Below are 60948 nucleotides of genomic sequence, written 5' to 3'. Positions count from 1 at the left end.
GCTGCACTAAGGATCTGTGAAACTAGTTTATCCAAAGATTCTACGGGGAGCCCTAAAAGGAAGGATCATGGATCTCTAGCATTTGCTATATTAATCCATTAATGATGTTCCAGGCATCCTGATATTTTACATTTGAAGAATAAATCCCCCCCCCCCCCACCCCATAAAATGGCAAACACAGTAAGTCCCTCTGGAGCTTGGTACATTTTAAATGTTAACAGCCCTATAGAGACCTATAGGGACTGCTGTTGTGAACAAAGCTGGATGGACCAAGCAGATAATGAGGCATAACGGAAATAAAGTATTATCTTCATACATCCTGGAGATCAGGCCAGGTGCTGGGGTGGGGTTAAAGGATACACCCGTGCTGGGCCCTGAGGTTCTGAGGGGCAGCACACATGGTACCTAGTAACGGACTTGAACCATCCGCCTGCCTGACCCAAGGCCCCAAGATTTCTGTTGCCGGCCCTGCTGTCCATTTTCAAGTAATGTCCCACAAATTAGAATTGATACATTTTTCAAACCCAGCCTGTGACATGGCAGATAGAAGCTGATTGGCTGGTACTTTATCTCCGTCCACTTTATCTCCATCCAAGGCTTAGTGAATAGACCCCTTAGTCCCTATAAGTTTGAACTGAACATTTTTCATTTATGTACATATAACCCCCCCATTATCCAAACTTGTGAGCTACAGACCTTTTAGTGCCTCCAGTGAAGCGAAGACTTTACACTATGTGCCCCTATCCATATCGGTACTGTTATCTAACAGATATGAGGGGGCAATGTATGAACGATCAGTGCAGGTGGCGATGCCCTATCTACACAGCAGGGACAGAGCTGTCCTTGACTATGGCAGAGCTGTCTCTGACTGTGGCAGAGCTGTCCCTGACTGTGGCAGCGCTGTCCCTGACTGTGGCAGAGCTGTCCCTGACTGTGGCAGCGCTGTCCCTGACTGTGGCAGAGCTGTCCTTGACTGTGGCAGCGCTGTCCCTGACTGTGGCAGCGCTGTCCCTGACTGTGGCAGAGCTGTCCCTGACTGTGGCAGCGCTGTCCCTGACTGTGGCAGCGCTGTCCCTGACTGTGGCAGAGCTGTCCATGACTGTGGCAGAGCTGTTCCTGACTGTGGCAGAGCTGTCCCTGATTGTGACAGAGCTGTCCCTGACTGTGGCAGAGCTGTCCCTGACTGTGGCAGAGCTGTCCCTGACTGTGGCAGAGCTGTCTCTGACTGTGGCAGAGCTGTCCCTGACTGTGACAGAGCTGTCCCTGACTATGGCAGCGCTGTCCCTGACTGTGGCAGCGCTGTCCCTGACTGTGGCAGAGCTGTCCATGACTGTGACAGAGCTGTTCCTGACTGTGGCAGAGCTGTCCCTGATTGTGACAGAGCTGTCCCTGACTGTGGCAGAGCTGTCCCTGACTGTGGCAGAGCTGTCCCTGACTGTGGCAGAGCTGTCTCTGACTGTGGCAGAGCTGTCCCTGACTGTGACAGAGCTGTCCCTGACTATGGCAGCGCTGTCCCTGACTGTGGCAGAGCTGTCCCTGACTGTGGCAGAGCTGTTCCTGACTGTGGCAGAGCTGTCCCTAGAGCTGTCCCTGACTGTGGCAGAGCTGTTCCTGACTATGGCAGAGCTGTCCCTGACTGTGGCAGAGCTGTCCCTGACTGTGACAGAGCTGTCCCTGACTATGGCAGAGCTGTCCCTGAGTGTGGCAGAGCTGTCCCTGACTATGACCGAGCTGTCCCTGACTGTGACAGAGCTGTCCCTGACTATGGCAGCGCTGTCCCTGACTGTGGCAGAGCTGTCCCTGACTGTGGCAGAGCTGTTCCTGACTGTGGCAGAGCTGTCCCTAGAGCTGTCCCTGACTGTGGCAGAGCTGTTCCTGACTGTGGCAGAGCTGTCCCTGACTGTGACAGAGCTGTCCCTGACTGTGGCAGAGATGTCCCTGACTGTGGCAGAGCTGTCCCTGACTGTGGCAGAGCTGTCCCTGAGTGTGGCAGAGCTGTCCCTGACTATGACCGAGCTGTCCCTGAGTGTGGCAGAGCTGTCCCTGACTATGGCAGAGCTGTCCCTGACTGTGGCAGAGCTGTCCCTGACTATGACCGAGCTGTCCCTGAGTGTGGCAGAGCTGTCCCTGACTATGGCAGAGCTGTCCTTGACAGTGGCGGGTGCTGACTCTGGACTTGCATGAGTAGCGAGATCCTGTGCATGCGCAGTGGTAGGCAGACACAGTGTATCAGCATTAAGCTGAAGCGCGGTGTACTCAGGGGGACATCGCCGGAGGGGAGAGCTCTTGCTCCCCCGCTTCAGCAGACAAAATGTTTATACATCTTGTTGATGTCCCTTCCTGCTTCTTCACCTCGGTAATGAGGTGAAGCAGGAAGTGTTATAGCAGCACGATGCGTACCGCTATAATACATTTACCCCCTAGATACAAATGCTTTAATATTTGTTTTCCCATTCCACAAACTGGTTATGGAACCATTGTTACACATATTAATTGATAGTATAAGAACACAGTCTAGCTTGTACTCATTAATATTGGTAGAAAGTTGTGTACATTAATTCATCATCTATCAATTTACATAAACTATACAATAAAATGATACAATGCTGGGGAGTAGTATAGTAGTGCCCACCACTATTTGGGCCTGATTCAGAATTGTATTTTATACTGATGTTTTTGCAATTGAGCGATTATCACAGGTTACAGTCTACAAGAGGTATGTGAACAAATGCACCGGGGTACACACACTTTTTTTACTTTCTAATGTTTTGTTAACTGTGCATGCTTCTGTCAAACTTGCATGCTGTAATGAGACTTACATTACAATGTGTGAGTCCTCATATGAGAAACAATGTAACGCACAGTGTAACAGCCTTGCACTTTAAAACTCACAGGCTATTACATGTGGATTGTGCGAGTTTGTCCTGCACAAAAACTTGGACCCTGTTACATTTTGCCCTTAGCTGGATTTGAAATAAATAGGTTAAACTCACATGTTGGAAAACAGGGGCCAATTTTACTCCTATGTCTGGTGCCAGCAGCCACAACAGTTTCTCTCTCCTGGGCTGGCACCGCAGCTTTGCTTCCTGAATTTGGACCTGGCTCCAATGTGACATCATTCTGTAGTCTGCAGCGGCACACTGTCTTAGTAGCAAGTTGTCATGTCTCTAGGGTTTTGTGAATTCAGATCAGGACCCATGGAATTAGCTTTGTGTGTAGGGGGACAGCTAAAGCTGGAGGCCTTGATTAGACACCTTCTCATTAGACCTAAACCAGGGAAATATGTATCATGGTTGTGTATGGACAGACTTAGGGCCTTATCCAGGTCGCATCACAAACGCAATGCAACCTCAATTTCTGAGTTTGGGCCACAGTGCGTAGGTCCTGTCCTGCACGTGCACACACAGGTAATTCTGTCAGATCGTATTAATTGTGAATGCCTCTGCCTGATTTTCGGGGCAGAAACGGACCGTTGCTGGGAAAACGGGGGCGGATCGGCGCCATTTTGTGTGACGTCACATGCAGCTGCTCTGAACAAAAAGAAAGCGCCAGCATCAGGCTTCCCTAGTTTCTGCGACTGGGCACTAATTGCTGTATGATCACAATTAATGCGAGGTCGCAGTTGGTGGGTGACAGTTAGCATACTGGGCAGCCTTGCCCTGCAATGGGCGGACCCTAGCATGCAAAAGAACGGATTGCAAATTCTGCTTTTTAGCAGAATTTGCAATCCGTACTGAATATGGTCCTTAATGTTGTCTTTAATATAGACCCTACTCAGAGCTGCAAAGGAGGAACAGGTAGTAGATGTGACCACAACGTATTGCCTGCAGTACCTGTGACAGCCTGTAGGAGAAAAGATATTGGTGAGAGCAGGCTGTAGATGAAACTCCAGAGCATAATGGTACACCTACTGGATTGAGTGCGCAGTGCAGAACAGCCCAGATGATAGATGTTTGAGATGAATGCTGACTGAACAAATGCAAGAATCACTTGTTTTCAGGTAGCTGTAGATGAAGTCCTTGATACAGTATGCACTGTGAGTGCAGGTGACTAAAGGCAGAACCAGATGCATCTCACAATTATGTTTTTATCTAGTTTAGGCCAAAAGGTTGCACCGAGGTAGCTGGATGACTAAGCTAAGCAACAGCAGTGGGCACAAACATGTGGAACACAAACTTCCAACATGGCACATCTACGAAACAGAGTGGCACTGCAGTAGCAGACAGGATGGCATTTTAATAAACTATGAAAATATTTGTCGTCTACACAAGAAGACAGTCAGCAATGCTCCAAACAGCACATAATGCAAAGAAAATCCTTGGGCCCTCCCACCCACTCTTATATTGCATAAAGTAAACAGGGCATGCACAGATTAACAAACCAATCACTCCAGCGACAGGGATTGCCACTTGTGGCTGAAAATTTTTTTTTTTTTGGGCCCACACAAAACAAGATGCCAATGGGCAATGGACATTGCTGGCAATGATCTCTACGTGCAAAACATGGCTCTACATAGGCAAGATGTCGTCATTGTCATAATCATCTGATTCCTCACCCACATCAGTATGTACATCATCATTTTTGCACACTATTAAGTCGTCCACACTGGAATTCACCATTACTCAATTGGAGGTAATTGCCGGTACAGGTCTTCCTCATGGAATTTGTAATTAATTTTGATGAACATCATATTTTCCACATTTTGGGGAAGTAACATCCCATGCTGATCGCAGACAAGGTTCCTAGCTGTGCTGAAAACTCTTTCTGAGTACTGGAGGGGGGGCAAATTAAGTTGCTGCTGCTCTGTTGCTTAGTTTACCCAGCCAGCATTTGGCAAAAATTGGTGAACAATTTAATGAGCTGTGAGGTGGTCAAACATGACTGGAAATTAATGTTATTGAGGTTAATAATACTGTACAAACAAAAATAGGCCCAAATTATATGATTTTAGCTGTTTTTATTAAAAAATTTGTACAAAAATCCATCTCCAAAACTGAAACCAAAACACGTGAGTGTGGTTTTGCCAAAACCAGAAAACAAAAACAAAACACAGAGGGCAGTTTTACCGAAACCAAAACACAAGGGTCTGTGCACATCTCTAGTTCTGACTTATTTGAAATCATCCATTTAGGAAAAGGCGATTTTTAAAAATCACAGAGTCTACTTAAACATGCTGGCTGTGTAAGGGTTTTGGCTAGTTTGGACCCATACAAACTACTTTATAATAAATTCTGCTGTTTATAGGTCATAATTGCAGTGAGTGGTTACAAACCCATCCATGAATATCATGATTGAATAGTTTAGGTATGATTCGTGGAACTGCACATCCCAGCAAGTTGTACTGCATTTGCTGATTATGTCAAATGAATATCATGATTGAATAGTTTAGGTATGATTCGTGGAACTGCACATCCCAGCAAGTTGTACTGCATTTGCTGATTATGTCAAATGAATATCATGATTGAATAGTTTAGGTATGATTCGTGGAACTGCACATCCCAGCAAGTTGTACTGCATTTGCTGATTATGTCAAATGAATATCATGATTGAATAGTTTAGGTATATTGAAAAAGCGTGTTTTTTTGTGTGAATGTTTTTCTCTGTGTAAAGATATAGTTGGCTGCCTTATTGGTATGTAATGTCTGTTTTTCTAAGCTAATTTATGGCCTTAGCTTAAAGGGGGTTTGTATTGGGTGGAGTTTGCAATCATTGCATTGACATGGATATTGTTCCTATTTAAAGTCTAGTATACGGCTGGATAGCCATCGGCTGGTAGTGTTTTCATAGAAGTGCTGACATAAAAGTGTTATTATAAAAATAGCGTTATACCTGCGTTAAACCGAAGGAAAACAGAAGGGAAACATAAACACACCAACACTACCACAAATTGTCTGCCTTAATGCCTCAAAAGTATGTAATTCATCTTATGCATATTATCTGATTTTAAAAACCTATGAAAAGGCATCCCAAATCTGCTCGCTACAGTTCTCTCTTATGCAAACTTATGTATGTTTCTTGATGTAATGATTTCTTGTAAATGTCATTGCATGTGTGGGGAAGTTGCTCGGTGAAACAGTTTATTATTGCATACTGACTGGTGTTTACCTCCTTTGAACATTTACCCATTGTGGTCAGGTGTACTATATCTTTATATTTAGTAAGGTGTAGTCATGGTGTAAAGGACAGAGTATGATTACTGATTAGTAAAAGAAAACAAATACTGAGCAACATCCCCAAACAGGTAATTTCAACTTTAAACTTGTCATTTATTTTGTACGCTCTGGACATGGCTACTAATAACAAATGCACAGACAAAATTCTTAAAGCTATGTCTGCAAATGCTAGGAGCTTAGGAGACAAAATTCCAGAGCTAATTGCGATAATGACAAGAGATAACCTGGATTTTGTGGCAATTACAGAGTCTTGGTGCAATGAGAATCATGACTGGGACTTAGCTATACCAGGATACAATTTATTTAGGAAGGATAGAATAGGAAGAATAGGAGGAGGGGTAGCAATGTATGTGAAAAAAAGCATAAATGCTACTTTAATACAAAATATTGAAGCCAAAACTGAGGCCCTTTGGGTCACCATAGAAACTGGGAAGAAGGACATTATTCGCATTGGGGTGATCTATAGACCACCAGGCCAGGGGCAGGATTTGGACAGGAATCTATTGCTGGACATCTCTAAAATGGCTTTAAAGGGAGAAGTCATAATCATGGGAGACTTTAATTTACCTGATGTAAATTGGGAGCGGTCATTTGCAAGTTCAGCTACAAGTGGCAAATTTCTACATTCCTTACAGGGAGCATCTCTCAAGCAATTGGTGAGGGAGCCCACTCGCAAAGACTAAATATTAGATCTAATTCTTACAAATAGTGATAGGATATCTGATATATATGTGGGTGAGCACCTGGGATCCAGTGATCATCAAGCAGTATGGTTGAGTATAAAGACAGGATCCAACTCCTGTCACACAAAAACAAAGGTGTTGGATTTTAAAAATGCTGACTTTGCAAAAATGGGGAGATGTTTAAGTGATTCATTGGCAGACTGGAGGAACTTGAAAGGAGTGCAGGAGAGGTGGAAAAAAATGAAAAGTGCAATACTAAGTGCAACAGACCTTTGTATCAAAATGGTTAGGAAAAGCACCAGGAAAAGGAAGCCAGTGTGGTTCACAAAAGAAGTATCAACTAGTGTGAAAGCAAAAAAGATGGCTTTTAGGAAATACAAACAGACTCAAAATAATAACGACAAAGAGGTGTATCTGGACAGACGGAAGGATGCTAAGAAAGTGATCAGACGTGCAAAGGCAGAAGCTGAGGAGAAAATGGCCCAGTCAGTAGATAAAGGGGGCAAAACTTTTTTTAAGTCTATAAGTGAAAGAAGAAAATCAAATGGAGGAATAATAAGACTTAAGACAGAGAGTGAGCATTTGGTGGAGGGAGACAAGGCAATAGCAGATCACCTAAATAATTATTTTTGCTCAGTATTTACTACAGAAGAAGGGATGGGGCCATAGTTAAGTTGCAAGGACATTCATAAAAATAAGGTAGATGAAAATACATTTACAGAGGAGAAGGTCCTAACAGAACTTTCAAAACTAAAAGTGGATAAATCAATGGGACCAGATGGGATACACCGAAGGATACTCAAAGAGCTAAAAGATGTGCTGGTTACACCTTTAACAGAATTATTTAACCAGTCACTAAATACAGGTGCTATTCCAGAGGACTGGAAAAGAGCAAATGTAGTTCCACTGCACAAAAGTGGAAGCAAGGAAGAAGCAAGTAACTACAGACCAGTAAGCCTTACATCAGTAGTAGGGAAAGTAATGGAAAAACTATTAAAAGAAAGAGTAGTGGAATATCTTAAATCAAACAACTTACAGGATCCAAAACAGCATGGATTTACTGGTGGGAGATCATGCCAAACAAATCTTATTGACTTTTTTGACTCTGTGATGAAAATAATAGATCAGGGGGAAGCTGTAGATGTAGCATATCTAGACTTTAGTAAGGCATTTGACACTGTCCCACATCGCAGACTTAAATAATAAACTTGAAAGCCTGGGGGTGGATTATAAATCAGTTAAATGGATAAGAACCTGGTTGCAGGATAGGAAACAGACAGTCGTAGTTAATGGAGTGCAATCTATGGAGGGAAATGTTACCAGTGGAGTACCCCAGGGATCTGTACTTGGTCCAGTTCTCTTTAATATCTTTGTTGGTGACATTGCAGATGGTATTGAAGGGAAGATATGCCTTTTTGCAGATGATACAAAGATATGCAACAGGGTAGACACACCGGGAGGGGTCATACAAATGATTAATGACCTAGGTAGGCTTGAGAAATGGTCAAGAACATGGCAACTACAGTTTAATGCTAAAAAATGCAAAATCATGCACTTGGGTCTCAAAAACCCACAGGCTAAGTATAGTATCAAGGGTACTATAATGGAAACTACTGAGGAGGAAAGAGATTTAGGAGTAATTATTTCAAGTGACTTGAAGGCAGGAAAGCAATGCAACAAAGCAATGAGAAAGGCAAGTCAGATGCTTGGTTGCATAGGGAGAGGAATCAGTAGCAGGAAAAAAGAAGTGATAATGCCACTGTATAGGTCATTGGTACGGCCCCATCTGGAATACTGTGTCCAGTTCTGGAGACCCTATCTCCAGAAGGATATAAATACATTACACAGTGTACAAAGAAGGGCAACTAAAATGGTGCATGGCCTACATCACAAAACTTACCCGGAAAGGCTAAAAGATCTTAACATGTATAGTTTGGAGCAGAGAAGGGAAAGAGGGGACATGATAGAAACTTTCAAATATATCAAGGGTCTTAACAAAGTTCAGGAGGGAAACATTCTTCAAAGGAAAAGAAGTATTAGAACTCGAGGGCAAACATTGAGACTGAAGGGGGGGAGGTTCAGGGGAAATTTAAGGAAAAATTACTTCACAGAAAGGGTAGTGGATAAGTGGAATAGCCTCCCATCAGAGGTGGTAGAGGCTAAGACTGTTGGGCAATTTAAACATGCTTGGGACAGGCATATGAATATCCTTACAAAGAATTAAGATTAAAAAAGGGTTGAGATTGCCTAAAGGATAAAATAAAAAAGGGGCAGACTAGATGGGCCAAGTGGTTCTTATCTGCCGTCAAATTCTATGTTTCTATGTTTCTATGTTTTAAAAAAAACCCCTCTAAACATTGCAATCTGAATCCACAACAGGTATATGTGAGATAATGAACATGAAAATACTGTATAATTCTCCTGCAGAAAAGCTTGCGAACATAGAGGAAAATAACGAATGATTTTATAATTAACCGTGTACCAGCATGTCTTCTGTATTCAAGCTGCATACACTTTCTATAATCTGTAACCCTTTGCACCCATATTTAATTTAGTAAATTGAATCAGATTAGGTTAAATTCTTTTGAGGGTCATGGATATGACTCCAGGTTATTTACCCCATTCCTGTTTCCCAGTCTCACCAATGACCCACACTATGCCTATATACATTCCAGTCTCCAGTCTTCCATCTGCTCTTCATAAATTGTCAGATTAAGTTATAACTGTGCTTTTTTTTTTTAATTCCCTTTCTTGTTGCCAGATCATTATTTGCATTTCCATTTTCTCTCAGCTTAACTCTTTTGTCAATAAAGCATAATATATTTTTATCTGATCATAGATGTACGGTTATTATAATATTTGTTTGTCAGATTTATAAGGAATTGTGATTTTTTTTTTAAGAAAGGATGACATTCTCCATAATAGATGGATTTTAATGACACAAAAATATGCGTACTTTATATCTTTTATATTAAATGAAAGGGTTATAAAAATGATGTTATCATGCATGCACAAACATGCACGTCACACCAAACAGCTGACATGACTTAGGTCCATTTGCTATATATTTACTACAGCTCATTAATTTCAATACACCACCCAAATTGACGAGTTTTCGGAAAGTAATGAACAAAAACAGCTAGTTTGTGACGACAATATATTTAATTTGGCAATTGACAGGTTTTTCTCCATTGTTTCCATCAGAGCAGCACACAGCCAGTGTCGGGCTGGGGCATGAAGGGCCCACCCGGGAATGCAGTGGTAGGGCCCATGTTTAGGGGTGTGGTCAGTCTCCAGAGGGTGTGTGGCCAGCCGATACATTGGATTGCCTAATCATTAGTGAGTGCATGGACTGGGCCACTTGACAAATATATAAATACTGCTAGTACATGCATGATAATGTACCAAAAAAATATTGGCAATGCATTGTAAGAAAACATCATAGTCCTGTACAGTATAAGGTAACATATGTATAATGTATAATTCAAGAACACAGTCTGGAACCTGATCACTAGAGGCGGAGGAGGGCCCCCAGTCAGTGGGGCCCACTGGTGGTTTCTCCTGTACCTCTGTGGGCCAGTCCGACCCTGCACACATCTAATGAGCTGTTTAGAATCTGTCCCGTTTGGAACATATGCCCTCCAGTTTTGTGGGCAATCGAGGTTGTTCAGGTTATGGTTGATCACGTATACTGTTGTTTACGGCATATCTCTTGAGGGTACACTGCACGCCCCCCAAGAGAAACCTTCTCCAGGCAAGCAATTTCACAAAAGCTATGCCCTGCATTTCTGAAAGTGACTATGGCAGATTACTTATTAATTGATAAATCCTTGCTGGGAGCCATTTACGAGACTACTTTGCACGTTTTCACAAGAATTCACTGTATCCCAAAACAAGGTGAACACTGTGTATGTGTTCAGGAAAATTGTAATAGAGAACCGCTGCACCTTTGAGAGCTGCTGTGGAGATGTCTATAGGAAGTCACTCAACAGCCATAGCAATATGGACAAGAAAATATAAACATCACCTCTGCGCTCATCAAATCTCTAAAGTGAATGTACACAATAAGACAAATGAGACCAATGAGTTGTGTAAATGCGAAAGGCAGTACGTGGGAAGGACAACAAGAAAACTAAAGGAAAGAATGAGTGAGCACCTCAGAAATATCAAAAAAGGGTTATTAACATATCTGCGCATTTCAAGGACGAATATGACTGTAAAATCTCAGAACTGGTCTCTTTCTGTGGCATCCAGGCGGTTTCAGGGAACTGGAGAAAAAAACGACACAGAAGAAAGACTAGTGAGAACTGAAATGAGAACCATTTTCAATTTAGGAACTCTGAACCCAAAGGTCTAAATTTAGAATTCGAAACCAAATGGTTCTTATGAAGCACTCTTCGGTTATTTTCATTGACCTTCCCTTATAGAGATTATAAGGACCTGTGCCATTTTACATCATTATACAGGCACCTTTTCTTCTCTCCTTTGACCCTTCACTTAGTGGGATCACTTACCACTGTATATTTCTCCCCTTGTTATCATAATCCACATATCTGATAATCTAAGTGATTATCTTGTATTCATGTTATGAGCCCTTTTGGGTATTTGGGGATATACAAGCCTGCACACTGTATGTTGTGCTTATTTTAACTTCAGAGGTTTCTGTTCCTATTATCTCTGTTTAGTTCCTAAATTTTGTGAAAAGATATCATGTATCATCCCCATCCATTATCAGAAGCATGCTTAGTTCTGCTCCCTGCATGTCTAAAACAGTGGGAAGCAATGTATTCGCTGTGCGTTGCATTGTGTGTTGTATGGAACGCATAGTGGCCGCATGAGGTTAACTCCCCCACAGCTCCATCACAAGGGAGGCGGAGCGGCGGCTGGACCCTGCTGGTAACATGTGCATTCCACCGCGTGATGTGTGGAACGCACAGTGCTACATCACTTCTGGCCGACTGCCTGGATGTCCCGCCATTACCTGGTGGAACGCACAGCCAGTACATCCGGAGATCTGTGCACTCCACTGTACAGGAAGTGGAGCGCACAGCGGCCTCCACATTTAAATTTACGCTCTGTTCATGCCTCCTAAGCTTGGATAATTCATAGTAATAGTTGCCCAGGACTGCTTGTACATTTATATTGTTTTTAAATGGGTTATTTTTAAGATTGTAACGTAAGACACCAAACCACGCCGCCATCACAGGACTTCCTGTCCTGGGGTATAAATACTTGTACTACTGCCCTCATCACACACCTTGAAAAATACATAAGTCAAAATGCGTTGGTGTGAGGGCCAGGACTACTGTACTTGTGAATAACTTGGGTGAGAAAGTCCGGACATTCATATTCTCTACCCATCTCTGCATATCCATCTCCCCTAGTTATGACCAGGTGTCCACAGCCTTTTTTAGTTTATTTTTAATTTCTTTTATTTTGTGGTAAATTATGGAATAAAATTACTTTTTTGACATATCCATACTGTGTTCCTGACATCGGATTTTTTTCCATACATATATTCCCACTGTATCGGAGGAACGGGGTTACAGATTGGAACTAAGAAGTTATAAGATCTTCTAAAGATACCTTTATGGACGTGCCTCCACGCATTTAAGTGAAAGTTGGGTACGCCCCATATATTCAGTATTTGTCTCACTCATGTCTGGTGACCCCTGCTGGGAGATACGGGATTAGAAATACTGAACCCTATTTGAACAAAGATACCAATATATGTGTCCATTCCCCTTTATGGATGTGAGTATGGTACGCACATCATTAATTTAAGAGAATAAGTGAGAAATTTACATTTGGGATAAAGACATACTACACTATTGGTCGTCCTCTTGTTACCAGTCCTCCTCCTTTTATTCCTGAGGACACGAGTTTACCACCTTTGATCTGGAGAAGTAATATCCTGTTAAGTCAAGTGCCATATCGGTATAGGTACACTCTCTTGGAGCATGCCTATATGCTGTGTGAGATAATGGTATATGAGCCCTGTAATAGAGTGGCCGTATTTCAGTAGCCTCACTGGAGGAGATTGTGAGCAACTGCAGATTAATGTTTCTTTAAAGAATTGCTATTTTGGAGCTTCAGGCTGAACACGGTGTCTGTTTAGCTACAGTTGCTTGTGAATTCGTCAATAGCACCTGAATTGCTAGTATCATTGTACCTAGCAGCTAATAAGAAACTATATCTATTTTTGCTACTATCACTGTGTATAGTGAAGGAATTCGGTGGCTGTTTAACTACAGCTGCTTGTAAATCTGTCTATAGCATCTGAACTGCTACATATGTATTATTTCATGCAACACATGTATCATTATACCTAGCAGTTAATAAGAATCTGTATCTATTCTTGCTATCATCACTGTGTATAGTGAAGGAATTCTTCAGCCAAAATTACTATTCTCTAACATAGAGAAGCCATTTTTGCCACTTATTAAGCACAGAAAGAGAGACTGTATTTGGATTGCTATCTGTAATTGGTCTCTTTCTACATGAATTGCCGGTTTTTAGCATCAAGCAATAGAATATATTATCTTTTTCAGTCACACCATTATGCGTGGTATCTGAATTTGGTGTTCTACTGGTATATGAGTTATACTAATATATTTTTCTATGCTTTTGAGGTTTCTGTTCCATACACGAATTGCTATTTTCTAGCACTAAATGTGGAATTATAATGTGTATAGCATCTAACTTCAGACATCAAAGGCAATTGTTCTCAGTATGTGGCATTGAATTACAAGCTCTCATGGTGTAAATGAATTTTTCACCTCATATGGGCATTTTGCTAATTATTAGCATTGATTATAGATACAGTTGTGTCTTATGACAGAGGAGCATTTATTTCTGAAGGACTGCTTTCAATTACAGATAAATGCTATAATATACGAGTGTGGTATATTTTAGAGATTACAACCAATGTACGGTTTACCTTCTAAACAGGATATTTATTAATATTTCCTGCATTCTTACCTGTGACCAGTTACACGCATGTGAAAATATATACCAGACGGTGACCATTGTATAGACTAGCCAAATATTTGTAAAGGCTACTGCTTAAATTGAGTAATCCCACTTCATTTTGACAAGTAATCAGACCTGTTACCACTGTCTAGCCAGATGGGAGGTCTAAGTGCAGCAATTTGCGGTCATACCCCACTGGAGATGCCCAATCTCATCTGATCTTGGAAGCCAAGAAGTGGAGGGCTGGGCCAGTACTCGGATGGGAGACCACCTTGGAACACCCAGGTACTGCAATTAAAGGCTGCATACTAGATCTACCTGTGGGATAACAGGAAGCAGTCTATAAAAACAGAATACTGTCAACTGTACACATGACCTATGATTTTAAATTTCTGCAATAATCTTTCTTTAAAGCTATTTATGCAGATCAAATGATGGTCATTAAAAATATCATTATATTAGATCCACCTGTGTGATAACAGGAAGTAGTCTATGTAGACAGGAGACCGTCAATTGGATACATGACCAATGATTTAAATTTCTGCAACAATCTTTTTCTAATGTTGCCTATGCAGATCAAATGACGGTCATAAAAACACTTTATTGAGCATACCTCCTATACATCAATCATAACATCAAGGAATCCGGCTAATCTATTTATTTTAGCTAAGGCTACAGAATATTTTTATATTTTCACATATATTCGCAAAACCTGAACTCCATATCATTTAAGTAACTAATAAAAACTTATTATTTTTAATAGATATTTACAGTAAATATTTGCAAGTCTGAAAATGAGTGCTCCCCAACAAGAGTCTACTGTTCTTCTGTCTTTCCGGTATTTATTTTGAAGTAAAGAAACATCAAGCAACAATTAAAAGAATACCATATGTATTTGCGCTTAGACATGAACACAGATATACTTAACACACTGTTGTTTTAGGTGTGTTCAAGTCCACAATTTCCAGGTTCTCATATCACTCCAGATATATGTAAAAATAAAAACAACAATAGAAGCAATATGGTGTAGTATTTTTGGATCAAAGCAAGTCCAAGAGGAAATAGCCACTCAGTGTATACAGCAAGAAATGATTTGTGGGCCCTTTTTCAAGAGGTTTTCTTCCACCAATTGTTGCTCCCCTTCAGTCCCTGGGAAAGACACCACGTGCACCTATGATATACATATACGCCTACATAAAGCTTACTTGTAAGCCTGTTTGGTAAATGCTTATAAAGGTTTCTTTATCTTCTAAAATGTATGTATCAGACCACATGAATCCACATCCAAATGCCAGGTACTTAAAAACACTGACATTTATTCCACAAACATGATTTGACATATACATAAAAATACAGGGACATTTCTATCTCTTTCTCATCAGCTTCAACTGGTCAATTTATGTTATAATCACCATTCCCTGGAGAGTGGAATCCCGGGATAATCTCACCCTCCTGATGGCTCTAGACCGATGTTGCGCTGGCAAGACTGGTGTACTATGTCCCTTTAGTCACTTTTTCCAACGCCTTTTGACGCTCCTGGTGTCTTTGTCAAGGAAACCTGTGTTGTTCGTGTCTAAGCGCAAATACATATGGTATTCCTTTAATTATTGTTTGTACATATGAGATTGGTGACTAATTTTTATCTAATGTAATGCGGCTGGAATTGTGGATTGCGCTATAAGATATTGTCACCCCTTTTTTTTAAAGAAACATTAAGGACCACGGGACACGGAAACAAAAGATACCTTTATGTGAGGATAATATCACGTTGTAACATGAGTACGATATGCATTCCATCACTGTCTGTTACGTTTCATCACCGATAGAAAAAGATTTAAGAAAAGGAGAAATTGCATCAGACCAGACTTGCTATCATTACACAACTTTTTATTTAAATATTTTGGACTCTATAATAGTTAAACTCATTTGTCTTATTGTGTACATTCACTTTAGAGATTTGATGAGCACTGTGTATGTGTTTTTGGCGAATCGATTTCAAAACAGCAATGGTCATGTATCTGATATAAATTGTTTGGGACGGGCGGTGTCCCAAAACATATGTTGGATGGAATAAAGGACATCTTTCACTTTATTAACAAGACTTGTGAGTGCTGCCTTTCCCTTCATGCTGTATAAGGTTCCAGTAACCTAAGGATTGCCCCAGAGCACTTTACTAATACACCATACACATACATACACAACATACACCTACATATCTATCTATCTAGTCATATTCCAAACAGCAGAAGGGCAGGACTTTCATCAGACATGTCGGTAAGATGTGTACTTAATTTTATCATTTGCAAGCCTCGTGAGTGCCCTGCTCTTTGGACTATGAATACAGGTTGAGTATCCCTTATCCAAAATGCTTGGGACCAGAGGTATTTTGGATATCGGATTTTTCCATATTTTGGAATAATTGCATACCATAATGAGATATCATGGCGATGGGACCCAAGTCTAAGCACCGAATGCATTTATGTTTAATATACACCTTATACACACAGCCTGAAGGTCATTTTAGCCAATATTTTAAAAAACTTTGTGCATTAAACAAAGTGTGTGTACATACACACAATTAATTTACGATTAATATATACCTTATACACACAGCCTGAAGGTCATTTAATACAGTATTTTTAATAACTACGTGTATTAAACAAAGTTTGTGTATATTGAGCCATCAGAAAACAAAGGTTTCACTATTTCGGTCTCACTTAAAAAATTCTGTATTTCGGAATATTCTGTATTTTGGAATATTTGGATATGGGATACTCAACCTGTATATGAATACGTGGATGGACTGTGTCCCACTGTGTCTCTACAGGTCCACCCCTACAGTTGGATGAAAGTAGCTGTGAAAGTAGCATGCTTATTTCTCTCTTTCATTTTTTTTCTGATAGACAGACAGACAGACAGACAGACAGACAGACAGACAGACAGATAGATAGATAGATAGATAGATAGATAGATAGTTAGATAGAATTTAAGTTTAGACAGAAAACCCTGTTTGACTCTTTAAGATAAACTTCATTCTTTTAAAAATTAATTTTCAAAATGTTTTTGCCTCTTGTAATACATTTTTTTTCCTTATTGTAAAAGTCAAATAGGAATGTTTATTATTTATTACTATGCACCTCTTATTTGTTTAGACATAACTCAAATCCCTTTCTAAAAAAGAAATGGAGAGGTGGTCATAGAATTGTCCTTTCACAGTCTAGGGTTTCTGATCTGTCAGGACTCTTAAGCGGATCATCGTGACATATCATATACATCGTCTAGTGTGTACCCATGATATGAGCGATCCTACAGGCCGCTAGTAACATCCAACGTTGGCCACACAGCAGAGCTGATGTGGGGATGTCACTAGTGTTAATATGCTGCAGAATGCATATGACTCCCCCATATTGGACCCGTCATCGGCAAGTGTGTATGTCCTTGATGCATGCCAGGTCCCATCGGCGATGATATTGGGCTGGGTACAGACATTAAGGTTAGGCTGCAGGACAGAAGGGTTAGGGTTAGGCTATGGATGGGTGTAGTATTAGGCTCTAGGGGGAGGGGTAGGGGTTTGGGATAGGAGGAAAGTGCTCCCCGGAACATTGCTTGCCAGATGTCTGCACCTGAGCTGCTCCACACGTGACTGCTGAGACCCGGAAGCTGCAGGTACCATAGGGACCAGGTAAGATACATCTAGACCACCAGGGATGTTTTATCAACCTTCTACCATGTCAACATCTCAGAAGTGTCACATGATGAATGTCGACATGGTCAGTGTCGACTTTCATCATGTCTATTCCTACACAATACATCTCTCTTTTTTTCCATCTATCTTCTACCCATTTATGACTCAAATTGTTAATTAGCCTTTTCATTATCCCGCCTGAATAAACTGGTCACTTTTACCTTTATATCAATGTCAAAGTGATATTATAATGATAATAATAATGATAATAATAATAACAACAACAACAATAATAATAATAATAATAACTATATATATATATATATATATATATAGGAAAAGCGCAGGTGCGGCACTCGGATTCACAGCAGCATAAAAACAGACGGAGACTGTATTCTTCAATCAATCAATCAACGTTTCAATATAGAAATATTGTCATCAGAAACAATGCAAATATATATATATATATAGTTTAGGCAGGTGTGGGAAAAAATGCTTTGTGGGGGCAATATCATCACTTCCAGTACTCCTTGTTCTTCCTTACGTTGTAGATAGTTCTTCATGACATAAGCTGTATGTTTGGGGTCGAATACAGATGACTGTGCACAATGCGCACTTAGCCTACTTCTTCCCCCAAGACCCGCTTTCCAGCATCTCACAGATTTGACTTTTATAAAATAAAACTAAGAATTAACTGGTTCTTAACTGGCGATGCTGCATTCCTCATGCTCTGCTATCTAATGGAGGACACTGTCTAGGCTCCATTGCTGCTCAGTGAGATATACAGAATTTCTAGAGATTAGTGTTTAAAGAAAGAAAACAAAAAAGAAAAAGGGTAGCAACCAGTCCTGCAATGTAACATGATTTTTCCCAAGTTGAATGGAAATGGAAATAAATATTCCCACCTGGGTTTTTTCATAGGCCCCTCTGCCCACCTGATCTCACATACCTTCTGCACACCAGCTTTCTTACCTGTCACCACTGCTTACCAGTGGCAGCTCCAGATGTGGGGCTGCAGCACAGTCCAAAATTCAAATAGGGGAGCCACAGCAACTGCCAGTGAGTCCTGGCCAGTAATGTGTGGCAGTGTTTGGGGTGGCAGTTAGAGTGGCTCCCCTGTTTGAATTTTCAACTGTGCTGCAGCCCCACTTCTGGAGATACCACTGTTACTTAAGCTGAGCATACACTATACAATTATCTGTCAGATAATCTGTGGTTGGAATGAAAACCTGGTAATGGATGAGAGCCACTGACAAGCGACCATTTGCTTCCAAACACTGGAAAATGGACAAAGCCTGTCTGTGATTTAACTAATTTATATAAACGACAGGTTTTGTCCATTCTGTCCACTATTACTTAGTCACATGTACATCTGCCTACCATCTTTTTTCTCTCAAGCCACCCCCTTGCCTATCTGTGTGTCCCACATTGGCCCTTTAACTTGCAGTACCTGATTTTCTCTCCATAGCTGTTCAGAAACTGCCTCCATTGTGGATCATGTGATTGATATACAAGAGAAAAGACTAACTGCAAAAGAAATACATTACATCATAAAGATTACACATCCCCTATTGTCATATTGGAAGATTCTTGTATATGAAGGAATTTAGGGGGTGCTACCACTAAACAAACAAATTAACTCAAGTAAAACAGGACAAAGAGTTGTATCATGTTGCGCACAAAGAAGATACAATACAATGTAACTTTTAATTTCACTTATTTAAAATGATGGTATTTAAAAACTGATATATAATAAAATATTTTTGTGATATTCTACAAATGTAGAGCCGGCACTACACTTAGCCCAGTCTCCAGGGACAGCCAGCATCTCTGGGGTTAAAATGTAACTTTTAATTTCACTTATTTAAAATTATGGTATTTAAAAACTGCAAAGTAATAAAATATTTTTGTGAAAGTAAAGAAAGAAGTAAAGAAAGAAGAGTGAATTAAAAATTCTTTCTGTGTGCAGAGATGCCACTGTGAAAATCACTTTACTTCACTTTAATCTGTTTTGTAGTCCTGATTTGACCATCAAATTCAACAGGTAATGTACAGACTGATACAGTGTAGAAAAACCCATTGAATTCGGTGCTCAAATCAGGACTTCACAATAGATTAAAATGGAGAAAAGTGATTTTCACAGTGGCATCTCTGCACACAGAAATAATTTTTAATTCACTCTTCTTTCTTTACTTCTTTCTTTACTTTCACAAACATATTTTATTACTTTGCAGTTTTTAAATACCATAATTTTAAATAAGTGAAATTAAAAGTTACATTTTACCCCCTGAGATGCTGGCTGTCCCCGGAGACTGGGCTAAGTGCAGTGCCGGCTCTACATTTGTAGAATATCACACTGCAGCACTTGACTACTGTCACTGCAGAAGAGCCGGCACTTTGGTATTACTCCTTCCGAGAGTAACATCCGGGTGTGGGCCCAGCTTGTGACGCCACTGGGCTACGTCATCACTGTAGCTGCCCTTCTTGCATCTAGTTTATTCTGTATTGAGCCATAGGGATTTTTCTCTAAAACAATTAGATTCACTGTACCGAATACTCTACAAACAACAATTAGTGTATTTCATCATATATTACCCAAAACATATGTAATATAATGATAAAACCCTTCCATAAATTCCATAAATTCTTTCCCTAGTCTGTAATGCTGTAAGAATGAGTGCATTTGGTGGTAGACTGACAGCAAAGTGAGTGAATGTAAATTTATTAACATCAAATTTTCAATACCATTATACAGTTGCATTTTAAATTTAACATTTTCAATATTCCCAAACAATATTTAAGTAGAATTAGCTGGCATTAAAATACACTTTTCATCAATGCATTTTGTTTGGATATCAGGCAAAAATATTTCCTATCAACTCAGACTTTCCCAACATTTTGGATGAGGACAGTTATGCCCACTTAACCCCCACCTCCCATCCTGTTAGCGTCTACCTGGTGCTTAATTTAGATCCTTACAGTATTTTTCTGGATGACAAATGTTGTGTTATACTGTTTAATCTAATCAATACATGTACTGTGTGCTGAATAACATGAGCAATAAGCAATGTCTCTTTGGCAGGATGGCATTCATCCAGCACAGTGGTCTATATGACATCATCATAGACCACAAGACAAACCAGGAGTCTTTATAAGTGCCTGAGTCATGAGATGTGATTACCACTTGTTAAATATGTCCCTACCTAACTTATTATTACTGTAATAAACAGATCTGCAGTGTTAGCGCTCAATATTCTGCTGGAAAGAATTCAATGGATAAAGGTGATCCACAGATATATTTTCTTGCTAACATGCAATTATGGCCATGTTTATTGAAAAAGGAGAGAAGGTGCTGTAACCACCAACAGCTCTCACCGCAGCAGACGGGACTGTCACTTTGATGGGAGAGGATTTGCTGCATCCACCATAAAGATTTTCCTTAATAAAATGTCAAGTACTGCAGCAAAAAATACACCCTCATTCATGTATCTGTGTAGTGAGGACCATATTTATAGTTTGTCCCACCCTATACCACTGTCAGTATAAATCATTAGTTGTGCACCATCATTGTTGCATCCACAATATCAGCCATAGAGCCTTGCCTGAGTATTGCAATGTACATCTGGGGCAAAATTTACTATTGTTCGATTTTGATTTAGAAGTGATTTTGGCATTCTATTTCCATTAAATTTTCATTCGATTTGGGTTGAACAGATTTACTAAAGACAAAATCGATTGTCTAATTGATTCTAAAGCCAAATTCACATCCCAATAGAAATCAAATTTCTGAAAAACATCAATGTTTTCCTATAGCCCAACATAAAATCCCCTCATTTACTAAAATTCAATTTGAAAAGCAATTTGAAATCGAACTCCAAATCGAACCTCAAATCCACAAATGTTCAGAATGATGTTAGACATTAGATTTTGACTTCTAAACCCATTCTAATTGTAGGAAATTTATAGTGATGACTTTATAGGTACCCAAAAGCATGTAGGGCAGTGTGGAAGTAGTAATAATGGATGTCCAAGGTTATGGTATGTTTTGCAGCTACCTGCAAAATGCAAATCATCACCTGACTGAGATAACCCTGGAGAATCAATCATAGCACCATCAGCAGTTTCATGACTTGTATAGTGCATATATTTATACTTAAAGACATCATACTTATTCCATTAATGTGCAATAGATAGCACCAGAGCACAATATTGGGCAATTTGGATGGTTGATGTAATGAATTTTAAAATTATGAGTGTTGTAACTGGCTTTCCTGGTTTGTCCCATGATGCCTACTCCTCAGCAATTCCTCCCTGTATGCAAAAATTCTTGTGGGACAAATGCCAGAGGGATGGTTGTTGTGTAAGATATCAGTATATGCTAATAAAGCAGCTAATAGTAATGGTTACTATATTGTTCTAATTTGTTCCCCTTCCACCCAAAAGGTTATTTTGGCTATGGCTGTTGCTCCTGGCTTCTGACTCCATTGAAAAATAATCAAACTCCTGCTGAGTATAAGTATAAAGAGGCACATTTAGCCACCCAACCCATGACAGAGTGCACCTTTGATGCATTTTAAGTAAATTATTCGGAAGACATATTATTATATAATTTGTCAAAATTGTTCGATATTGTGCTCTGCTGCCATCTATTGCATAATCGCTCATTAAATAAACCACTCCTCCCAGATTATGCAATCAACAACAACTATGTGCGCACAGAAAGTGGAAGGCAGGCAGGAAGGCAGATTAGGGCTAAGATTTTTGCCAACTGTTTCAGTAGTAAGTATTTAAAATAAACAAATAAATAATCAGTTAGGTTTTCATGTATAAAACAGTGTAAAGCAAGAGCTTCCCCTTTAATTAGTGTGCATGTTTACATTTGGACCAATAGGAAGCAATGAGGAAGTTCTATTCGATTTTGCTAGGGATTTTAATGGGGATTTAAGGTTCAATTTTGGAAGGGATTTCATAAATTTAACACAAAATCCATTCCCAAAATCAACGAACATCGATTTCCATTTGAAAATGTAATGCAAAATCGAATTTTAGTAAATGAGGGATTTTTTAAAGGATTTTAGAAAATAAAAAATAATCGATTTCAATGGATTTTGAAGATTTATAAAGAGGATTCCAAAATTGAATCTTAGTAAATATACCCCCTGGGGTTATATTTACTAAAGATCGATAGTTTTCATAATTTTTTTTATCGATTTTGAATAGAGGAAAGTCAGACCTTTAGTAAATATATCCACTAGTGTTAAAGTAGCACTTAAAATAGGGAATGATGGATGGTCCACACATGAATCTCATGATCCTAGATTTTTTATCTATTTAATCTTTAGTGCAGTTTTCAGTAAGGGGATCACAAATCTTTATTTTAAAGTTACTGTTACTGTAGGTTTGCTCAGCTTCGTATGCCAAAGGGTATGGTGTTTTGCAGGAAGTCAAAGAAGGCCACTGTGTCACCAGGCTGCACCATTTTATATGTCATCAGATTTAAGGCATGACTTCTTGATATGGTTGCTGTTTCTTTGTGAATTTAATGGTGTGTTTGTATACCGCTGTTGTTGGGTCCACTGATTTCAGTTGTTATCTCGAAATGTATCCTGGTTGCACAGCAACTTGGCTGCAGGATTGGGTAGCAAGGAGACCTGCTGGTGTTAGAGTTGTTTCCTATAATGGTTGCTTGGAGATTTGGTGTGAGTGGTTGCATAATAGCAGTATAGTGTTCTGTTGAGACAACTTCGGAGTTATGCATTCTGTCAACTGTCAGCAAGTCTCTTTGCTTCCAGTGTTGTGCCTACTTGCACAAACACTGCTTTCTTGTATTTGCCGTCTTTACACTCTGGTCAGTAGAGGGTGGCGGTGTGTCAGTCGTCTGCCAGTATTCTTTTTTTCCCCACATGAAAGGTTTACCTGTCCTCAAAAATAGCTTTCTCATCACAAAAGCTTTGAAGGGTTGGGCAAGGACAACTCCGGTCCCTGCCAACATGCGGCACCCTATTGACCTTGCCAGACTTCCCCAGCTGTTGGCAATGGTTGCAGTGGTGCCACCCTCGTTTTATGAAGTGAAATTGTTTCATCTGGCCTTTGCTTTTTCTTTCCATTAGGTAGAGTTTCTGAGTTGGTGACACCTTCACGGTGGGCATGACAGTGGCCTCATTGATGAGAGGATGGTGCTTTACAAGATTGCTTGGTCTGACTACCCGGACCCTTAGATTTAACCTGTAGCCCTTTTGTGAGTTTATGTTGCCTCTCGGCCTGTCGGAGTTGGCTCTTGGCTTTTACATGCTGACGGGCCCTTGTTATTGAAATTCCAGTTTGCCTGGGGGTTGAAACACTGTACTGTATCTCTTACTTTCACTGGGGGATTTCAGAGTGCTTTCATTTTGGATTGGGGTTGCTACATTGGTGGATGGGTTTTCTGTATAGGAAATTGGAAGTCTACAAGCCACAATCACTATATCAACTTGATTTCTCATCAATGTTTTTTGTTTATTTCATTGTTGTTATTATATGTGAGGTATTGTCCTGTCTTTTATTGTGTATCTTCTATCCCTGTCTGGCTTGGTATGCTGGGGTGTTGAAAGGTTTTAAATATTTTCTCACTAGATGTGTTGCGTTTGGCCTTGCATTTACTGTCTTTTTATGTATGTCTTTCCTCTCTTGGTCTGGGTTTGCATTTTGATGTTCTGAAGGTTTGGGTGGTTCACCACTCCCATGTTGGCTACAGTGGCACATTGTGAGATGGTTTGTTAGTACAGTTGTTGGAAGCTGTAGCTCACCATGGGGTGCCCTGTTTTCTTGTGCATTTAGGTAGGAACAACCTAGGTAAGAGGTTGGAATTTAATCTGTGGATCTCTATGGTGAGAGATTTTGTGTGTTTGTTGGTGACATGGTTATGGTGTAGCCTTTTGTGGTCTCACATGGTTCCCAGGCATGGGGAATCTTGTTGAAATAGATGAGGCTCATAAGAAAGTTAACACATGCATTTTCAAAATTTCTTTTGGGCCAATGGGGAGTTTGTTGTAGGACATCTTTTGATTTGCTTTTGTTATAAGTACCTTTACAGAGGAGATTGGGTGTACATATGATTTGATGGTATTCTTTGTGATTTGTTTCTGGTTTTGGGAAGTCTAAGTTAGCATTGTGTGGTGTCGGTGTGGTGGTCCTGCAGCTAAAACCTTGCATTGGCAGTAAAGTACGATAGAGCAGCAGATTGGGTGCTTGTTTAGTTTACTATTGTATATATTTGTTAAGGTGCGCTCACCTTCATGACTATGTTGTAAACTGCATCACCCATATGGAGGCAGCAACACCTACTTCACGGGATGGGTAATCAAGTTTAGGAGAAGGAGTTGGATACCCATTTTCTTGTTGGCACATCTTAGCGGCCTCTGGGTGGATCCTATTACATGCGATGATTTATAGCACAATAATAATGAGCTTTCAGGCTATCCATTTAAAGCCCATTTTTACCTTGTGGTAAATCACCCATTATCATGATAAGATTTTGGAACCCATGTGTTACCATCTGATAACAGCTCTCCTGGTGTTGGTTATCGGGTATTCTACTTTGTGTGCCTGAGGCACACAAAGCACAATCCCCGATAAGTGGCGATTTATGGGGCTAACTGGACAGTCCCGGGAGAATCTGCCCTCTGTCTGCAATGCATGTTTTGTTATGGTCAGTTGTGCATTGTATGGTCTTGCTGTGTTCTGGCCATTCTTTCTTTGCTACCATACATTTCATTAGTCAAATTAATTAATTAAATATAAATAAATCGCTGTCCATTTTAAACACCAAATTATGTGTTGTGTATTTTAGAGTTACGTATTAATGTTGTTCAGTTATTATTGTGTGGGACTTGTGCAGAGGACACTCTTTGGCTGAGAAGAGGTTTTATACTACCTCCCATGTACTCTTTATAAGGTGACTGTAGGATAAATATCACTTTGTACATCTACCTGATATCATTGCTTGCAGGAACAGTAACTATTGGCAGTGTGTTGTTGTTTGGGGTAGCACTAGCATGCAACAGGGGGCTAGAATGTTCCTGGTGATTTTATAGTATAACTAGCTGTAATTTCTGTCCAAATTATGTTTACATTAACCATCCTTTAGTTACAAGGCAAATTACTAAATATTTTGGATCCATCAGAAAGAATGCTATTTTTGTGAAAAAGTTTATAAACTCTTAATTATTTTTATACTTGTCAACATTGGTAAATGGAACTTCAGGACAAATTAGGCATCCATCCAAGCTATGCCGGACGTGTCCAAACCACACCTGCTTCACTCAATCTACACCATTTTTTGACAACGTCACATGCTTTTTGGCAGGTCATATGTTTTTATACATTGACTGGAGCCAAGAAGAGCTATTCTGTTTTTAAAATTAGGGTTTGACAACTCTTTTACTTTATTTGGAATGTCATAGCAGTAAAAGATGTTTATGAATGTTAGAGCTGTACCAACATCTGCCAAAATACCTCTGAGATAACAAATATTATTAAATTGCTTAATAATATAATGTATCCAATTCTTACTGAACTCAGATTAATCAAACATCATTTGAACTGAATAAAAATGAAAATGATACACAGAGATTAAAGTGATTTAGTCCATAAAGTTAAGGGATAATTACCAGACGGTCGTCTGGAACAGTTTGAGTTCTGGAACAGAATTATCCAATGTAGTTTCTTCTTTTGATATGTTGTAATAAAAATGAGAAAAATAAATACTTTGCAATGTATTTAACAGCAAAAATATTAATCCACAGATTTTAACATAGAGCTATAAATCAAACGTTAAAAAAATGGAAACAAAATATTTGAAGATAGTTCTTGCATTATCTGTCAGCATTAAAAGACAATTGATTCCACATGGAGTTAAGTTTGCAGATTGTGGAGTCTGGATTGTATGCCTTTTAAAATGTTTCTTATTCTTTAACTCCTTTGTTGCTGATGCTTATCTGAACTCTGTCTATAGCCTACTTTGACACTTTTTGGACTGGACATGTTCCAATATCAATATTAGCCATTTTTTACCCATACCCACACAAATTACATATTTTTCTTTAGAGGACTTTACATTTTCAGAAAACAGCATTAGTTTGCTAATTTCTACTGGCATGGCAAATAAAATCTACCCCAAATGGTCAATATGTTTACCTCAATTGCAATAAAGTAACTAAAATCAAATGTGAGTTTTTTAAAACACCACCAATACATACTTTGTGGTTCTTAAATTGGCTTTAACCCACCTTTACAAAATAGCAAATAGCTGGATTCTAGATGTAATCCCCAACACAAAAGTGGCAGTGACAATATTAATGTAATGTAAAGTGTAGGACTGGGCATGAAGGGCCCATTGGGGCAATGCTGTTTTAGGGGGCCATTCCTATAGATGTGGCCAGCCAACAGAGGGGGTGTGGCCAGACCCCATAGAGGCTTGGCTTACCATTAGAGAATTCATTGTTTGGGCCCCTTGACATATTGACATTTAGTAAATACTTATAGTTTATGCATGATAACCATGTACCAGATTAACAACAGAAATGCACTGTAGAAAATACACCATAGTCCTGTGCAGTATAATGTAACATAAGTATAATTCAAGTGCACAGTATGGAACCTGGGTGGGGCCCACGGGGGTTTCCCCTGTACCCATGTGGGCCAGTCCATCCCTGACTGTGACATTGGGTGAGATGTTTGAATCAGTGAAAAGGGCGGAGAAGTGATCCTTTGGAGAAGTTGCCCATAGCAGCCAATCAGCTTTGAAGTATCATTTATGAAGTACAGTCTATAAAATTATATGTAGCTGCTGATTGGTTGCCATGGGTAACTTCTCCACTGGCTCACTTCTCCACTCTTTTCACTGCTTCATACTAGATGTTGCTTGGCTCGCTTAGTTGCCATGGAGACTAGATGCAATACAAGGTTGCTGACTGTTGCAAGCGGGGGCTTGTTCCTCAATGGTCATATATAGCAGTGTCACTAGCAATTGGGCTCATCTGAGGTAGCTAGCTGAATTAGAGGACCTGGTCAGTAAGTGTCCACACAGTTGACAAAGCTGTTGACAAAGCTGTTATTGGCAGTTGAGAAAGCTGTTATTGATAATGGACAGGCTACTAGGAGGCAGTGTAAACTGGATGAGAATTGACAGTTGGTGCAGTAACACTTCAGCAGGGTACACAGTGGATAGCCGGCATTTGTTCTGACATTAGAATTAATGGGGTAGATGTATTAACCTGGAGAAGGCATAGGAAGTGATAAACCAGTGATAAATGCAAGGTGATAAACAGACCAGCCAATCAGCTACCATATGTAAATTAACAGTTAGGAGCTGATTGGCTGTTGCATTATCACCTTGCACTTAGCACTGCTTTATCACTAGTTTATCACTTTCTTATGCCTTCTCCAAGTTAATACATCTCTCCCAAAGCCCTTTAGCTTAGATTGAGTGTACACACTGAAATTAGTTTAATGTAGGATGGAATGATCATGTTCAGTCCTCCATTAGCATAATCAAAGCCGCTAGCATTATGGCTAGGTTTGATGTGCAGCAAATCAAACCTAGCATCTCTCGCTAGTGACCATGGGAGCACGCAATCACCCATACTAAAGGATGTAGGCGATTTGTCATTGAGAAACTGCAAATTGGGTGCCATATGTTTCCTAGGCCAAAACCATTTTAGTGATCCAGCTCCGCATGCTCCCTGGCTTCTCTGTGCTATAACATTTTTAACCACCTGGATGCCAGCCAAGAGAGATTTATCTGAACAACAGGGCTAATAGAAAATGCTCCCCACAAAGCAGGCAACTAAAAGATAACAGCTACCCACTAGTGGGGTGACAGGTTTCCTTACCTAGGAACCCAAGGCACTGGAGAGTCAAAAAAAAGTAGTCAGGACTTATTGGGGGAGTCTTTCAGTACTCCTGCTGCCCCTGCATTCCTCAGACTGATAATTCTGTTGCTTCCTTATGAATAGCAAACAGAAAGGGGGGTGCTTTTTTCTCCCCTGGTATCCCCCCAGCACACTGACTGATATCTGTAACAATTAGAGATGTGAAGCGGGCATTTTTCGTGTTTTGTGTTTTGGTTTTGGATTTGGGTCCGCGGTCATGTTTTGGATTCGGACATGTTTTGGCAAAACTACCCTTTCCGATTTTGGATTCGGAAGTGTTTTGGATTCGGGTGATTTTTGAAAAAAAAAAAAAAGCTAAAATCATAGAATTTGGGGGTATTTTGATCCTATAGTATTACAGGTTGAGTATCCTTTATCCAAAATGCTTGGGACCAGAAGTATTTTGGACATCGGATTTTTCCGTATTTTGGAATAATTGCATACCATAATGAGATATCATGTCGATGGGACCCAAGTCTAAGCACAGAATGCATTTATGTTTCATATACACCTTATACACACAGCCTGAAGGTAACTTTAGCCAATATTTTTAATAACTTTGTACACACACTTTGTTTAATGGACATTCACACAATGCATTTATGTTTCATATACACCTTACACACACAGCCTGAAGGTCATTTAATACAATATTTTTAATAACTTTGTGTATTAAACAAAGTTTGTGTACATTGAGCCATCAAAAAACAAAGGTTTCACTATCTCACTCTCACGCAAAAAAATCTGTATTTCGGAATATTCCGTATTTCGGAATATTTGGATATGGGATACTCAACCTGTATTAACCTCAATAACAATAATTTCCACTCATTTCCAGTCTATTCTGAACACCTCACACCTCACAATATTATTTTTAGTCATATAATTTGCACCAAAGTCGCTGGATGACTAAGCTAAGCGACCAAAGTGGCCGGCACAAACACCGGGCCTATCTAGGAGTGGCACTGCAGTGTCAGACAGGATGGCACTTAAAAAAATAGTCCCCAAACAGCACATGATGCAAAGAAAAAAAGAGGTGCACCAAGGTCCCTGGATGGCGGTCGCTGGATGGCTAAGCTAAGCGACACAAACACCTGGCCTATCTAGAATTAGACTCCAGTATCATGTGACTTATAAGGCAATATCACTGGAATTATTTGTTATAATCAATGGAATTATTGGTCCAAATCACTGGAAGAAAATGACAAAATCACTGGAATTAAATGGCAGTAATGTCGGGAATTATATCAAATGGCAGTACCACTGGACATATACGGAAGTGTCAGACAGGATGGCACTTTTAAAAAAATAGTCCCCAAACAGCAAATGATGCAAAGAAAAGAGAAAAAATAAGAATTTACTTACCGATAATTCTATTTCTCATAGTCTGTAGTGGATGCTGGGGACTCCGTAAGGACCATGGGGAATAGCGGCTCCGCAGGAGATTGGGCACAAAAGTAAAAGCTTTAGGACTACCTGGTGTGCACTGGCTCCTCCCCCTATGACCCTCCTCCAAGCCTCAGTTAGGATACTGTGCCCGGACGAGCGTACACAATAAGGAAGGATATTGAATCCCGGGGAAGACTCATACCAGCCACACCAATCACACCGTACAACCTGTGATCTGAACCCAGTTAACAGCATGATAACAGAGGAGCCTCTGAAAAGATGGCTCACAACAATAATAACCCGATTTTTGTAACAATAACTATGTACAAGTATTGCAGACAATCCGCACTTGGGATGGGCGCCCAGCATCCACTACGGACTATGAGAAATAGAATTATCGGTAAGTAAATTCTTATTTTCTCTAACGTCCTAAGTGGATGCTGGGGACTCCGTAAGGACCATGGGGATTATACCAAAGCTCCCAAACGGGCGGGAGAGTGCGGATGACTCTGCAGCACCGAATGAGAGAACTCCAGGTCCTCCTCAGCCAGGATATCAAATTTGTAGAATTTAGCAAACGTGTTTGCCCCTGACCAAGTAGCTGCTCGGCCAAGTTGTAAAGCCGAGACCCCTCGGGCAGCCGCCCAAGATGAGCCCACCTTCCTTGTGGAATGGGCATTTACAGATTTTGGCTGTGGCAGGCCTGCCACAGAATGTGCAAGCTGAATTGTACTACAAATCCAGCGAGCAATAGTCTGCTTAGAAGCAGGAGCACCCAGCTTGTTGGGTGCATACAGGATAAATAGCGAGTCAGATTTTCTGACTCCAGCCGTCCTGGAAACATATATTTTCAGGGCCCTGACTACGTCCAGCAACTTGGAGTCCTCCAAGTCCCTAGTAGCCGCAGGCACCACAATAGGCTGGTTCAAGTGAAATGCTGAAACCACCTTAGGGAGAAATTGAGGACGAGTCCTCAATTCTGCCCTGTCCGTATGAAAAATTAGGTAAGGGCTTTTATAGGATAAAACCGCCAATTCTGAGACACGCCTGGCTGAAGCCAGGGCTAACAGCATTACCACCTTCCATGTGAGATATTTTAAGTCCACAGTGGAAAGTGGTTCAAACCAATGTGATTTTAGGAATCCCAAAACTACATTTAGATCCCAAGGTGCCACTGGAGGCACAAAAGGAGGTTGTATATGCAGTACCCCCTTGACAACGTCTGTACTTCAGGAACTGAAGCCAGTTCTTTTTGGAAGAAAATCGACAGGGCCGAAATCTGAACCTTAATGGACCCTAATTTTAGGCCCATAGACAGTCCTGTTTGTTAGAAATGCAGGAAACGACCCAGCTGAAATTCCTCTGTAGGGGCCTTCCTGGCCTCGCACCACGCAACATATTTACGCCAAATACGGTGATAATGTTGTACGGTTACATCCTTCCTGGCTTTGATCAGGGTAGGGATGACTTCATCCGGAATGCCTTTTTCCTTCAGGATCCGGCGTTCAACCGCCATGCCGTCAAACGCAGCCGCGGTAAGTCTTGGAAGAGACAGGGTCCCTGCTGGAGCAGGTCCTTTCTTAGAGGTAGAGGCCACGGGTCCTCTGTGAGCATCTCTTGAAGTTCCGGGTACCAAGTCCTTCTTGGCCAATCCGGAGCCACGAGTATAGTCCTTACTCCTCTCCTTCTTATGATCCTCAGTACCTTGGGTATGAGAGGCAGAGGAGGGAACACATACACTGACTGGTACACCCATGGTGTTACCAGAGCGTCCACAGCTATTGCCTGAGGGTCCCTTGACCTGGCGCAATATCTGTCTAGTTTTTTGTTGAGGCGGGACGCCATCATGTCCACCTTTGGTTTTTCCCAACGGTTCACAATCATGTGGAAGACTTCTGGGTGAAGTCCCCACTCCCCCGGGTGGAGGTCGTGTCTGCTGAGGAAGTCTGCTTCCCAGTTGTCCACACCCGGAATGAACACTGCTGACAGTGCTATCACATGATTTTCTGCCCAGCGAAGAATCCTTGCAACTTCTGTCATTGCCCTCCTGCTTCTTGTGCCGCCCTGTCTGTTTACGTGGGCGACTGCCGTGATGTTGTCCGACTGGATCAGCACCGGCTGACCTTGAAGCAGAGGTTTTGCTAGGCTCAGAGCATTGTAGATGGCTCTTAGCTCCAGGATATTTATGTGAAGTGATGTCTCCAGGCTTGACCACAAGCCCTGGAAATTTCTTCCCTGTGTGACTGCTCCCCAGCCTCTCAGGCTGGCATCGGTGGTCACCAGGACCCAGTCCTGAATGCCGAATCTGCGGCCCTCTAGAAGATGAGCATTCTGCAACCACCACAGGAGAGACACCCTTGTCCTTGGAGACAGGGTTATTCGCTGATGCATCTGAAGATGCGATCCGGACCATTTGTCCAGCAGATCCCACTGAAAAGTTCTTGCGTGGAATCTGCCCAATGGAATCGCTTCGTAAGAAGCCACCATTTTTCCCAGGACCCTTGTGCATTGATGCACTGACACTTGGCCTGGTTTTAGGAGGTTTCTGACTAGCTCGGATAACTCCCTGGCTTTCTCCTCCGGGAGAAACACCTTTTTCTGGACTGTGTCCAGGATCATCCCTAGGAACAGAAGACGAGTCGTCGGAATCAGCTGCGATTTTGGAATATTGAGAATCCAATCGTGCTGCCGCAACACTACCTGAGATAGTGCTACACCGACCTCCAACTGTTCCCTGGATCTTACCCTTATCAGGGAATCGTCCAAGTAAGGAATAACTAAAATTCCCTTCCTTCGAAGGAGTATCATCATTTCGGCCATTACCTTGGTAAAGACCCGGGGTGCCGTGGACCATCCATACGGCAGCGTCTGAACTGATAGTGACAGTTCTGTACCACAAACCTGAGGTACCCTTGGTGAGAAAGGTAAATTGGGACATGAAGGTAAGCATCCTTGATGTCCCGAGACATCATGTAGTCCCCTTCTTCCAGGTTCGCAATCACTGCTCTGAGTGACTCAATCTTGAATTTGAACCTCCGTATGTAAGTGTTCAAGATTTTAGATTTAGAATCGGTCTCACCGAGCCATCCGGCTTCGGTACCACAACAGTGTGGAATAATACCCCGTTCCCTGTTGCAGGAGGGGTACCTTGATTATCACCTGCTGGGAATACAGCTTGTGAATGGCTTCCAAAACTGCCTCCCTGTCAGAGGGAGACATCGGTAAAGCCGACTTTAGGAAACGGCGAGGGGGAGACGTCTCGAATTCCAATTTGTACCCCTGAGATATCCCTTGAAGGATCCAGGGGTCTACTTGCGCGTGAGCCCACTGCGCGCTGAAATTCATTGAGACGGGCCCCCACCGTGCCTGATTCTGCTTGTAAAGCCCCAGCGTCATACTGAGGGCTTGGCAGAGGCGGGAGAGGGCTTCTGTTCCTGGGAACTGGCTGATTTCTGCAGCCTTTTTCCTCTCCCTCTGTCACGGGGCAGAAATGAGGAACCTTTTGCCCGCTTGCCCACGAAAAGATTGCGCCTGATAATACGGCGTCTTCTTATGTTGAGAGGCGACCTGGGGTACAAACGTGGATTTCCCAGCTGTTGCCGTGGCCACCAGGTCTGAAAGACCGGCCCCAAATAACTCCTCCCTTTAATAAGGCAATACTTCCAAATGCCGTTTGGAATCCGCATCACCTGACCACTGTCGTGTCCATAACCCTCTACTGGCAGAAATGGACAACGCACTTAGACTTGATGCCAGTCGGCAAATATTCCGCTGTGCATCACGCATATATAGAAATGCATCTTTTAAATGTTCTATAGGTAATAATATATTGTCCCTATCTAGGGTATCAATATTTTCAGTCAGGGAATCCGACCACACCAACCCAGCACTGAACATCCAGGCTGAGGCGATTGCTGGTCGCAGTATAACACCAGTATGTGTGTAAATACATTTTAGGATACCCTCCTGCTTTCTATCAGCAGGATCCTTAAGGGCGGCCATCTCAGGAGAGGGTAGAGCCCTTGTTCTTACAAGCGTGTGAGCGCTTTATCCACCCTAGGGGATGTTTCCCAACGCACCCTAACCTCTGGCGGGAAAGGATATAATGCCAATAACATTTTTGAAATTATCAGTTGTTATCGGGGGAAACCCACGCATCATCACACACCTCATTTAATTTCTCAGATTCAGGAAAACTACAGGTAGTTTTTCCTCACCGAACATAATACCCCTTTTTGGTGGTACTCGTATTATCAGAAATGTGTAAAACATTTTTCATTGCCTCAATCATGTAACGTGTGGCCCTACTGGAAGTCACATTTGTCTCTTCACCGTCGACACTGGAGTCAGTATCCGTGTCGGCGTCTATATCTGCCATCTGAGGTAACGGGCGCTTTAGAGCCCCTGACGGCCTATGAGACGTCTGGACAGGCACAAGCTGAGTAGCCGGCTGTCTCATGTCAACCACTGTCTTTTATACAGAGCTGACACTGTCACGTAATTCCTTCCAACAGTTCATCCACTCAGGTGTCAAACCCCCTAGGGGGTGACATCACTATTACAGGCAATCTGCTCCGTCTCCACATCATTTTTCTCCTCATACATGTCGACACAAACGTACCGACACACAGCACACACACAGGGAATGCTCTGATAGAGGACAGGACCCCACTAGCCCTTTGGGGAGACAGAGGGAGAGTTTGCCAGCACACACCAGAGCGCTATATATATACAGGGATAACCTTATATAAGTGTTTTTCCCCTTATAGCTGCTGTATCTTAAATACTGCGCCTAATTAGTGCCCCCCTCTCTTTTTTAACCCTTTCTGTAGTGTAGTGACTGCAGGGGAGAGCCAGGGAGCTTCCCTCCAACGGAGCTGTGAGGGAAAATGGCGCCAGTGTGCTGAGGAGATAGGCTCCGCCCCCTTCTCGGCGGCCTTATCTCCCGTTTTTCTGTGAATTCTGGCAGGGGTTAAATGCATCCATATAGCCCAGGAGCTATATGTGATGTATTTTTAGCCATCTAAGGTGTTTTTATTGCGTCTCAGGGCGCCCCCCCCCCAGCGCCCTGCACCCTCAGTGACCAGAGTGTGAAGTGTGCTGAGAGCAATGGCGCACAGCTGCGGTGCTGTGCGCTACCTTATTGAAGACAGGACGTCTTCTGCCGCCGATTTTCCGGACCTCTTCAGTCTTCTGGCTCTGTAAGGGGGCCGGCGGCGCGGCTCTGGGACCCATCCATGGCTGGGCCTGTGATCGTCCCTCTGGAGCTAATGTCCAGTAGCCTAAGAAGCCCAATCCACTCTGCACGCAGGTGAGTTCGCTTCTTCTCCCCTTAGTCCCTCGGTGCAGTGAGCCTGTTGCCAGCAGGTCTCACTGAAAATAAAAAACCTAAAACTAAACTTTTCACTAAGCAGCTCAGGAGAGCCACCTAGTGTGCACCCTTCTCGTTCGGGCACAAAAATCTAACTGAGGCTTGGAGGAGGGTCATAGGGGGAGGAGCCAGTGCACACCAGGTAGTCCTAAAGCTTTTACTTTTGTGCCCAGTCTCCTGCGGAGCCGCTATTCCCCATGGTCCTTACGGAGTCCCCAGCATCCACTTAGGACGTTAGAGAAAGAGGTGAACTGTGGTCGCTTGATGGCTAAGCTAAGCGACACAAACACCTCAATATCACAGGAATTATTAGTTCTAATCAATGGTATTATTTATTGGTCCAAATCACTGGAAGAAAATGACAAAATCACTAGAATTACAAGCCAGTATCACGGGAATTATATCAAATGGCAGTACCACTGGACATATACCTCACAATATTATTTTTAGTCCTAAAATTTGCACCAAAGTCGCTGGATGACTAAGCTAAGCGACCCAAGTGGCCGGCACAAACACCGGGCCTATCTAGGAGTGGCACTGCAGTGTCAAACAGGATGGCACTTTTAAAAAAATAGTCCCCAAACAGCACATCATGCCAAGAAGTAGCTGTCCCATATGTACCAAGAAGTAAGAGGGCAATGAGGTAGCTCTATGACTAAGCTAAGCAACACAAGTGCGCGGCAGAGGCGTTTCTACCTATTGCCCAGGATGGCACTCACCAGGGGCGCCAGCCAAGGAGGGGACCCACCCGATGGTGCCACTCGCGGCCAGGAGGTAGATACACTTCGTATCCCCTTCCCCTGCCAGTTCCTCACCTGCCCCGGCATCAACCACGGAAGGCAGGAGCTGGAGCCACTGTAAGGCGCTGGAGTCCGGCGCCACACCGCATTTCAATAAAGAAACGCTGCATAAACTACAACTCCCAGCAGCCCTTGCTGCCGCAGCTCACAGAAGCAAGGCTGCTAGGAGCTGTAGTTTATGCAGTGTTTCTTTATTGTAATGCGGCGCGGTGCCGGCCCCCGGCGCCTTACAGTGGCTCCAGCTGCTGCCGTTTTGGGGCACATGGATGGCTGGCTGCCGTAGCTCAAAACGCAGCGCAGCAACTGGGAGCAGACATGGGTCCTCAGTTGAGGACGTGTGTGGGCGGAGCGGTCTCTGGGAGACAACTGAGTTCTAGGTGTCAGGGAGGAGGATGCGCAGAGGCAGCGTGCTGTCATTGAAGATGAAAGTGGCGGCAGCACTGCAGGGACAGAATGGTGAGTGGAGGGAGCAATGCCAGAACCAGGAGTGCAGGAGGTTTCCTGTCCAGCAGCGACACTCCCACCCTGCCCTGGACGAGGTAAGCTGCCACACCGCTGAGTAGAGCCACTGGCCTGTGTACCTGCATGGAGATTGGGATCTGTGCAAACATAGGAAGGTCCTCTGGGGTAGGGGGTGCTGTGGGAGTACTTTGCTGGGTCGAGGGGGGTGGGGGGAGGGGGTCGTCTCGTAGGTGCTGGCTGGGTCTGTGTGTGTGGAGGTGCTCAATTTGGTGCTTCTGTGGGGGGTGCTATTCTGTAGGGTGACCATATTATCCCTTTTACCTGGGACGCTTATGGATTACACTGGTTCTGTGGCTGGCTGACTTCAAGCCTACATTTCAGCTGGTTTTAATCAGCCACAGAACCTTTGTAATCCATAAGCGTCCCAGGTAAAAGGGATAATATGGTCACTCTATATTCTGGATGTGTGTGGGGTAGGTGTAGGGGTGCTGGGTCTGTGGGGGACAGTGCTACTCTGGATGATGGGTTTGTGGTGGTGGGGTGCTCCTCTAGATGCTGGGGACTCCTGGGTGCTGTAAGGATGACACAACCCCACTCTTGTGTTATGCTGTGATATGTGCCATGCAGTGCCCAGTGACCCTCTGTCAGGGACAGGTTGGGTATGGGAGACCAGCAGTAAGGATGTCGGCAGTAAAAATACTGACACAGGCATCCCAACTGCTCGGAATCCCAACAGAGGCACCACACTTAAGTAACCCTAATCAAAACTCTCCCCCTAACCCTCCCTCTAGTGTGTAAAACTAACCTCACATAATACACACACACACACACACACACACACACACACACACACACACACACACACACACACACACACAGTTCCACACACTTTCCCTATATCAAATGGGGGGGGGGGGGGGGGGCGCGCCAGTCCCTTACTTTGCCAGTGGTGCTCAGACCCCTAGATGCAGCACAAACACCTGGCCCATCTAGGAGTGGCCCTGCAGTGTGTGATAGGATGGCACTTTTAAAAAACTAGGCCCCATACAGCACATGATGCAAATAATAAAAAGAGGTGCAAGATGGAATTGTCCTTGGACCCTCCACCCACCCTTATGTTGTATAAACAGGACATGCACACTTTAACAAATCCATCATTTCAGCGACAGGGTCTGCCACACGACTGTGGCTGAAATGATTGGTTTGTTTGGGCCCCCACAAAAAAAGAAAAAATTAATCACCCCGCCAAAAAAGAAGCAATTCATATCTGGGACTGGTGGAAACAGTTCCATACAGCAAAACTGTCTGTATGCCGGAAATGGAGGCCAGACCGGAGCCTGCCAGTATGCAGTTTTGATGTCCACAGACATCCTGAGTTCCCTAGCCTCTCCCTTCTGGACTGCTATCACAGAGACTCCATCTGGACTTGAATCTCTTTACAAAAAGATTATAAGAGCTTGTGCTTAAATTTGGTCCCACCAAGCCATCCAGCTTCAGTATTCCCACAACTGGAATTTTTTTTTTTTTTTATATGACAGGGACAAACCCACTGTCCTAACAATTGGCAGGGCTGATTAAACAAACAGCCAGGGGGAATCTCCTGAATCCAGTTTGTAACCCTGGGTAATAATTTTTTATTACCCGGGATATAATAATAATCACTAAGGCTCCCCTGTAGTGATGTAGATGAGATCCCCCCCCCCCCCCAGTGGACCCCCACATGGGAGTCCTTCCGCGTTACGCTGAGGACGCTAAGGGTATAGAATCCAACCTCTGAACCCGTGCACCTGTAGTGGGTGCAGACTTTCTGCTCTTTCTATGGCCTAGCCTCGTGCAGAAGTAGGCCCTCCTGAATTATCTCGATCTGGCAGCCCAAGGGGACTGCATCAGAGAAGCAGAGTTACGTCTTCTCACAGGTGGTGCTGCGGAAGGAAGCAAAGCTGACTTACCCGAAGTAGCCTTTGTATTCAGAGTGTCCCCAAACGGTGTCTTACCTGCGAAGGGGAGATACCTCTTGGATTGGGGGGCTGCGTTCCATTGGCGGATCCAGAGACCTCTGCAAGCTGCTACTGCCATGGAGGAGGCTCTGGAATTCATCAGCCCAATGTCCCTCATGGCTTTCACCATGAATTTAACCGAATCCTTTATGTGACCTTGAATCAAGACAACATCATCCCTATGGATTGTATCAAGGTCTTCTAGTAAATTGTCTGACGATTTTAACATAGCCCTAGCTACCCAAGTGCATGCAATAGTGGGCCTAAGGGCGGCTCCAGTAGCCGTGTAAATGGGTTTTAGAGTTGTCTCTATCTTGCGGTCATTCGGCTCCTTTAACGAGGCGGAGCCTGGTACAGGTAATGCAAGTACCCCTGATGGCCTGGACACCGAAATGTCCATTATGGGAGGAATCTCCCATCTCCTTCTATCCTCCTCAGGAAAGGGATATGTCTTAAGTACTTTATTGGGGATGTGAAAAACCTCTTCTGGGTTTAACCAGGATCTTTCAAATAGGGTATTCAACTCTTCCGAAACTGGGAATGTCACTAATGATTTTGCAGTTAGCATACAAGAAATTTCCTCTATTTGTATAGGTATTTCTAACACATCCCTAATGGCATTGATAAATTGCTGAATTTTATATTCCAATCTATCATAGTGCCCCCCTCTAACTTCTGTGTCGATCCCTGTGTCGGCATCGATGTCTGCGTTGGCCTGCAAGACCTGTGTATCAGGAGCTGAGGGGGTCCTAGATGAAATGGACTGATACATATCTAGAGCATTCTTTGTAGCTTTTTTCCAGCAACTTAATAGAGTATGACCTAATGAACTCTGAGGAATCTTATTTCCTAGGCTATCCAGCCATTCTGTCTCCATCCTAATGGGATGAAACCACTCAAGGCAATCCTGAGTACCTGGTACAGACTCCTCTGAGGAAGACACCTCCACAACCTCCAAAACATTTTGTTCTGACATGACACTGACCAGTGATACTGAGCACTGATGATACTACTAAGCAGTGATACTGAGAACTGACACTACTGAGAACTGACACCGAGCAGCACGATGCAGCACAAGACACTGAGCACTGACCAGTGACACTGAGCACTGATGATACTACTGAGCAGTAATACTGAGAACTGACACTACTGAGAACTGATACTGAGCAGCATGATGCAGCACAAGACACTGAGCACTGACCAGTGATACTGAGCACTGATGATACTACTGAGCAGTGATACTGAGAACTGACACTACTGAGAACTGACACTGAGCACACAAGACACTGAGCACTGACCAGTGATACTGAGCACTGATGATACTACTGAGCAGTGATACTGAGCACTGATGATACTACTGAGCAGTGATACCGAGAACTGACACTGAGCAGCACGATGCAGCACAAGACACTGAGCACTGACCAGTGATACTGAGCACTGATGATACTACTGAGCAGTGATACTGAGCACTGATGATACTACTGAGCAGTGATACTGAGCATTGATGATACTACTGAGAACTGACACTGAGCAGCATGATGCAGCACAGGACACTGAGCACTGACAAGTGATACTGAGCACTGATGATACTACTGAGCAGTGACACTGAGCACTGATGATACTACTGAGAACTGACACTGAGCAGCACGATGCAGCACAAGACACTGTACTAGTATTAGCAGGGCCGGCTCCAGGCCTACTAGCACCCTGAGCGAGAAAATGTAAAAGCGCCCCCCCCCCCCATATACCGGAAAAGTGGGCGTGGCCTCAGGAAAAGTGGGCGTGGCCTTGTAACTTCATATCATCCAACTATAAATATATTTTCACACAATTAGCAGCCTTACACATAGCCACAGTAGTGTTCCTTACACACAATGTCTCCAGTATAGTGCCAGATACACATAATGTGCAGTGCCAGATAGACATTACATGCCCCCCAGCAGTGCCAGCTACACATGACATGCCCCGCAGCAGTGCCAGCTAGACATGACATGCCCCGCATCAGTGCCAGCTACACATGACATGCCCCGCAGCAGTGCCAGCTAGACATGACATGCCCCGCATCAGTGCCAGCTAGACATGACATGCCCCGCAGCAGTGCCAGCTACACATGACATGCCCCCCAGCAGTGCCAGCTACACATGATAGTGTTCACTTTTTAGGGCATGGTGCTGATCACAGGGAGGGCACATTTTTAAGTTAGGAGGGCAAAATGATGTACATACTGCTTGTTTTTCCCATACCTATATGCCAAAGCATGGACAATGCGCGCAGAAGGCGCACAGCAAAAATTAAGGGGAGTTACTTTGTGGGGAAGGTACGTGGCCACATAATAGTGGCAATTTGCATTACACCACACAGTAGTGCAGCTAATACACACTGCACCAGGTAGAACCTCCTATACACTTTGCGCCAGGCACAGCACTGAGACACATTGCACCAGGGAGAGCACTGAGACACATTGCCTAGCCACAGACGCCTAGCGGGAACACTACATGACATGCCCCCCAGCAGTGCCAGCTACACGTGACATGCTCCCCAGCAGTGCCAGCTACACGTGACATGCCCCCCCAGCAGTGCCAGCTACACGTGACATGCCCCCCAGCAGTGCCAGCTACACGTGACATGCCCCCCCAGCAGTGCCAGCTACACGTGACATGCCCCCCCAGCAGTGCCAGCTACACGTGACATGCCCCCCCAGCAGTGCCAGCTACATAAATGGCCACACAGTGCCAGATATGCACCCACAGTTCAGATACATAAATGCCCCCAAAGTGCCAGATACATAAATGCCCCCACAGTGCAGATATGCCCCCCACAGTGCTAGATACATAAATGCCCCCACAGTGCCAGATACATAAGTGCCCACACAGTGCCAGATACATAAGTGCCCACAGTGCCAGATATGTCCCCACAGTGCCAGATATAAAAATGTCCACACAGTGCCAGATATGTCCCCACAGTGCCAGATATAAAAATGCCCCCACAGTGCCAGATATGCCCCCACAGGGCCAGATACATAAATGCCCCCAGTGCCAGATACATAAATGCCCCCAGTGCCAGATGCATAAATGCCCCCAGTGCCAGATGCATAAGTGCCCACACAGTGCCAGATACATTATTGCCCCCCACAGTGTCAGATACATTAATGCCCCCCACAGTGCCAGATATGCCCCTGCAGTGCCAGATACATTAATGCCCCCCACAGTGCCTGATACATTAATGCCCCCACAGTGCCAGATACATTAATGCCCCCCACAGTGCCAGATACATTAATGCCCCCCACAGTGCCAGATACATTAATGCCCCCCACAGTGCCAGATACATTAATGCCCCCGTGCCAGATATGCCCCCAGTGCCAGATACATTAATGCCCCCAGTGCCAGATATGCCCCCACAGTGCCAGATACATTAATGCCCCCAGTGCCAGATATGCCCCCACAGTGATAGATACATTAATGCCCCCAGTGCCAGATATGCCCCCACAGTGCCAGATACATTAATGCCCCCAGTGCCAGATATTCCCCCACAGTGCCAGATACATTAATGCCCCCACAGTGCAGATATGCCCCCACAGTGCCAGATACATAAATGCCCCCACAGTGCAAGATACATAAACGCCCCCAGTGCCAGATAAATAAATGCCCCCAGTGCCAGATATGCTCCTAGAGTGCCAGATAAATGCCCCCACAGCACCTGATAAATAAATGCCCCCACACTGCCTGATAAATAAATGCCCGCTCAGTGCTAGATAAATGAATGGCCCCACAGTGCAGATATGACCCCACAGTGCAGCCCCCACATAATGCCATCCATAAATGCCCCCAATACCTGCTGCGCTGGGAGGGGGAGGAGTGCTGCTGTCTGAGGGAGCAGGGAGCAGGGCGCAGGGCCGCGGGCGGTGTGGCGGCGGTGCGGGTGGTGTGCGCTATGTGCGCTGCGCTGGCGTCTGACGTCAGATGCCAGCGCCGCACAGCGCGTAAGCACACAATAGTTTAAGGCCGGGCAGCGCAGCACAGGGCCGGCTCCAGGAACGAAAATGGCGGTGCCAGCGCGCGGCATCCATTAAGAGTGGCGCCCCGCGTGGCCGCTCAATTCGAACGTGCCTGGAGCCGGCCCTGAGTATTAGTATTAGAGAGCAGCACAAAAGCACTCTGGAATTGTCGCCCCCCAGATACCACTGTGACTGGAATGATGATGACTGATGCACAGTCACAGGACACTACTACCACAGCACCCTACAGCAGCAAGATGCAGCACAAGACACTGTACTAGTATTACTGAGCAGCACGATGCAGCACAAGACAATGAGCACTGATACTGAGAACTGACACTGAGAGAACGTAGCCACGTCCTCTCTGTACTCTCTACAATGCCCGAGTGAAAATGGCGGAGACGCGCGGCTCTTTATATGGAATCCGAATCCCGCGAGAATCCGACAGCGGGATGATGACGTTTTGCCTTGTTCGGGTTTTCCGAGTCAGGCGGGAATAACCGAGCCGGGCTCGGAACCGTGTTTGACACGTGGAGTTCGGTAGGGTTCAGTTCTCGGCGAAGCGAACCCGCTCATCTCTAGTAACAATACCTGAAAACTATCTGGTAATAGAATTTCAGAGATATTTGTTACATATATTTGCAAATACATGATGAGCTCTAAAGCCCCATCACAGCTTCTATGATAATGTCATTCCTACACTACATGATAGCAGTGCCCACAAAGGGCCATGTGATTTGTCTGTAGTAAGGCCTCATGATAAAGGCCCATACAAAAATACATCCAGATTGAGGGATAGCTTACCTAAAAGCCACCCCTAGAATCTCCCATTAGCACCACAAGGACCAGCATGCCTTACAAATACAATGCCTTCTCACACATGCAAACACAGTGGTAACTGCTCAATCATTCTGGAGATTCTTATCAGGTGCTTGAAAAGGGAGGGGTCACAACAAACAGTAAACAGAAAGGGGGTGCTAATTCCCCCCTGGTATCCCCCCACCACACTGACTGATACCGCTGCCCTTGTCTCTCTCCTCTTGCTGGGCTGGCTGGCTTTCATGCATGCCCAGGTGATTACTGCCATCAGTCTAAGCTGCATCATGCCCTGTTGTCCTTGATGCTGTGTGCAAGAGATCTCTCCAAGCCCAGCTCTCTTGAGCTATGCGCTCCTCCTCCAAGTCGGGCTCCCCAATGTGCTGCCCCAGCTTCCTGGGCCCTTCTCACAGCGGCCAGCTACCATTGTGCCCTTGATAGTGGCTCACTCGACCAGCCGCCCTGTCAAAGCTCCTGCTGCCCGGTGTTACACTATTTGGCCCTCCTGACAGGCACGGCTCCCCTGCAGCATAGCACACACACACACACCACTCCTTCCAGTCAGCTAGCGTGTCCTTAGGGCTCATTCTTCAAAGCTCTCTCTTCATCCACAAGCTCCACCCCTTCAGGTCACAGGTCAGCCTTTTTCTGAGCCTACAGGTGTAACAGCTCTCTGTCTGCCTAGGTTGTAAGCTCCTGGGTCCTACTGCTCCCTATATACCTGCTGCTGTTTCCAGTCTGGGGAAACAGTTAACCTTGCAGTGCTCCAGTTCCCCCGACCCCAGGTAGTGTTTGCATAATAATGCAGACAAAGATCTCTGGAGTGGCAGATCCTAATGTGTCCAAATGATCCCTTAGTGGGGTGCCTCATAGGCAGCCAGGCTTTGTAAGGCCATGGTTAATATGTGATGGGGCAGTATGTGGTGATGTAAGATGCACATTGTAGTGTGTGTGTGTGTGTGTGTGTAGGGTGGTGTTGTGAAGTGGACTTTGAAGGGGGGGATGCTGTGAGGTTGACATTGAAGAGGGGTGCTGTGAGAGGTAAACATTGAAGGGCTGGGGCAGGTGGGTATTGTATACTGCTTCCTATGGGGTTGATTTATCAAGCAGTGAAAGCAGTGGAGAAGTGGTCCAGTGGAGTAGTTGCCTATAGCAACCAATCTGCTTTGACTTATCATTTATAAAGTACATTCTATAAAATGATAGGTGGATGCTATTTGGTTGCTATGGGCAACCTCTTTACTGATCCAATCACTATATTTTATATTAGTCAGTAGAATGGTCTCTGTGTATCAGAAAGAACTGGTGTAGGTGATGCAGTTGATTATACTGTAGTTCTTAGACAGAGGGGTCTATTTATGAAAGTGTTCGGTAAAGAATAGTTTCTTAACACTAAAGATCGCGGTACTTCTAGCGATCCTGTTTTTTGTTAATGGGACCCGACTGTGTGTGCACATGCAGCAGAAGACACAGCCCGGCCGCACCAGGCAGAAGATTGGAGGCTGGGGACACTTCCCTTCCCCTCTTGCAGCATTCCTCCCACTCCAATCTGCCCAGCCAACATAGTGTTACACCCGCCAGGGAGGACTACACCATTACACCTGCCAGGGCTAATCAACTTCAGAGCACAGCATTACACTTGTCAGAGACAACTTTTAATGAAAGGGCAAAATAGGCAAAACTCCTTAAAATCCAGTAGAACTTATAAAGGGTAGTAATTTGTGGATTTTTGCCTATTTTACACATAAATTAAAAGCTGTCTATACTGATCATTTACATTCTTAAGTGCTCCATTCTAGGCTGCTAATTGGCCAGTGACAGAGAATGCAACTTCCCTGCTGTTTTCATATAGAAGTACAGATTACGCCATCCTGAGATGGCGGATCTGTACAGATCAGTTGAACAGAAAACTCAGTTTTCCATTCCTCTATGAATCACTCTCCCCATACTACTGTATGAGGAAGCTATCCAGATATGGAGCAGGGGTGCCGCTTGAGAAGTCAGGACCTTCTCCACGGTAGCCCGCTCTGTGAATATCCCAAAGCAGAGAAAAACCCTGTTTTACTGCTTTTCTCTGCTTTATGAATAGACCCCATAATGATTTTCCATATATTTCATTACACAATTAAACCGCATCCCCATTAGATAAACCACTCCTGCACTTTTTTTACCACATCCATTTTGCCATTGCCGTGCGCTGGTAGAAAAAGACTGGGCAACATGATTTCATTGCCCCCAGGCTAAAAGTTGCCAGCCAGCCCCTGATCAGTACCATGTACTATGCCTTAAAATGTCTCTTTATAGAGAATCACTTTTTTGTGCAGAGAATTTCCCCTTACCATGTCAGTTTTTCTGATGCTGAATTGTTTTCCAGCTGAAAAAAAGACTTATTTGGTCACTTTCAATAGCTGTCACTTTTACAAGCAATCCCATGAGCATCTAGCACAAAGCAAACCTTGTTTTCTAGGTATTGTGTGTCAACTTATTTGGAAGCAGCTCCTCCATCTGTATCCAGACCCTTTTACCAGCAGCGACTCTAAAGGTCAGCCTCTCATCCAATATGTTGGGTTTATTTCAGTATCTGAATGTCTTTTTGCGCCAGGTCAAGTTTCCAGAACAATTCTTCTATCTAACGGGTGGATGAAGAGGGCAGTGTGAGAGTTTACTGTGTCACACACAGATACATTTCAGATACAGTCCCTAAGGTAAGCGCAGGGGGATCAGGGATTGGCTCACTGACAACTTCATGTTATTATATTAACCTATTTTTTTTTTTTTAAAGGAAATCTGCAAAGACTGTTGTTTAGTCAATGGTGTACATACTTCCTGAAACTGCCCCAGATATGGTGTTATTGCGGCTGCAAAGTATTCATCATTGCTATCAGCGCACATTTGCACCAGACATTTACTTGTGTGACAAGAAATTACATATTCGATAAAAGTCCAATACTCTTTATTACCAGCACAGGTAGGTTACAGCTTCATACACTACAGTTCTACAAACAGCATATGTTACAGCACTACAGGTCACATCAGCTCATCGTAGCACAGGATCATATCAGCATATCAGCGTAGCAGCACAGGATAATATAACAGGAACACTAATCAACATCGGAAGCCCCATTCTGTGCTCTGAACACATTCTTAAAGGCTGATTACAGGTGCAGTTTTATTAATTAGCCTAGCTTCAGGCTGACAACTGATTGAGGCAACACCTGAACTGGACCATTCAGTCCTGCTGCTTTTGCCCTGCTAAACCTTGGATATCTGGACATTCCACATTAACTTCATGTGGAACTATGCTGTCCCTGTCATACTTGGTTCAAGAGGTCCGTCTCATATCAGTTGGATCTCTGCCTACACGCTCACAACATATTCTCAGAGAGCTTAACCTCCATGCAAACTAGAGATGATTGGATCAGATTACCTTAAATCTGAACCGCTCTGAACTTAGGGATCTGAGTCAAATACGAGTCCTGGCTCAGGTTTTCTCAACAGGCCCGGATTTCAAATGGGGGCCGAACATCATCCTGCCGGCGGCGGATTCTTGCGGATTTTGGATTCCATATAAGGGATCCACGGCCTGGACTTAGTGCCATTTAACTCCAGTCACGCTGCTGTATGCTGCGCTCTGCTCTGAGGTACCCATCCAAGTGGCGGTGTGGAATACAAGTGCTGTCACTGTGTCCATCTAAGGAGCTGTGCTGCTGTCATTGTGTCTATCTAAGGGGCTGCTGTCCTCTGGGGGCAGTAAAATAACACATACAGTACTTTAGTACTAGCATAGTAATAGATAATTTTTGTTATCAGGCCATACTGATAAATAGGTTCCACAGTCTGAATGTATCCATTACCTTGGACTCTATTCAGCACGGATCGCAAAATTGAGAAAATGCAATCTGGCCAATTATTGAATGACTGCGCATGTGCGCCTGTGATTTGCGAATATTTCTGCAAACGCATTGCGCTTCAATGCAATTGTATTTTGATTGACAGCAAGCCAGTGTTTAGGTGAGGAAACTTGGCATTTTGTCGATGTGTTTGTAAAAATGCAGGCGTGGCAGCAATGACCACTTCCAGTCTCTTGCGTATGCAGAATTGTGTATGACCTTGCCTGGCGCATATGGAAAAACTCTTTGATGTTCCGGTATTTGCATATGGTTATGCGATCACATTGCAATACGTTCACAATTTCTGCAATGGGCGCATTTTCTTTATTTCTGGGCAGCAACTATTTGATCGCAGCAACTACTTTTTAGCAAGTTTTGCGATCTGTGCTGAATAGGGTCTCTTATTTTCTATATTGGCAATATGACTAATACATTTTGCAACTTTTCGGGGCGGGCTATAATTTATTAAACTCCTCCTTGATAACTCCTCCTTCCCTAGCCAAAATTATATTTTTTCAGCAGAATGTTTCAGCAGACACAGATTGGTCTGCAGAAAAATTGGACAAGTGTGTAGAGAGGATTGCATGTAGAATCTGTGAGCAGGTCTGCAGAAGGATTGTATAAGTAGTCTGATCTGCGGTCTGATCTACAGAGGATTGGACAAGTGTGTAACCAGCTTTATTTTTTACCAATTACTGTAGTATTTTTGTGTTTATTGGTTTAGTGGAAATTTTTTATTCTTTATTCTTTTCTATCTCAGATTAGAATGGATATATGGTTTGAATATCATGTAAAATTTTGGAAGGCATAAAGGAAACCAATGTGATAAGAATGTATCATTTACCTTCAGTGGCAATTTTGGAGTTAAATGAACTTATAAAAGATGATATAGTACCCCAAACTAGACGAACATATGCTATACCAGTATTGACCAAACCAAAACTAACACTCCATTTTTTAGCATCTGGGTCCTTTCCTGCATCAGGCTCCAGGGATTCGCTTTGGGTCCATTTATGCCGGAACAATGTTTAGAGGCACCCGACTCTCAACACTCGCACCTACATTCACCTGAGATTCAGTTAGCAGGTGAAAAGAGCTGAGTACATCTAAACATTGCTCCGGCATAAATGGGCAGGAAATGAATCCCCGGTCAGCCAGGTCGACGCTGGTCCTTTCAAGCGAAAGCGGCAGTTGGTGGATTTTCATAGTCAGCATTCAATCAGTTTTTGGTTAATAAGTTATGAAAACACATTTGAATCATGTTTGCCTACAGACTCAAGACAGTGGCTGGAGGTTACAAAGAATTTCTATAACACACTGCAGCAAAACTGCCAATAGTTATGGATGCAACAGATTGCACTCATATAGCATTCACCCCTAAACAAGATATGGAATCACAAACATTTACATTCGATGAGCATTTAACATGTATCGATGCTAGATGTAGATTTTCTGATTCTACACATGTTGCACATATGCGGTGTACATCTTTGAACTTTTTGAGCAGTCTACACTACATGGTGAATGGCTAAAGGGCCCCATACACTACCGAGACATGTCCGTCTGACATGTCGTGGGGTATCACCCCCGGCTGCCTCCCAGGGGGCAGGATCACCCAAGATACATTGTATGCTGTCCTTTTGCATACTATATATCTTGGGTCATCCTGGCCGATCCCAGCCATGCCTGCGGGGTAGGACCAGATTGAATGTGCAGCACATTAAATCTGGTGGCTCCGATCCGATGCTCATGGGAACGCGCATCGGATCAGATCGGAAACACCTCCAAAATGCCCAATTTCATCCGATATATCGGGCCGAATGCCTGAAATCGGATTAAATTGGGCATTATCGTCCTAGTGTATGGGGCAACTTTATACTGTAGATATGTGTAATGTTTTTCTAGTATTCACCTTTTTTATGAATAAATTATTACATATTTATTAGTGATGAGCGGGTTCGGTTTCTCGGAAACCGAACCCCCCCGAACTTCACGCTTTTTACACGGGTCCGAGGCAGACTCGGATCTTCCCGCCTTGCTCGGTTAACCCGAGCGCGCCCGAACGTCATCATCCCGCTGTCGGATTCTCGCGAGGCTCGGATTCTATATAAGGAGCCGCGCGTCGCCGCCATTTTCACACGTGCATTGAGATTGATAGGGAGAGGACGTGGCTGGCGTCCTCTCCGTTTAGAGTAGACTAGAGAGTAGTAGAGAGTAGAGACACTTGATTTACTAATTTTGGGGAGCATATTAGGAGTACTACTTGCTGATAGTGTGACCAGTGACCACCAGTTTAATTAATCCGTTCTCTGCCTGAAAAAAAACGATACACAGTGTGACACAGTCACATACCATATCTGTGCTCAGCCTCAGTGTGCCCTCAGTGTGCTGCATCATCTATGTAATACTGTATATCTGACTGTGCTGAGTGCTCACTGCTCACACAGCTTAATTGTGGGGGAGACTGGGGAGCAGTTATAGCAGGAGTACATATTTTAACAGTGCACACTTTTGCTGCCAGAGTGCCACTGCCAGTGCCAGTGTGACTGACCAGTGACCACTGACCACCAGTATATTGTGATTGTCTGCCTGAAAAAGTTAAACACTCGTCGTGTGGTGTTTTTATTCTATAAACGCATTCTGCTGACAGTGTCCAGCAGGTCCGTCATTATATAATATATACCTGTCCGGCTGCAGTAGTGATATATATAGATTTTTTATATCATTATCATCCAGTCTATATTAGCACTGCAGCAGACGCAGTACGGTAGTCCACGGCTGTAGCTACCTCTGTGTCGGCAGTCGCTCATCCATCCATAATTGTATACCACCTACCCGTGGTGTTTTTTTTTCTTTCTATCTTCTTGATACTAGTAGCTTACTTTAGGAGTCTGCAGTGCTGAGCTGACAATGTCCAGCAGGTCCGTCATTATATAATATATACCTGTCCGGCTGCAGTAGTGATATATATATATATATTTTTTATATCATTATCATCCAGTCTATATTAGCAGCAGACGCAGTACGGTAGTCCACGGCTGTAGCTACCTCTGTGTCGGCAGTCGCTCGTCCATCCATAATTGTATACCACCTACCCGTGGTGTTTTTTTTTTTTTTCTATCTTCTTGATACTAGTAGCTTACTTTAGGAGTCTGCAGTGCTGAGCTGACAGTGTCCAGCAGGTCCGTCATTATATAATATATACCTGTCCGGCTGCAGTAGTGATATATATATATTTTTTATATCATTATCATCCAGTCTTTATTAGCAGCAGACGCAGTACGGTAGTCCACGGCTGTAGCTACCTCTGTGTCGGCAGTCGCTCGTCCATCCATAATTGTATACCACCTACCCGTGGTGTTTTTTTTTTTTTTCTATCTTCTTGATACTAGTAGCTTACTTTAGGAGTCTGCAGTGCTGAGCTGACAGTGTCCAGCAGGTCCGTCATTATATAATATATACCTGTCCGGCTGCAGTAGTGATATATATATATATATTTTTTATATCATTATCATCCAGTCTATATTAGCAGCAGACGCAGTACGGTAGTCCATGGCTGTAGCTACCTCTGTGTCGGCAGTCGCTCGTCCATCCATAATTGTATACCACCTACCTGTGGTGTTTTTTTTTTCTATCTTCTTGATACTAGTAGCTTACTTTAGGAGTCTGCAGTGCTGAGCTGACAGTGTACAGCAGGTCCGTCATTATATAATATATACCTGTCCGGCTGCAGTAGTGATATATATATATTTTTTATATCATTATCATCCAGTCTATATTAGCAGCAGACGCAGTACGGTAGTCCACGGCTGTAGCTACCTCTGTGTCGGCAGTCGCTCGTCCATCCATAATTGTATACCACCTACCTGTGGTGTTTTTTTTTTCTATCTTCTTGATACTAGTAGCTTACTTTAGGAGTCTACAGTGCTGACAGTGTCCAGCAGGTCCGTCATTATATAATATATACCTGTCCGGCTGCAGTAGTGATATATATATATTTTTTATATCATTATCATCCAGTCTATATTAGCAGCAGACGCAGTACGGTAGTCCACGGCTGTAGCTACCTCTGTGTCGGCAGTCGCTCGTCCATCCATAAGTATACTAGTATCCATCCATCTCCATTGTTTACCTGAGGTGCCTTTTAGTTGTGCCTATTAAAATATGGAGAACAAAAATGTTGAGGTTCCAAAAATAGGGAAAGATCAAGATCGACTTCCACCTCGTGCTGAAGCTGCTGCCACTAGTCATGGCCGAGACGATGAAATGCCAGCAACGTCGTCTGCCAAGGCCGATGCCCAATGTCATAGTACAGAGCATGTAAAATCCAAAACACCAAATATCAGTAAAAAAAGGACTCAAAAATCTAAAATAAAATTGTCGGAGGAGAAGCGTAAACTTGCCAATATGCCATTTACCACACGGAGTGGCAAGGAACGGCTGAGGCCCTGGCCTATGTTCATGGCTAGTGGTTCAGCTTCACATGAGGATGGAAGCACTCAGCCTCTCGCTAGAAAAATTAAAAGACTCAAGCTGGCAAAAGCACAGCAAAGAACTGTGCGTTCTTCGAAATCACAAATCCACAAGGAGAGTCCAATTGTGTCGTTTGCGATGCCTGACCTTCCCAACACTGGACGTGAAGAGCATGCGCCTTCCACCATTTGCACGCCCCCTGCAAGTGCTGGAAGGAGCACCCGCAGTCCAGTTCCTGATAGTCAGATTGAAGATGTCAGTGTTGAAGTACACCAGGATGAGGAGGATATGGGTGTTGCTGGCGCTGGGGAGGAAATTGACCAGGAGGATTCTGATGGTGAGGTGGTTTGTTTAAGTCAGGCACCCGGGGAGACACCTGTTGTCCGTGGGAGGAATAGGGCCATTGACATGCCTGGTGAAAATACCAAAAAAATCAGCTCTTCGGTGTGGAAGTATTTCAACAGAAATGCGGACAACATTTGTCAAGCCGTGTGTTGCCTTTGTCAAGCTGTAATAAGTAGGGGTAAGGACGTTAACCACCTCGGAACATCCTCCCTTATACGTCACCTGCAGCGCATTCATCATAAGTCAGTGACAAGTTCAAAAACTTTGGGCGACAGCGGAAGCAGTCCACTGACCAGTAAATCCCTTCCTCTTGTAACCAAGCTCACGCAAACCACCCCACCAACTCCCTCAGTGTCAATTTCCTCCTTCCCCAGGAATGCCAATAGTCCTGCAGGCCATGTCACTGGCAATTCTGACGAGTCCTCTCCTGCCTGGGATTCCTCCGATGCATCCTTGCGTGTAACGCCTACTGCTGCTGGCGCTGCTGTTGTTGCTGCTGGGAGTCGATGGTCATCCCAGAGGGGAAGTCGGAAGACCACTTGTACTACTTCCAGTAAGCAATTGACTGTCCAACAGTCCTTTGCGAGGAAGATGAAATATCACAGCAGTCATCCTGCTGCAAAGCGGATAACTGAGGCCTTGGCATCCTGGGCGGTGAGAAACGTGGTTCCGGTATCCATCATTACTGCAGAGGCAACTAGAGACTTGTTGGAGGTACTGTGTCCCCGGTACCAAATACCATCTAGGTTCCATTTCTCTAGGCAGGCGATACCGAAAATGTACACAGACCTCAGAAAAAGACTCACGAGTGTCCTAAAAAATGCAGTTGTACCCAATGTCCACTTAACCACGGACATGTGGACAAGTGGAGCAGGGCAGGCTCAGGACTATATGACTGTGACAGCCCACTGGGTAGATGTATGGACTCCCGCCGCAAGAACAGCAGCGGCGGCACCAGTAGCAGCATCTCGCAAACGCCAACTCTTTCCTAGGCAGGCTACGCTTTGTATCACCGCTTTCCAGAATACGCACACAGCTAAAAACCTCTTACGGCAACTGAGGAAGATCATCGCAGAATGGCTTACCCCAATTGGACTCTCCTGTGGATTTGTGGCATCGGACAACGCCAGCAATATTGTGTGTGCATTAAATCTGGGCAAATTCCAGCACGTCCCATGTTTTGCACATACCTTGAATTTGGTGGTGCAGAATTATTTAAAAAACGACAGGGGCGTGCAAGAGATGCTGTCGGTGGCCAGAAGAATTGCGGGACACTTTCGGCGTACAGGCACCACGTACAGAAGACTGGAGCACCACCAAAAACGCCTGAACCTGCCCTGCCATCATCTGAAGCAAGAAGTGGTAACGAGGTGGAATTCAACCCTCTATATGCTTCAGAGGTTGGAGGAGCAGCAAAAGGCCATTCAAGCCTATACAACTGAGCACGATATAGGAGGTGGAATGCACCTGTCTCAAGCGCAGTGGAGAATGATTTCAACGTTGTGCAAGGTTCTGCAACCTTTTGAACTTGCCACACGTGAAGTCAGTTCAGACACTGCCAGCCTGAGTCAGGTCATTCCCCTCATCAGGCTTTTGCAGAAGAAGCTGGAGACATTGAAGGAGGAGCTAACACAGAGCGATTCCGCTAGGCATGTGGGACTTGTGGATGGAGCCCTTAATTCGCTTAACAAGGATTCACGGGTGGTCAATCTGTTGAAATCAGAGCACTACATTTTGGCCACCGTGCTCGATCCTAGATTTAAAACCTACCTTGGATCTCTCTTTCCGGCAGACACAAGTCTGCTGGGGTTCAAAGAACTGCTGGTGACAAAATTGTCAAGTCAAGCGGAACGCGACCTGTCAACATCTCCTCCTTCACATTCTCCCGCAACTGGGGGTGCGAGGAAAAGGCTCAGAATTCCGAGCCCACCCACTGGCGGTGATGCAGGGCAGTCTGGAGCGACTGCTGATGCTGACATCTGGTCCGGACTGAAGGACCTGCCAACGATTACGGACATGTCGTCTACTGTCACTGCATATGATTCTCTCCCCATTGAAAGAATGGTGGAGGATTATATGAGTGACCGCATCCAAGTAGGCACGTCAGACAGTCCGTACTTATACTGGCAGGAAAAAGAGGCAATTTGGAGGCCCTTGCACAAACTGGCTTTATTCTACCTAAGTTGCCCTCCCACAAGTGTGTACTCCGAAAGAGTGTTTAGTGCAGCCGCTCACCTTGTCAGCAATCGGCGTACGAGGTTACATCCAGAAAATGTGGAGAAGATGATGTTCATTAAAATGAATTATAATCAATTCCTCCGTGGAGACATTCACCAGCAGCAATTGCCTCCACAAAGTACACTGGGAGCTGAGATGGTGGATTCCAGTGGGGACGAATTGATAATCTGTGAGGAGGGGGATGTACACGGTGATATATCGGAGGATGATGATGAGGTGGACATCTTGCCTCTGTAGAGCCAGTTTGTGCAAGGAGAGATTAATTGCTTCTTTTTTGGTGGGGGTCCAAACCAACCCGTCATTTCAGTCACAGTCGTGTGGCAGACCCTGTCACTGAAATGATGGGTTGGTTAAAGTGTGCATGTCCTGTTTATACAACATAAGGGTGGGTGGGAGGGCCCAAGGACAATTCCATCTTGCACCTCTTTTTTCTTTCATTTTTCTTTGCGTCATGTGCTGTTTGGGGGGTGTTTTTTGGAAGGGCCATCCTGCGTGACACTGCAGTGCCACTCCTAGATGGGCCAGGTGTTTGTGTCGGCCACTAGGGTCGCTTAGCTTACTCACACAGCTACCTCATTGCGCCTCTTTTTTTCTTTGCGTCATGTGCTGTTTGGGGAGTGTTTTTTGGAAGGGCCATCCTGCGTGACATTGCAGTGCCACTCCTAGATGGGCCAGGTGTTTGTGTCGGCCACTTGGGTCGCTTAGCTTAGCCATCCAGCGATCTCGGTGCAAATTTTAGGACTAAAAATAATATTGTGAGGTGTGAGGTGTTCAGAATAGACTGAAAATGAGTGGAAATTATGGTTATTGAGGTTAATAATACTTTGGGATCAAAATGACCCCCAAATTCTATGATTTAAGCAGTTTTTTAGGGTTTTTTATAAAAAACAACCGAATCCAAAACACACCCGAATCCGACAAAAAAAATTCGGTGAGGTTTTGCCAAAACGCGTTCGAACCCAAAACACGGCCGCGGAACCGAACCCAAAACCAAAACACAAAACCCGAAAAATTTCCGGTGCTCATCACTAATATTTATTCATTGTAGGTGTTTGAGAATACCCTATAAGGCATGGTTATTGATATCACTTTCTAGACCTCAAGCCAAGATGGGAAAAAATACAACTGTTCCCATATCACCACAAGAGGTGTTACAGAATGTACATTTAGCATCCTGAAAAGCTGCTTCAGATGTCTTGACTGATTTGGACTGGAGAAGCATTACAATACTCGGTTACAAAATTAGGCAATATTTTTATTGTTTGTTGTATTCTCTACAACATCTGTTTGTATTACAATGTCAGTCAGTGGCGTAACTAGAAATTTTTCTCCCCCAAGCCAAAAAATTCTTTGGCGCCCCCCCCCCCCCCCCCCCTCATGCTCCATAATTGGGAGCAAGAAAGGGATAAATATGCGGCAAAAAAGGGGTGTGGTTTTGTTGGAATGGGCGTGGTTTCGCATAAAGGGACGTGGCATTGCAGGAAAAGACTACCTTATACCCCAGTTTTGCAACCTGCACGCCCATACGTTGGCCACCACAGGAAAGAGAAATAATCCTGATTCATGCCCCTTACATTATTTGTCATTTTTCCTCCTTATAGTAATGCCCAGTATACATTATGCCACATACTGCAATGGCCCTTAGACATTATGCCGCACACAATAATGCACATGACACAATATGCACACACTGTAATGCCCCCGACACATTATGCCACACACCGTAATGCCTGTGACACATTATGCCACACACCGTAATGCCTGTGACACATTATGACAGGAATCGCAATGCCCGTTATACATTATGCTACACACTGCAATGCCCCTGATACATTATAGCACATACAATGTCTGTGACACATTATGACACACACCGCAATGTCCGTGATACATTATGCCACACACTGCAATGCCTGATACATTATAGCACATACAATGCCTGTGACATATTATGCCACACACTGCAATGACCTTGAGACATTATACCACAATGCCCGTGATATAGTATACCATACACCGTAATGCCTGTGACCCATACCGCAATGCCCTGCCCGTTATACCCTATGCCACACACCGCAATGCCAGTTATGTATTATGCCACACTGCAATGACCCTGAGACATTATACCACACACCACAATGCCCGTGATATAGTATACCACACACCGTAATGCCTGACACATTATGACACACACCGCAATGTCCGTCATACATTATGCCACACACTGCAATGACCCTGAGACATTATACCACATATCACAATGCCCGCGATATAGTATACCATACACCGTAATGCCTGTGACACATTATGACACACACCGCAATGTCCGTGATACATTATTCCACACACCGTAATGCCCATTACACATTAAGTCCTACAGTAAGGCTTCTAATTACTTTTCAATTACCTGCTCGTTGTCAGGGGTTTCATGCACTGGGTGTCATGCTCGTTGCCAGGGGTTTCATGCTCTTGGTTCCATGCACGGTGCCAGGGGTTTTCATGCTCAGGGTGTCATGCTCGTTGCCAGGGGTTTCATGCACTGGGTGTCATGCTCGTTGCCAGGTGTTTCATGCACTGGGTGTCATGCTCGTTGCTAGGAGGTAGTCCTTGTTGCTAGGGCTGTGCTCCCAGTGCCACATATGTCCCCAGTGCCAGATATTCCCCCACGGTGCCAGGTACTCACATGCCCCAGTGCCAAATATAGCCCCCCCCATGTGCCAGGTACACATATACCCCCCCAGTGCCACATATGCCCCCAGTGCCACATATTCCCCCAGTGCCAGATATTCCCCCCCAGTGCCATATATGCCCCCAGTGCCAGATATTCCCCCCCAGTGCCATATATGCCCCCAGTGCCAGATATTCCCCCCCCCCCTGCGCCGCTGCTGCTTTTTGGAGGGACACGGAGGGCACAACTCGCCTCTCCTGTGTCCCTCCTGCTGCATCATCTCCGGCGGCCGCGGGTCTAATAGGGGGAAGTGCCGGTTCGTGAGCCAATTAGAGCTCACGGACGGCACTTCTCCCTATTAGACCCGCGGCCGCCGGAGATGATGCAGGAGGGACACAGGGAGGCGCGCTGTGCCCTCCGTGTCCCTCCAACAAGCGGCGGAGGGAAGGAGACCGCAGACTGACATGCGGACGCTCGTCCGCATGTCAGTCTGCTGTAAATCAGTGGCGCCCCCGCAGCCCCTCGCCCCCAAGCCACCGCGAGGGCTGCGGGGGCAGTAGTTACGCCACTGATGTCAGTGCTGAAGATGATTTAAATCTGCCCGAAGATCCAGATGACTTTACTGCCCAAGAAGATGTAGAAAGTATTGCAAGGAAAAGCAATATCAGAGCTAGAGATTGCTTTTCATTGCAATACTGCTAGATATAAATTTATAGTTATCATTTACTCAGATGACTACTTTTCATGTGAGTAAATGATAACTATAAATGTATACACATCATTTGCCAGGTAGCTACCTTTCTCATCCCTATCCCCCACCGCCGTATCTCTCAGCCCTCCTTCATGCCTGTTATCCCCCTCCCTCATCTTTCTTTTATCCTTGTCACTTTCCTCGCTCATCTCTCTGTCATCCTTACCTCGTCAATATATTCAATCCCTGTCTCTTTCCTCCTTCATGTATAGCTCTCATCTCTCCCTCGTCTCTATCTCTCGTCCCTGTTTCCCTCTTTATTTCTCATCCTTCTCTCATCTCGGCATCATCACCAACAAAAAAACATAAACCATATGATTTTGAGCAGAATCTTTCAGTTCAATTTCTTTTTCAGCATTTCTCTTTTCAACAGTAGTGTGGAAGGGGTGGTCTTCAGTATGCCGGCTGTCGGGATCCCGGTGCACAGTATACCGGCGCCGGGATCCCGACACCCGGCATACCGACATCTATTCTCCCTCATGGGGGTCCACGACCCACCTGGAGGGAGAATAAAATAGCGTGGCGCGCGTAGCGCACCACAGTGCCCGCAGCGTGGCAAGCGCAGGGAGCCCGCAAGGGGCTCATTTGCGCTCACCACACTGTCGGTATGCCGGCGGTCGGGTTCCCAGCGCCGGTATGCTGGTCACCGGGAGCCCGACCGCCGGCATACCATACTACACCTGTATGGGAGGATTCAACAGAAGGGCATTTGGATGTTGACACATCTACATCTTCATTTTGTTCTTTTTGTACCGATTCCTCTGAACTCTCAGTGGTTGTGATTTTCTTTATTAGATTTTGAAATTATAAAGAGAAAACTGCATTGTAACTAGCTGAACAAGTAACTCAATTTGTTCTCATTCATATATAATTTTATAAATTTTCATCTGTAACCCTTCTTGATTGATTTCAGTTACTTTGGCATAGTTGGTCTTAACCCAAAATATATAATCATTTTTTTTACATTTTAGATGAATTGTTAATAAAAAATAAAATATAAATATTTTAGAGGAGTACACTTATTCTGTAAACATTATTATTATATGAATATTTGTGGGACTTTTATGTGGCACCTCAATTTTTAATTATTATCATTATAACAAATAGAGTATATCAGAACTATTTGCCAGACTTGCAACTTCATCATGGAGTTTTTTTTCGTGGTAGATGAGAAGTATTTTTTATCTGCGTCTAATGACTTCAAGCATATCCTGTGGGTTGCTAATAGTTGTTTTGGGGTTTCATTATTTTTCTCAACTATGGGGTATATGCAATTGTGGTCGAATTGCCGCGTAAGTCGAAAACCGGGGCATTTTCGCAAAAAAAAAATGTCAAATTTGATTCGACAATGCAATACAGTACTTTTTGTCAAAATACCTGCCGTTTCAGATTCGACTTTTTGCAAATCGCCATTTTCAAAATTCGACATGTCTGCAATGGTCAAAATGCGGCTTTTCGACAAAAGTATATTCAATTGAAGAATGTCGATTCGACAACAGTGCTTTTCAACAGCAATTTCATCAATTTCATTCCGCCTCACTTTGCTGGCGGAATCTAATAAAAAATTTAAAAAACTTTTTTTTTGTGTTTTTTTTTTTTTTTTTTTTGCTAATAGCATATCTATTTATATTAGAAGGGATTATCTACTTGGTTTGTCAATTTTTGACCCACAAGTATTTTTTAATAGATTTTTAAAAAGAATATTTTTTTCTTCACTCTGCTGTGGGGAATGTACCCATGATTCAACAGTTTTACCCAGGATACACTTCTGCAAAGCCACTCCAGTATTGGACCAGTTTACCCCACTCTACCATGGACATCCTACTTGTGATGTGGACCTGAACCACCGCCATGTTAGAGTCACTCTTTCAGGTGAGATGTATTGGTCAAAACTCCATCTTGTCTGAGTAACCTGTGTATATGCGCAGTGTTGCTGGGACCTTTAGCTCTTTCCCAGGGTGGAGGAAACACTCTCAAATTACCTCCTTATTCTCTTCCGCAGGTCTTGTGGAGTATCCTTCCCGATTTGCAGGAAACAGCCTGGATTTGAAGGGACCGGATAGTTCCCCTGCTGTACCATGGGTGACCTACTTGTGATATGGACCTGAACCTCCGCCATGTAGCAGACACCCCCCCTCAGGTGAGATGTATTGCCCAAAACTCCCTCTTGACCAAGTAACCCCGGCATGTCCAAAGTGCAGCCCTCCGGCATTTGTAAAACTGCACATCCAATCATGCCCTGACACAGCAATGCTTACGCTGTTTCAGGGAATGTTTGGATGTCTAGTTTCTCAAGTGCCGGAGGGTTGCATTTGGGACAAAGGCTGATGTAACCTGCTTGTACCTTGTCTTTGGATTACACAAATACCTGGAACCTCATACTATTCTCTTCCACAGGTCTTGCGGAGTATCCTTCCCAAGTTGCGTGGATGTGAAGGGACACGACTGTTCCCCTGATGTACCATGGGCGACCTACTTGTGATGTGGACCTGAACCTCCGCCATGTTGCAGACACCCCCCTTCCTCAGGTGAGATGTATTGCCCAAAACTCCCTCTTGTCTAAGTAAGCCAGGCATGTCCCAACTGCGGCCCTCCGGCATTTGCAAAACTGCATATCCAATCATGCCCTGACACAGCAGTGCTTACGCTGTGTCAGGGCATGCTTGGATGTGCAGTTTCTCAAGTGCCGGAGGGTTGCATTTGGGACAAAGGCCGATGTAACCTGCTTGTTTCCAAGTGTTGCTTGTACATTGTCTTTGGATGACACCATACTATTCTCTTCCACAGGTCTTGCGGAGTATCCTTCCCAAGGTGCAGGAACCAGCGTGGATGAAGGGACCGGATAGTTCCCCTGCTGTACCATGGGTGACCTACTTGTGATATGGACCTGAACCTCCGCCATGTAGCAGACACCCCCCCTCAGGTGAGATGTAATGTATTGCCCAAAACTCCCTCTTGACCAAGTAACCCCGGCATGTCCAAAGTGCAGCCCTCCGGCATTTGTAAAACTGCACATCCAATCATGCCCTGACACAGCAATGCTTACGCTGTTTCAGGGAATGTTTGGATGTCTAGTTTCTCAAGTGCCGGAGGGTTGCATTTGGGACAAAGGCCGATGTAACCTGCTTGTACCTTGTCTTTGGATGACACAAATACCTGGAACCTCATACTATTCTCTTCCACAGGTCTTGCGGAGCATCCTTCCCAAGTTGCGTGGATGTGAAGGGACACGACTGTTCCCCTGCTGTACCATGGACGACCTACTTGTGATGTGGACCTGAACCTCCACCATGTAGCAGACACCCCCCCTCAGGTGAGATGTATTGCCCAA

At 43.9% G+C, this 60948-nt stretch overlaps 1 pseudogene; it reads left to right on the top strand.

Annotated features, from left to right (window-relative positions):
* The first annotated feature begins 14005 nt into the window (after positions 1-14005).
* Positions 14006-14125, top strand: LOC134895762 (5S ribosomal RNA; annotated as a pseudogene).
* The last annotated feature ends 46823 nt before the right edge of the window (positions 14126-60948 follow it).

Source organism: Pseudophryne corroboree, chromosome 3, assembly GCF_028390025.1.
Source record: "Pseudophryne corroboree isolate aPseCor3 chromosome 3, aPseCor3.hap2, whole genome shotgun sequence".
Lineage (NCBI taxonomy): Eukaryota > Metazoa > Chordata > Amphibia > Anura > Myobatrachidae > Pseudophryne > Pseudophryne corroboree.
This window is presented reverse-complemented; position numbering and strand designations above follow the sequence as displayed.